A 72089-nucleotide genomic window follows, 5' to 3' on the forward strand; every position below is an offset into this window, starting at 1 on the left:
GAAGGTCCCCTCCAATCACCTCATCTTGTAATCCACTCACCCAAAAGGTGTTGGGAGGGATGAGAGGGGCCTTAGAGATGATATATATATATATATATATATATATATATATATAATATGATGCAAAGACTACATCACCATGTCGGATAACCAGCACAAGTATCTCCAATGTATAGAGGAAGAGCCACATGGTAGCTATAGGCACAACCAACATGTGGTGTCATAATCGATGGTGGTGTAACTGTAACTTGTCACAAACATAGTTGCAAAAAAACACGTTTTTTTGAAAAAATAGAAAACATGTATGTTTCAAAATGTCCTAGTTTTTGGGACGCATTTTTTAAAGGTAAATTTTTAATAAATAAATAAATAATAATAATAAATAAATAAATAAATATATATATATATATATATATATTGGGATGCATTTTTTTTGTACAAGAATGCCCAATGTTGAATGGTCATTGGTAAATCAGTATTAAAGTTAATGTTGAATGGCATTGCTGCCACCAGACCCATGGGGGCTTGGGACCATGTGAATGTATTATCATTATGATTTAATGAATTATGATAGCCATAGGCCTCAAATTGTTCACTCTTGAATTTTTATGCACAAGTTTACCTGTTATCTACATGAAATCTATGATTCCTAGGCTTAAAAACTATATATATATGCCATAATTATAGCTTAAAAAATTTAATGAATAAAAAACTTATTTTAATGAATTTACCTGTTATCTACATGAAATCTATGATTCCTAGGCTTAAAAAACTATATATATATGCCATAATTATAGCTAAAAAAATTTAATGAATAAAAAACTTTCCCAAAAATAAAAAAACGTTTTTAAAAGTATAAATCTCGTATAACACTTCCCGTTTTAAAAACGTCTGGTCACAAACGATACCCTCAATGGTCATAAATGATATCCCAATGCTCATGAATGATGGTGTAATTTCAAATGGGCGTGCATGATGTAATTCTTGATGGGTATGAATGACCATGTAAGTGTAAATGATCAGGTACAGGGTTTGAATGATGGTGTAACCCTAAATGGTTATTGTTGCTGTTTTCAGGGGCAAAAGCTGATGGGAATGGGAATGTGACCGTGAGTGGCTTGATGGTTTTACCATAACGGGTCATGTATGCGTCAGTATACTGTTTAACAGTCATGGATGCGTCATTCTTTGCTTGGATGCACTTTGACTAGCAGAGGTTTTAGTGACCTCTTAACTTGGGGTTTTACCATGATGGATCCTTCAATATTGTTTGCCGGGGTGCACTTTGATAAGAAGAGATTTGCAGCTGATTTCAGAAAGTTTAGTAGGAAAGATGGAGTGTTTGACCTTAAGCTGAAAGATGGCTCTGATAAGCTTGGTAAATCAATGGCAAGTGGAGCTGCAGTAGATACAGTTTCCTCACTGCCATCTACCAGCACTGGGAAAAGGAAAAGAGACTTGGAAGAGAGAAGTGAAGGTTTTGTTCCAACAGCAGATGCAACCTTGCTGCATGCAACTAAGGGGTCTGGTGGCAAGGTTTCTGCTAGAAAGAAAAAGCAGCAGCAGAGGCTTTCCGTCGAAGAGCCTGTAAATCTCTTCAAACCTTTACAGAGCCCAACTGATTTGGTATCGCCTGAAACCAGCAAGGATTCGAAGTTACAGCAGAGACAGCAGGAAGCCAGAGAGGCTGAGTTTGCAGGGTTGCTTCGAAAACAGTACCGAATTCATGTGGCAGGCCACAATGTCCCTTCCCCTCTCAGCAGTTTTGAGGAGCTTAGATCAGTATATGGTTGCAAGTCCTATCTGATGAAGAACATAATGGGAGCTGGGTTTGAGGAGCCAACCCCGATCCAGCGCCAAGCTATTTCTGCACTGCTTTTGGGCCGGGAGTGCTTTGCTTGTGCTCCCACAGGGTCCGGCAAAACCTTGGCATTTACTCTTCCTATCCTTATGAAGCTCAAGGCTCCGAGCAAAGATGGCATTCGGGCTGTGATCCTGTGTCCTACTCGTGAACTCGCCAAGCAGATCACTTTGGAGTGCAAGATCCTAGCTAAAGGCAGAAAGTTCAGAATAAGGTTGATGACCAAGGCCTTGTCACGATGTGCAGATTTCAAATGCCTCCCCTGTGATGTTTTGGTGTCAACCCCTCTTCGGTTGGACTATGTTCTGAGTCAGTCTAGAATCGATCTTAGCATTGTAGAGTACCTTGTGCTGGATGAATCAGATAAGCTGTTTGAGCTTGGGTTTGTAGAGCAGATTGATGCAGTGGTTAACGCATGCACCAATCCTCAAATTATCAGATCTCTCTTCAGTGCCACATTGCCGGATACTGTTGAAGAGCTTGCTGGCAGTATAATGCATGATGCCATTAGGATAGTGGTTGGTGAGAAGAATTCAGCATCTCAGACAATCAAACAAAAGCTGCTCTTTGTTGGAAGTGAAGAAGGGAAGATTTTAGCTCTCAGACAGATCTTTCAGGAGAGTCTGCAGCCGCCCGTTTTACTCTTTGTTCAGAGCAAGGAGCGGGCAAAGGAGCTTTACAAGGAGCTTGTTTTTGAGGATGTTAAAGTAGACTGTATCCATGCTGACTTGACTCAGGCTCAGAGAGAGAGAGCTGTGGAGAGGTTTCGAGAGGGGAAAACATGGATTTTGATTGCAACGGACCTCCTTGCCAGAGGTATGGATTTTAAGGGTGTGAACTGTGTTATCAACTTCGACTTCCCAAACACAACGGCTTCATACATACACCGCATAGGTCGCAGTGGGCGGGCGGGAAGGCCAGGGGAAGCTGTCACTTTCTATACTGAAGATGATGTCCCTTTTTTGCGGTCTGTCGTGAATGTGATTGTGTCATCAGGTGGTGAGGTTCCTTCATGGATGCGATCCCTTCCCAAGCAGCAGAAAAAGAGGCACAATCCTCACCGTGAGCCCATATTTGTTCATCCAGGGCGAAAAAGGAACAGTAGCAAGGTATCAGCCGCTTGATCAATTAAGTATAAGCCAACCATTTCACCTAACTGGGTCGGAGCTCTTGAATGCATCGGATCAATGAATGCAGAGTTTGCTTGCTCCTATTGATTGCATTTTTGTTCCTGTAGGAAACAGTAATTTTCAAAATTTTGGACCATAAGTGACTACTCTTCAAATGAGAAGGATCTCATTTGCTGGCATGCTAGAGTGTAACAAGTTGACAGGGCAGGAATCTTTGCGTTCTTCTATTTCTTTGTAACTTCCTTTTCATGCAGTGGAGAGTTTTTCATCTCTCTCTCTCTCTCTCATGCAGGCTAAAGATAATCTTCAAGCTAAATTTGAGATGATTTACACCATTTGTATGATTAGTGCAAGTTGTTGTACATAGGGAATAAAGCTGTTTTGATATACCCATAAAACAGGGAACCTCAGTTGTCTTCATGTTTTTTAAGGTGCTTTGCACCATCCTACTTTGCCACGAACTAGTATGAGGTTTTTTGAGTCATGGACAGGTCTGCCTGGTTTGACAGTGTTTGGTTTTGACAGTGGAGTTGTGCAAGTTACCTGCTTGGCATAGGGTAGCACATTGGCCTCTCATGCTTCCTTTTTGCAAAGGCATGCTAAAACTCCCTCATTAAGCGTGTCACAGTGGTGCGAGAAAATAATTGTGAGGACTAGAGATCACTCTAAGCTAAAGAGCAGTAACCACGATGAAAAATAATCTAATATGGTTGGAATGGCAAAAGAAGCTGACCATCTAATATCAAACAACTATACAGATAAGTTTGTTGTGTGTTATGATGGAAGGCTTCTAAGTTTCCACTCAGAGTCCTATATTAATTGTTTGTAACCAGCTCGAATACAGGGGCTTTTACATAGCATTGAGAAGCCACTTGCAATTTTCAGCAAGTGAACATGTTGCCTTGACTCTTTTTCACCCTTGCATTAAGTAATTGCTACCTCAAGTGTCAATGAATGTGTGTGCCTGCATTAAGTAATTACTACCTCAAGTGTCAATGAATGTGTGTGCCCATTTACTTGGCAAGACCACACGACCCTCACTACCTTTATGGCATTTGTGCTTATCTGCAATCAATATATGTGTGATCATATGCATGGAGGTTTGTTTTTGTAAGTGTCAAAAGTCCTATATTGACAAGCCATGTTTTGTGCCATGACACTAAGTAGGAGTTGTCTATATCCTCACCAACTTTAAGAGATGCTTACCCTATAATTTGCAATGTTCCCTTCATAATTATTAAACTAAAGACATTTATGCAGCCTAATTGTTTTGCGAGGCCTCCTATAGTCTTGCATCATTATGTTTTCCCAAATTGTTGATTAAAACCAACATAAACAGTTGCTCCACCAGCCTCTAGACTTGGGACATATCCTTGTGACCACTGTAGCTTCTATCATTGGTGTTGATGTGGTATGAGTGGGGGGTTGCATGTTTTGTCATGGCTCCTATTATTGGTTGTGTAGCAAGGTTAATTCAGTTTATGGTTCCTAATGGCTCCATTTGCTCTTATTCTATTAATTACGAGATTTCCAAGATTTATCCGAAGGGCATCGTTCTCTTGGTTGACTCACTCTCACACAAGGATGAGGATGCTAGGACTTGAACCTAGGTGGAAACCTTGAAAATCAAGAGTTCTACCACTTACACTACGCCACGTTGGTGGCTCTTGATGTGGATGTACCAACCATATTTTCACAATAATGGATGTGCTATTTTTAAAAGCAAGCGAGCACCTCATATATGGATGTGCTTGTGTTAGAAGAAAGCATGTCAAAACGTACTAAGAATATTCCCTCCTTATCAATAGATTTAAACCAGTAAATGTACAAGTAGCCTCACCCGTCTTTGACGGGTAGGGCACAATTTCACTCAAATGCTCAAACAAAGCTCCTCCACGAAATGGAATGTGAATATTTTCCCTTTTCATATTGGGCTACACATTTCCTACCATCTTCTCATCAATCTCGCAACAACCTTACCATCCAATGCCAATGTCCCACCAAAGCTTACACTTTGGGACACGAATGATAGGTATCAAACCTCAATGATTGTAGCTTGACTTACATCACCAAGTCGCAAACAAATTATGTAGCATCTTCACTCTAGTGTAGCAAAACTCCTAACTTGCTGGGTTCATCCCAAGACAATGGGTTGGACATAGGCACAAATCCACTCCAATTAAATATGTAATCCAATCTCTCTCATAGATTTCATCATTTCCTACAATCTCTCTCTCTCTCTCTCTCTCTCTCTCTCTCTCTCTCTCTCTCTCACACACACACACACACACACACACACACACACACACAACTTGAAAATTTGTAAATGACCAAAACGATAATTAGAATCATGAATGAACATTATACACAAAAAAACAATATATTTGAAAACTATACGAAAATGTGGTGTCCGAAATGCTTTACATACAAAGTCTCCATAAGCTATATAGTGGTAACCAAAATGTTTTACATATAAAGATCATCATAACCTATATAAGGACCACTAAAAAACTCATATACAATAATCCTAAACTAGTGGAAGATATAATATATCTAAGTAGAATCAGATGGTGTCATAGAATCTTGGTGTGCTGTAGACGTAGAGCCTCTTTCGTAAAAAAGGCGACGTCTCAGTGCTCTTCCTATGTATACTGTGAGATGACGCCTATACTCAAAAGTGCCAGATCTATTCTCAAATCGGCCTATACCTAGGTAATACATAAAAACCCATTAAAAACTTTAGATTTTTGAGATAGAAGAGCTTTACAATTATACCCTTTAAGTTGGTCTTTTCTTTCAAAGCTTATGCAGGCTATGGGATTTGACCCTCGCATGTCTTCTTTGATTTATACTATTAGCCAACATGTTGTGGCTAGGCTTATGATTAATGGTCGGGTGATTGAGCCCCCATTCATTTGACGAGATCGGTCAGGCAGGGATGCCCACTTAGCCCTCTCTTGCTTGCAATTGTTACACATCCAATCTTATCTCGACTGGATAAGCTAGTGGAGGACAGTGAAGTTGTAGGGCTTACTCTTCCAAGCAGAGAGCAGATGGTTGGCTAAGCATTGGGTAGATGATTCTTTCATGTTCCTTAAGGCTCAAAGAGATAATGTTCAGAAGGCTATGGCTGTTTGGGATACTTTTGGTCTTACTTCAGGGTCATACATTAATATGTAGAAATCTGCTCTGATAAGCTGTATCGAGAGCGATTTGCTTGGTTTGGGATGGAATGGGAAGGACATACAAAGGGGATGCATCACATGCCACTTGGGTTACCCGATTGGAGTTGATGTTGATTCACAGGCTTTGTTGGCATGGATTTCTGCAAGGATAAATGATAAGTTTGTGTATGGAAAATCTCAGGGTTGGCCTATGCATGTTTGACTCAAAGTGGCGCAATCCATTATGATTAGCATGATATCTTTTTTCTTGCCTTTATTGCCATGCACGGGCAAAGCTTTGCATCAGATACAACAACCACTTAGATTTATGCTATGGAAAAGAGAAGGAAATAAGCCAAGGTAGACATGGATTTCTTCAGAACATGTTACTACTCCTCCGAAGAAGAGGAGTGGAGGGGCATCCCTATTAGATTACATAATGTTGCTAGGAGATGGCCTTTATTGCAAGATATGTGTGTATCTCAAGAGCCATGGGTGGTAATGGCTAAGACCCTCATAGAGGAGGTCGCACTTGTGCATGGTAATACCAGGATTGATGGTACATGGTGGGATGTAGTGAATGGTTCCCAACTGGTTCGAGTGGTGGCTTCACCTCTCCTTTCTCATTTGATGATCTCATGGAAGGAGGTGTTGGCACACACAAAATGGAAGCCTTTAGATCAGCGGTTGTAGTTGAATTCTATGATAGGTGAGGTGTTGGCTACTTCACGACTTTTGGAGTTGCCTGACAAAAAATTCAATAGAATAGCTTGATTGGGATCAATGAGAATTATGGACGTAGGCCGCTTATTGTCTTTTCAGGAAATCCGTCAATATTTTCAGGTTCCACGTGGATATGTACAGTTATGGGAGAAGGTGAGGGCCGGCCTTACATCGTTTGGTGATATTCCTCAGTTGGAGGATGAGCAACCTTGATTAGATTGGGCATTTAGAAAGTCTTAGGACATTGTCCAATGTACAACAAATCAAGTGTACCATATGATGGTGGAAGATAAGGGCTGGATCAGTGAGAAGGCTACTAATAGGGTATTGAACATCGAAAAAAGTAGGGCCTGGAAGGAAATAATCTCACAGGGCTGGTGATATAAGATTCCATATCAAGGGAAGTTGTTCCTATGGCACATGCTAATTTGAGGCCTACCATTGGGAGACCAACGAACGCGGCGGATGCTTCTAGTAATTTTATGTTTTGTATTACATGCTTGGAAACATGCCCGCATCTTTTTATTTCATGTTTGGTGGTAAAGAAGGTGTGGGATTTCCTTTCTTGCGTATAGATTCCGTTGATGAGACAGATAGGCCTGTAAAGGTTAAAGATTGGATTTTTGCCAAGATTCCGAATGGGCTAGATAACCTAGAACATTCAGTTTTCTTTCATTTTTTTAGGTGGACAGGTTTGTGGCATGGCATATGTGGTCAACTAGGAATGCCTTCATATTTGATGCAAAAGTGGGTATTACAATTTAGGTCGTATAAAAGGGCTACTATTGTGGCAAGTCTCTTCCTTGTGGTCAGCTCATTTGGTGGAGAATGACATTGCTATATATTGGATGAGGGTACTCCAAGCTACACCTGTGGTTCGGCGTATATAGTGAGGGAAAGCTAGTACATCACATGACGGCCATATGGCCATTTGTAAAGTAATTTTGGTAATATATCTTTTTTTATGAGAGAGAGAGAGAGAGAGAGAGAGAGAGAGAGAGAGAGAGAGAGAGAGAGAGAGAGAGAGAGAGAGAGAGAGAGATTTCATGGTTTAGGGAGTCACCCTTCAATTAGATGTGTGTATGTGTGTGTGGTCTCTATTTTCCTTTTTTCACAATTTGAAAGAAGAAACTACCCACCATAGAGAAGGGAAAATTTTTTAAAAAGAAAATGGTTTCTTACTCTGTGTATGTGTGTGCGCATGCATCCGTACGTGTGTGTATCCTTATGTATATTGCAAGATCATTCAGATTTTCAACACCTGAAATGTTTACTCTTCAAATGGTCAACTTTCACATCCCTAGGTTTATCTTTAGTTCCCAATCTCTTACTCTAGTTTTTAGTTTTCTATTTGGACATAATGGAGCCTTAGTACTTAATGATTGTATCAACTAACCTCTCCCACAAATAAGAAGACTTTTTGTATATGTCTATATTTATATATTAATTTTAGGCCACACACACACACACATCTACACACACACACACACACACACACACACACACACACACACACAGACTTTTTGTATATGTCTATATTTATATATTAATTTTAGGCCACACACACACACACATCTACATACACACACACACACACACACACACACACACACACACACACACACACACACACACACACACACACACAGACACAAACAAAAAAAAAAAGCCTAAAACATATATAAACCATGTCTATATTTATATATTGCATTATATATATTTTAGGCCACATACACATGTGCGCGCGCACGCACGCGCACACACACACACAGAGCTTAAAACATATATAAACCCTAATATATATTTATCTATATTTATATATTGAATTATATATATTTGAGTCCACACACACACACACACACACACACACACACACACACACACACACAATTCTCATGAATTATTTTCAACAACTTTATATTCCCTATCCATAGAAACCATAACGATTGACGTCTCTCTGGAGTGCTAAAAATATTTTTGACAGATAATTTTAAGCACACCACAACGATCAAGGTATGTATATATTCACTTCTTTTTGTAAACTTTTCACATTTGATCTATATTTCTTTAAGCATTTCTATAATATTTTTACAACCTAAGAACCTAATTACTAAGCCATAGTAAACCATAGATTAAACACTAAGATTACTTCAAATTCCGTAACTTAAGTAAATTTTTGAGATAAAAAAAATTTTGAGTTGGAATTTAAGTTTCAGAGGAGGGAATTGGCTACTCCGTCTCAAACTTCTATTCCGAAGGAGTGATATGTGGAATTAATTTAGTGGTATGGGACATCAAATTTGTTTCAATGTACTTACTCTAGACACATTTATTTCTTCTATCTTTTACCATCTCATGTGTGTATGTGGAATGCACCTTTGTGGTATGGGACACACAGACTCGTTTCACATATGTTCATTTGATTGGTTCATTGCATATTTGCATTATGTGTTGATCTAGTTTTCCACACCAATCATGAAGCCATCCTCTCATGGATTTATGCAACTCAAGAAAATTGCAACCCCATCAAGAGGAAATGATACGAGAATTACTCTTGTTTACTCGGAATTATATTTCTTATTTTTATATCAGGGATGCCCATGTGTGCCGTGCTTGTTGGTACGTGTAATTTTATTTTATGGTTTCCTATATCTCATGACGACGGTGGGAATAATTGATGTGTTTAATTAATTATTTAACTAACGTGGATTACATTTATGAGTATAGGTACCCAGATGTGTGAGGGTACTGAATGAGGTGCAGCACCATACGAGAGGGTACCGATTGAGGTGTCGTATGGCATGAGATGTGCAAGGGTACCGATTGAGGTGTCACACTATACAAGGGTACTAAGGTATCGTATGGATGGTGGATTGAAGCGGTGGCGTGAAGATGGAGATCATTTTGCTAATCATGTATTAGAATTTTATGTCATCTATAGCCTTTCATGTTGCTAGGTTATTTTATGTATATTATTTGTGATTTGATGAGTACAAGGGTACCGATTGAGGTGTCACACTATACGAGGGTACTAAGGTATCGTATAGATGGTGGATTGAATTGGTGGCATGAAGGTGGAGATCATTTTGCTAATCACGTATTAGAATTTTATGTCATCTATAGCCTTTCATGTTGCTAGGTTATTTTATGTATATTATTTGTGATTTGATGAGTGCAAGGGTCACCAATTTAGGTGTCACAGGAGTTTTATTGTTGCAATTCATGTTCACCCAAGCCTCTGAAAGAGCCATGCCTTGGTGCCTCTGAGCCATGCTTAGTCAATGAACCTCTAAGTCTTTTTGTGGTATTCCATGTCCATAAGAACCTCTGAGCCATGCATAATTAGCCTTTGAGCCATGTTCGGACCTCCAAGCTTATCATGACATCGATAACTACGAGCATGATGTTGTTGTTGTAGCATTTTCTTCTACACAACTGAGGACGGTTGTTCCCTCAAACGAGAGGACTGTTCACGTATATATTTTATCATATTTTTGGATGCATAATAATCGTAGAAAAATATATTTGATTTAATGTGTGTAGAAATCAACTTAAGAAATGGAATGTGTGAATGTGCACAAGGTTATTATATGTGAAAATTTTATGTTATTATTTTATTCGCCACGCGCCAAATGTTTGTACAAATTATTTATGCACTTGTGCATGGTGTTGCTATATTCCTAGCATATAACCTAGAAGAGTTGTAATTATTTACACAGTGTGAACAAGCTCTAGTGTGTTTGAGCTATTTTTGTAAAAAGAAAGCTTGTAGAGCAAGCTCAGGCTAAAATAGTCATGTAACCTATTTTTGATGGAATAAAAACTATAAAAATTACTCAAGTGGGGATGCTTTTTAGCACACTCTTGGGGGGGCAGTTGGGACCCAATCTGGTCTTCTCTTACATCTGTATTTTTCTGTTGGCATGCTTCCCAAGGTTCCATGTACTTTCCCATTTCACTCATTGAGCCATGGCTACTCAAATCTTAGTGTATAAATTCAATGGTGAAGGATTTCATACATGGCAAACAAAAGTCATGTATTTACTCATACAAAAGGAGCTTTGGGGGTAGCAAATGGAAATATGCTTGAGGAAGGGAGTGATGTTGAAGTCAAATCATTATATAAATAAATATAGAAAAGCCATGGCATCATTGGGTTAAGTCTTAGGGATAATATCATTCACCACATCAACAACAAAGAGCATGCCAAAGAAGTCTAGGATGAGCTAGAGAAAGTATTTGGGGCTAGGGCAAAAACTTCATAAATAAATCTAAAAATACAGTTCTATGAGCTTGATATGAAGCTCAAAGACTCATTTGTGGATCATGTAGGTAACATGAAGAGCATTATGATGCAACTTGCGGTATCAAGGCACCCGAGGATGATAAAGATACAATTGCAGTCTTAATAAAAAGCATGCCTCAAGAGTTTTCTTCCGTGTTAACAACTCTTCCAAATCTGACTCTTGAAGGTGTTGAATCCTCCTTTTTTTTTGGAGAAGATAAGAAACTAAAAGGTACACAACAAAGCTCAACAAAGAGTAGGGAGATTGCATTCTTTAGCAAATCCAATGTCAAATGTCACTATTGTGGGAAGGATGGGGTATGTAATGGCCCAATGTCATCATTGAAACAATCCCAAGCTTGTATATGATACATGTGGAAAAGTAGGCCACCTTGAGAAGAATTTTTGGTCAAAGGAGAAGCAACAAAGAAACTTGATGGTGGAAAAAACCCATGAGGGAGGATGCTCCACACAAGAACACCTTTTTTAGGTGTAATGATGTATGAGATGATGTTTTATGTCATGTCAACCTTGGGATTGGGAAACCCTTGGTCAAGATGTGCCCATATGTGTGTGGATGTGATGCTACCTATGTTCATGTCCATGATGTCATGTCATGTTGATGTAATCACCTCTATCCACCATCGATGATGTCTATGTCAACCTTGGGATTGGGAAACCCTTGGTCAAGATGTGCCCATATGTGTGTGGATGTGATGTTGTCTATGTTCATGTCCATGATGTCATATCGTGTTGATGTAGTCACCTCTAACCATCGATGATGTAGGCTAAGTGATAAATGTGCATGTCTCCATTAAGGGGAGACAAATGTCATGTCTATGTATGTCACATTACCTTCTTGGGATGAGATCCATTTGGGTACCAAGGGGGTGTTGAAATATGGTGCCTGACATGTCATGTATGGGGCACATGCATATGGGAATAAGGTAGAAGAAGATTAGGATGCTATGAAATTGGAATTAGGGGACGTGAATGGATGAATGTAATGATCAAAAAGTAGGCACATGAAAGGTGCAAGGGTGCACAAGGCATGTGAGCATTTATGAACACGTGGATGGCACAAGTGTGCATAGAACATATGAATGAGAGCTACAAATTGATGTACCAAACTCATTTTCAGCAATGCAAGTCATGAGTATGTGATTAGCCTTTGTTCATATCTTGATTATCTTCATTAGTATTAATATTATGCTCTAATTATGTCTTCTTCCATCTTCCACTCACCATACTTCTCACCTCTCATGTTTATGCACTCAATACTCTCTTCAAATCCACGTATCTATGTGTTTTCAAATAAAATGTAATTAGAGTACATAGTTGAATGCATTTGGTGATTTGTTTTATAATTTAGTTAGTTAAATAACAACCATGAAAAGCTATAACTCTTTAATCACAAGGCCTAAGACCTCCCAAAACTAAGCTATTAAATCACCTAGTCCTACGTCTTATAAGACTAAGACCTCCCAAAATTAAGCTACTCACTCACTTAGTGCTATGTTTTATAGGAATAAGACCTCCCAAAATTAAGCTACTAACTAACTTAGTCCTACTTTTATAGGAGCAAAAAGTCCCCTTTGTAGAAACAAATTCCAAGGTTCTCTCTTTCTCTCTCTCTCTCTCTCTCTCTCTCTATATATATATATATATATATACACACACACACACACACACACACACTTTTTTTTTTTGTGGAATTACACACACACAGAGAGAGAGAGAGAGAGAGAGAGAGAGAGAGATAGAGAGAGATTTTCTATCTCTCTCTCTCTCTCTCTCTCTCTCTCTCTCTCTCTCTCTCTCTCTATGTGTGTGTGTGTATTATATTTATACTTATTTATTGATTTAAATCTCTCTCTATCTCTCTCTCTCTCTATGTGTGTGTGTGTGTGTGTGTGTGTGTGTGCACGTGTGCGTGTGCTCACGTGCGTGCATGTGCTAAAACCATTCAAGTTCCTTAACTAGCTCTTTTCTTACATATGCCTCTTTCTTGCTACTCTTATCAGATCATGTCTTCAAACCACTAATATTTGACGTACTATACTTATAATCCTTTGAGCCAAACTTAGATAATGCTAACTAATTAAAAGAGGTTTAACCTTCGCACACAAAAAAGGTGGGATATTAAAATGGGATAGAGAAGTCATGCAAGAGCCTCTGTGGTGGGGCACCATGCTTACTCTCTCTAGAAAATCTACATGATTGTAAGAGCGTACGGTGGGGTTATTCTTCTCACATAAAATGTGCCACGTGTGATTTTTGCAATGAAATGGCATTTAGATGTTGAGTTTAAATGTTTAGTGTGGGGCATTAGTTCTCAAGTGTAGAGCTTGGGTTTGAATCTGAACATAAAATCCTCCAATACCCATTGTCTCAAGGAATGCCATGTTTACCTAGAATAGTACCAGTTCTTGAAAGAAAATATAATCCAACTGCGAAATTGCTGAACTCTCCCAAGGAATCGACCATACACCCATTTCCACTTTGTATTTGCATAGTAGAAACTCAACGGTTTCTTTCGTTGCTACCATGTCAAAATAAAATACAGGTGATTCTAGAATTTTAGGAAAGGAAAAAAAACTTGTGAAAATTTTTGAGATCATTTTACAAAACGCGAAGTGTGCATTCTGCTCCCAAGAGTTTTGTTTAAGAGAGACTGTGCTTTATTAAATAGGTGGAGGCCCAAGCTTTTATATTTAAAAAAAACTTATAATGTTTTAAAAAATATGGTTGCGTAGCGGCCTGCTTAATTGTGCGCGCACAATCGCCTCTACCTCTACACTGACCCCTCTGCTAGCCGCCTAATCTCTCTTTCTCTCTCTCTCTCTCTCTCTCTCTCTCTCTCTCTGTGTGCTGCATCAACCAGCCCTTTTTGTTGCGCCAACAGCCTGGTTGTTTTGCTGCGCCTGTGCTGCTATGCCAACCAGCCCCGTGTTGTACTTGTGCACCTACAACCTTGCTCTACTGTTGCGCACAGGCTATGTATAGCCTTTGGTTACACACTCAATTCGCCTCTTGACATGTCAAAGGTATTACAACCTCCAGAACAAAGCTCTCAGAGAGTCGAAATTCCACAAATTCTACACATCCTCTACACGCATGAATCTCGCATATTCCCCCTCTCTCAATCCATGCAACCTAACATGTCAGCGGAACCCTAAAAAACTTAACTTTTTTTTCCCTGAGATGAGAACTAGAGAATACCTTCGGACGAGTATGCATCAAATCAACCGTAGCACAAAAACGTAGAGAATACTTGGATCTTGCGGATCCATGGAAAGCAAAACAAAATAGCTTACCGAGACTCGCATCAAATCAACTTTGGCACAAATGCGTAGAGAATACTTGGATCTTGCGAATCCATGGAAAGCAAAACAAAAAAGCTTACCGAGACCTTCCCCGTACCTTCCGTGATTAGGCTGCTTTGATACCTAGTGTTACAACCCATGGATCTCCTAAACGCAAAACATATAAGAGGGGTGCATGCTAGCTCACCTTCCAACTATAGCTTCTATGCTTCAAAGCACCAAGGTCTTACTCCCACAGATCCATGCCAATACTCCGGCATACCGATCTATGCCCCAACCACGTATGTGGCTGGAGTCTTGATCGAACAACAATAACCCATGGTTCACTTGTATAGTGCTCACTGCTGCTATAAATAACCAATTCACATGGATTTATTAATAATAACCTTAGCCATCCATATTAGCTTGCTTTCTCCTAATGCCAAGGCTCCCTTAACCCTATTGCATTAGGCTCACTAATCAAAGGATTGGTAGTCTCCTGGTACATAACACTAACCTCCATCATTTTGCGATAGTAATACAAGTTGCTTGGCATCTAGGGCCTAGATTTTAAATGGCACAAGTTGTGTGGCTTCTAAATTAGCAACACATCCGGTTGACCAGTTCAAATGGCTTTCACCAAGTGTACCAATACGCTATTTGAGTTGCTAGGTGGATCAACAAATCACCCCTTTTCTTTTGGGCATCCGGGGGAAACTCCTTTAGTGGAGCATAGCTAGCCTATCACGAGCAAGGAGTGTGGTGGTAGCCAACTAGATCTATTGTCCACCATGTGGTACATTACCTCTTGCTAGGCTTTTCAACAATCATGCATTGATAGATTTAGAGATTGATCCAAAACTTTGTGGTTAGGCAATGAAAAATGCCCTACACGGACGAAGGTGGCTTGGCATGTGCTTATACAACCTCAAGCCCGCCCAAGCGTGGGGGCTTGATTTGATTGATCCAACGATACAGAACAAAACAAAGGTCTTTTGAATGTCCGTGATCTCCAACCATGCGATAAGCCTTGCAAATCATCCCAATAGCAACATTAATGCCAACTGCATCATTCCACAAGGTGCACCAATATGCTATTTGAGCTTGCTAAGTGGACCTTGATATTTTCATAGGGCAGCAAATCACCCCTTATTTTGAGCATCTGGAGGAAACTCCTTTGCTGATCACTCGCAAGGAATGTGCTGGATCGCGGTGGTAGCCAACCGGATCTGTTGGGCACCATGTGGTACATTACCTCTTGCTCGGCTTTTCAGCAATCATGCATTGGATAGATTTAGAGATCGATCCGAAACCTTTTGTCGTTAGGCAATGACAAATGCCCTGCAAGCACGGGCGAAGGTGGCTTGGTGCGAGCCCATCCGGGGGTGGTGGCTTAATTTGATAGATCCAACAATATAGAACAAAACAGAGCCCTCTTCAGCTAGTTGATTGTACGCAGTCTCCAGCCACACTATGAGCCTCGCAAGGATTTCTTGATTAGTCATATCTCTCCATGGCTTCCCCCCTTTCTGATGTAACAACCTTCCGAGAGCGGCCAGCCGCCATGGAGGGAGCTCCCCCTTGTTTGTATATATTAACTGCATTTTTGCCATGTTTGTACTGTACCACTCGGGCAGGCTTTTTATTTAACTAATGAAAGGATTTTCTTTTGAAAAAAAAATGAGGGTGCTGTTTTGATTATGTGAAGGCAGCTTCAATGGGCTCAAAAGACAAACTTAATGCAACAGTTCTGTGAAGTGCAATCAGCATTAACATTGGTGCTGCTTAAGGCAGTGCTCAAACTGGAAGTTGTATTCTAGCTTTCATTTTCAAGCAATCCTAACTTCCTTGGACTCCACTTCAGAATCATGCTCATCCGAAATAAGATGGAAAGACATTGTTAAAATCTTCCTTCTCAAGTACTACCATAACCTCTTTAAAACTTTTAGAAAGATACAGAAATCCAATCTTACTACCAAAATCTCAGTCAAAGTTTGAGAGACTAAACCACTCTAAAGCATGAGGTATACATAATTTAGCACAAGACAACTTTGTCCGCCTTTTTTTGGACACATCTTCCACAATCTGCAAGGAATTCTATGGTCCTCTGGAGTTCCTATGCCCTCCAGCAATGATTAGCCTCACTTGGTTTCATTGCTAATCAGCATCCATGTCTTCCTCTAGTGCAGCCTTGGCGGTTGCCTTAGCCTGTTCAAGTAGATCAGCTGGCACCTGTTGAAGGTTAAAACACAACCATCAAATTATGGAATGAGAAAAACTACTACTTATGAGCAGCCATTTTTTAAAAGCCCTTCAAACATGCAAGCATGCTGGTGTACATGGCCTCATGTGACTGCGTATGGTGGTGGCCGCATGAGAATAATGATATACCATATAACCATTTGGTATGGTAAGAAAAAACAAGATTATGAATGCTGCTGAGGCCTTGTCAAGGAAACAAAGCTATGTTTATAATGCCCCATATACCTTTCGGTGTTGGAAAAAACAAATATAGGAAGACACTTCCGTTAGGAATGCAGGACTTTACCTTTTGCAAACAAAATATGACATTTAGTGGATGTGGTATAAAAACACTCGTGGTTCTGAAGCAATATGAAAATACATGTCACGCATGTGTAATGTTGCATATGCAAATGTGGGCTGGCCTAGCATGTTCTACCAGGTGGCCAGGAGCATGCAATAAGGTCTATGCGATAGGACTGTACTGGATTGTCCAAATGCCTTGCTTGGCCTTTACACACCTTTTACTTGATTTTGTTTGTGCACTTACTGCACGGTGCCCAGATATGCTCCATCTCTGTCTGCCATCCTTTGGGAAAGGGTACACATATGCCAATGAAAGTTCAAGTCAATTCCCAAATTTGACAAAAACCAAAGTGCAATCTCGACTCCATGAGAGCCTATGAGAATGAACAAGGAACAAGAAGAGTATAGCGACTAGGCTCCTATTAAAGTGCCTAATGCCTGCATGTCACCATTTCGTCCAGAACCCCCTTTCTAATGAGTGGTGCCCACTGAGACTAGATGTCTTGATACCAGCATTCAGAACGGGAGATTTATATATATACCTAGATGAATCCAGAAACATGCCCAAATTCACCTTATAAGAAAGTGCAATTTATAACCTCACGGTAGCCATCCACAAGAAAATAAACCATCAACTCCATCATGCATAGTATAGACTAGATACTACGACATCCCCACTAACGTCATCAATGCCCAATAGTGGGAGATTTCCAAGTATATGTGCTTTTTAATCATGCAAGGATGCATGTGAATCTAGAAGATTTGCTAGATGTTTGGTACGTTTTTGAGTGTTGCATGAGATGCTGTGTAAAGCCCAGCAGTGCTGGGGACACCGGACCTGCTGGCACATGAGAGTGCCCTTGTCTGCTGACTAGTGGTTGGCATTTTGCGTGGTTCCAAATTTCTGCCAGAATTCAGTTCATAAGAAAAGCTTTGGACTTGGACAAATTATGAGCAATGTGTGTTCACGCAGTAATAAATGAGTGTGAACATGACTAAGTTGGGCACTGGGCATTTCATTAAAGATGGACATCCTCCACCATTTGAACCAAGTGCCCTCCTTATGGCATGTTGTGGGGCATCCAAGCCTCATTTCAGAAAGTGTGAGCTGCCCCAAACATTTGGCAAGGGCTGCCCACACACTTGGCATTGGGTGGGTATGCATGGCCAACCACCACCTCCCTCACTCATATGAGCTAGGTGACTATCTCTTGCTCTCCCCTTGGCTCCCAAGCACCATCACGAGCTACTGCAGAGCTGTACGGACAGATGTACAGAATCCTGCGGCCTGCGGACAGGTATGAAACTGTAAGACTTGCTGCCAGAAGCCCGACTGCTGCCAGGAACCCTAAAATGCTGTCAGAAACCCTTGAATTTAGTTTTTAATAAGCATATACGTTGTGTGGAAACTAGTAAAACAACTTGAAGATGGTGTCCTTGCTGCTGCTAGAGTTTTTCATGAGTGCCCGGAAGCCGTGAAGAACAAAGAGAAGTTGCTTGTGAAGCTTGGGAACCTTCAAGACCAGAGAGCGTTGTCCTTGGCTGCATCCAAGCCCTGTGAGATTGGACCTCGCTTGAGAGTTCCACGTACTAGTCTACGTGAGACTTGGCCAGGTTTGAAAGATCCACCAGAATTGGTGTGAAGTGTGGAGTTCTTCCCTTGTCTTGGACTTGGGCAATGGTGCCTCTATTCTTGCTAAGTGGCTTGAGTAGCACGCAGGCATCTTGCCTTGCCTTGGGCTTGGGCGGTGGTGTCGAAGACAAGCGTGGAGTTCTCCCCTTCTCTTGAACTTGGGCGTGTGAAATCAAGGCTATGGTGGATCGTGCTGCTCCATGGCTGCAAGGAGAAAAGAGAGAGAGCGAGAGATAGAGAGAGAGAGAGAGAGAGAGCAATGCTCAAAACAGAAAGACAATTGCTGGGCACAAAGAAGCTTATGATTAATGTTGTTAAATCATCAAGTACAATGTCCCTTTTTGTAGGCTAGGAGCCTTATCTTTTGACTCAAACACAATCACACAGACTACTAACATATGGATGACACATGGCAACACTTATCTTATCCACTTATAAGGGTGTGTTCACACCTAAGCAGGTGTTCACACACACAAACACATACATGAATAAGGATACACACACATAGGGTAGATACACAAGATTACACGTGAAGCTCCGAAATACCCAACAAATCCCCCTTCGGAGCGACCCAACTCAAACACAAAAAACACGAAATTACAATTATTGGCACATATGCTATGAGTAGTACACATGTGAACATGGGCTAACCAAGGGCACTTTTCTCCCTTTGGGTTTTTCCCCTTGGATATTAGGTGTGAAAGGACACCACTCATTTATTGCATTTTGATATTGTGGAGGTGCTTTTCCATCTGCAGTCCTCTTCCCTCCTGTGCCACCGCCCATTCTGGCGCTTAGCTGTTTCGGCCTCCAAACGCGGCGCCGCTAGTGGGGAGGGCTGCCCACAGGCTAAGCTCGCACCACAGTGGGCGGCGCTCGGCTGAGCTCCGCCACACTTGTGGCTTACGTGGCACAAGCCACTTTTTATGGGCCTTCTTTCCGTCGTCGTATCAGTTTCGTCCGGCGTTCTCACCATCGACCGGCCGTCTTCGCACACTCTGACGCCGTCGTTGCTGGTAACCGTCTTCGCACACTCCAACGCCGTCGACACTGTGCCCGAGCCCGCCATCGCCGTTGTTGACCCCGTCACTTGAGTCTTCTGCAACCTGCCTGAGTCACCCCCGAGTGTACCTCCCGCACCGTCACCTCTGCTCCTACATGCGCCCACGCCGTCTGCAGCTGCTACATGCGCCACTTGCAGCAGCGGGAGCCGTCTACACATTCTCCAGCACTGTGGGCTAGTCTTCAGCATGCCATCGGCTAGCCAGAGGCCATCGCCAGAGTCTACAGTCTACACAACTTCTTCAACAGGCATCTCTGCAAAAAACAAGATTCCACCAGGTACTGATTTTTTGGTTCAGTTCAAGGGGCTTTTCTATATTTCTTGCTTCATTGCAAAAATCAGGTGCAAGCAACAGTGCAAGGCAACATAGGGGTACAAGACACACATAAAATTTGGGGATATTTCAAAATTTGAGCTTAATTGCAAAATTGCACTTATAGGACACAGAATTTTGGGGCTTTTTTAAAATCAATGCTTAATTGTATAATTAAAGCTCATTGGTACATTGATTTGTGGCTTTTGTAAATTATGTGCAATTGACACATAAATCAACCCATTGGTGCTTAGAAATTTGGGGATTTTCAGCATTGCTTATTTGCAGCCTTGTATTCAGGGCAAAACATTTGCACAGGACTTTGTGGTTGCCTCCTCCGGTGCAATTGGGATTTCGCCTGTAGATGTTTTTTTTTACAGCATATTTGGTTGCACGTATTTGCATCTCTCTTGCAAGAGATTTCAGCACATGGCTGGAAATACAACCGATATATTCGGGGTTTTGTCCCAAGAGGATAAATTGGATGGCAGTAATTACTCCCTCTGGAGTTTCATGGTCCGAAATCTTCTTATGGCCAAAGAATTATGGGGTTGTGTAGGGTGAAGATGTACGCCCTGTTGACATAGCACCTAACACGCCTTGTCGTGGTGCTCAACAAGCTGCAGTATCCATTCTTCCTTCACAAGAGCAAAAGAGATGGGATACTCGTGATGCCCAAGTGATGGCTTTGATTGCTTTGTCAATAAAGCGATCAATCATACCGCATATTCGGTCTTATAGGACCTCACAGTGAGCTTGGGATGTACTTGAAACCACGTATCAAACAAAAAATGTTGATAGGGTTGCATTTCTCAAGAAAGAGCTTGAGAACTTGGACATGAATGATAGTGATAGTATGGCTGATCATCTTATAAAGATCCAGGATCTTCAGAACAGCTCCTCAATATTGTTGAGGTCATTTCTGAAAAGGAGTTGGTTTCCAGGACACTATCCAAAAACCTACTTGAACTTCCACACATCGCTCACTCTATCTATGTGGGGAAACCTGGAACCAATCTTGTTTGAAGGGTTGGTTGGCTTGTTACTACAGGAGGAGCAGAATCGGAAGAACAACTCTTCCAGCATACGTGGTAGTGACAGGGCTTTCGCTGCCCAAGACAAAGACAAGGGAAAAGCCAAACACAGTTTTCAACCAAAGGCTGATTTGGGACAGCCTTCACAAAAGGCTAAAAATGATGCATGCAAGCCCAAGAAAAAGGACAAATGTCACTATTGCAAGAAGCCAGGTCATTCCTTGAACGAGTGCAGAAAGAGGCTTGCAAAGGAGAAGAAAAAGGAAAGCGGCATGGCTGTAGATTCTTCTTCATCACCTGCAAGGAAAGATGATGCATCAATAAATCTCGTGCAGCATGAGTGAAATTTCCTTACTTGCAGTAATGATGCATCATTGGAGCATATGTCTCTCAGTGTCAATGAAAGACATGACACAAAGTACTTTGACAGTGGTGCTTCTAAATGAAAGACATGACACATAGTACTTTGACAGTGGTGCTTCTAAACACATTACCTCACGAAGGGATTTGTTAAAGAAGCTTATGGTTGCCCTTGAAGGCATGCGGGTGACATGTGCAAACAATTCTTCTTATCCAATTCAGGGTGTTGGTGTCACAATAGCAGATGGTGCAGAATTATGTCTTCCAGATGTATTGTATGTGCTAGGGATTAAGAAGAACTTGATGTCCGTCTCCTCTTTTGCTAAAAGAAGATATGCAGTGAACTTTGAGGACGACAGATGCACAGTGAAAGACTGTGAAGGTGATTATGCATTGGTCACTTCCGGCACTTTGTACCATGGGTTATATCAGCTTGACAAGTTTGATAGGAGAGAGCATGATGCTCATGTGGTTACCACTCTTACACCTGCCATGATTGAGGCAGAATTGTGGCATGCCAAGTTTGGACATGTGAATTATGGCAGTTTGATGCTATTACGAAGGCATAAAATGGTACAGGATATGCCTCATGTAGAGCTACCACCAAAACATGTATGTGAAGGGTGCATATTGGGTAAGACGCACAAAAATGCATTCCCAAAAGATGGATCAACAAGGGTTGTCCGGAAATTACAGCTTGTGCACATTGATGTGTGTGGTCATATGCGGACACCATCTTTTGGAAAGCATCTATACTTTGTAACCTTTGTCAATGACTACTACAGATTTGCTTCGGTGTATCCCTTGAAGGCAAAATCTGATGTATTTGCATGTTTTCAGCATTTTGTGGCACAAGCTGAAAATCAAATAAGTTGCAAAGTGCAGACCCTCCGTACAGATTGAGAGGGGGAATACGTGGATTGCTTTCAAAGCATCAATGCACGATGCCATATTCTCCTCAGCAAAATGGTGTTGCTGAGAGAAAGAACAGGTCTTTGATGGAAATGGTTAGATGCATGGTTAAAGGCAAAGGATTGCCTCACAAATTCTGGATGGAGGCAATAATGTGTGCTACACATGTGTTGAATAGATGTCCTACCCAAATTGAAAACCATAACGCCATATGAGGCCTGGCACGAAAGGAAACCTAAAGTTGATCCCTTGTTTTTGGATGTATATCATATGCACATGTACCTCAACACTTGAGAAGTAAGCTTGATGGCAAAGCAGCTAAGTGCATATTTGTGGGTTATAGCAGTGGCAGTAAAGACTACCGTCTCTTCAATCCTTCCACACAAAGGATTTTGGACAGCAGAGATGTGGTATTTGCTGAAAATTCAGACCAGCCATTGGCTGAATTTCTTGGACAACCACCTTCAGGCCCACATAACATGTTTGAAGGACTTCTCCCGTTGAAATTTGATGGCTCAACAGATCAGCCATCAACTTTGCCTAATGGACAGCATTTGGGTACTCAAAATCAACCCATGAATGAGCTCATTATACCTCAAAATGTAAAGGAAGCAGTAGAGCAAGAGTGGACAGCAACGGAAGAGGCTACAGTTGGCTGCTCCGTACTTTACAAGAGAGCAAACTTTTAGCTCCACTTGGTAGCAAGACACGGGCTGGTTCATGTAATGCAAGAGAACACGCAGATGTTGCTTGCATGAGTACACTTTGTGATGCAGATGAACCAGATTCATTTGAAGAGGCTCATGAGGATGAGCATTGGATGCAAGCCATGCAAAATGAGATGAGTACACTTTGTGATGCAGATGAACCAGATTCATTTGAAGAGGCTCATGAGGATGAGCATTGGATGCAAGCCATGCAAAATGAGATGGATTCTATCCATAAAAACAGCACTTGGGATTCGGTAGACTTGCAGAAGCCCATTGGCACAAAGTGGGTTTACAAGTTAAAAACAAAGTCTAATGGTACCATTGACAAATACAAGACCAGGCTAGTGGCCAAAGGATATGCCTAGCAAAAAGGCATTGATTATGATGAGACTTTCGCACCTACTTCTCATATGGCCACAGTTAGATGTGTTCTTGCATTGGCTACCCATCATGGATGGAATGTGTATCAGTTGGACATAAAATCTGCTTTTCTCGATGGGAATTTGCAGGAAGAAGTGTATGTAAATCAGCCCATTGGTTTCGTGATGCATGGTCATGAAAACAAAGTATGCAAGCTTCGAAAAGCACTTTATGGTCTCAAACAAGCTCCTCGAGCTTGGTATGAAAAGATACATACTTATTTGACCACACAGGGATTTCACAATAGTCCAACGGAGAGCACTCTCTATGTGAAAGAGGATCATGGCACTTTGATTATGCTCGTTCTTTATGTGGATGACATGTTGCTAACTAGGAATGACATGGATAAAATTTCAGCATTCAAAGCTGAATTGCAAACGTCATTTGAGATGACAGATTTGGGATTGTTGCATTATTATTTGAGCATACAATTTGTGCAGACAGATGTTGGGATTTATGTACACCAATCAAAGTACATTCAAAAGCTGTTGCACAAATTTAGCTTTCAAGATTGTAAGCCCATCTCTACTCTGATGGAGCCAAGGTAGAAATTGAGCATGTATGATGTTGGAGAGCCTTTTGATCATGGTCACCGTAAAACTCGTTTCACATTCCTGTGTTGAAACATTTCATGTGCACATTGAAACCATATCATTTCATGTGGAGAAAAAGGTTGTGATTTTGTGTGCTTTTTAGCTTTTATAATTCTCTCTTTCCTTCTTTCATCCTATTTGCTCTTTTCTCTTCTCTTTTGTATGTCTTCTTTATTTACTGATGATAAATATGCTAATATCATCTTATAACTATTGGCCAATACCTTCACATTTTATGTATATGATCGTTTCAGTCCAACGTTTCATTGTCCACCTACCTGGTGTTGAAATGTTTTGTTCCAGAATAAATCGTTTCAACATCGTTTCGTTTCGATAGTGAAACGTTTCGCGATGACCTTGCTTTTGATATGAGCGTTTACAGCCAAGTAGTGGATTGTCTCATACACTTATGCAACACACGCCCGGATATTCAGTTTGGGGTTTCCTAGTGTAGCAAATTTATGCACAACCAAGGTACAAAGCATTGGTAAGCAGTGAAGCGGATATTCTGCTATCTTCAGGGCTCCATGGATCTTGTGTTGGTATATCCCGCGCGCGGGGGGGGGGGGGGGGGGGGGGGGCGCATCTTGTAGTTACATGCTTCCAGTGATTCGGACCGGGCTGGTGACTATGATACACAACAATCCACCAGTGGGAATTGTTTCTTTTTGGGACATTCATGCATATCATGGCTGAGTAAAAAGCAGCCCACTGTTGCCACCATAGTTGTCAGGTACGAAAAGTTCAATTCGGTATGGTACGTTCAAATACGGTCTCGGAACACACCGCTAAATTTTGAAAATAGAAATACGGTGGAGGTACGGTCCATTAAAAAATACTTGAGGGGGAGGCTTGAGCCTTGGCCCTTGAGGAAGAGGGAGAGAGCCTAGAGGGACTAAAGGGAGAGGATAGACTTGAGCACTTGTGAGGGGAGGGTTGAGCAATGAGAACTTGTGAGGATGGGATTGGGGGAGGGCCTATTATATAGATAATAGGGAGAGGAAAGAGGATCAAGGCTCAATAGTCAAGCCTCAAGCAAAGGCAAGTTGGCAACCAAAGGGCCAACTTGCCAAGGCTCAAGCCTCAAGCCTCAAGGCAAGCAAGCAAGAGTCCCAAAAAACGCCCATAAAACGGCTCTCCAAACAGTCATAAACGGCCAAAAAAATGGTGACCAAAACGGACCAAAAAACGGCCAAAAAATAACGGTCATTTCAGATCCGGATCGCACCGCACTGTACTACATCGAACCGAACTCAAGCGGCGGTGCACGAACCGGGTGCAACTATGGTTGCCACATCTACTTGCGAGATTGATAACGAGGCAGCCTTTACAGCCACAGTAGATTGTGTATGGCTGAGGAGATTGATGACTGATCTTTGTGAGTGTCAACAGACACCCACCACCATACTCACTGACAGTCAGAGTGCTATAGCCATGGCACGAAACCTAGTGTTTCATGCACGTACTAAGCACATAGAGATTCATTATCACTATGTCAGGGAGAGGATCCATGTAGGGAAGATCTCATTATCTTACTGCTCTACACAGGACAATGTTGCAGATCTGTTCATGAAGGCGTTGACTCGAGAGAAGTTTGAAGCTTTCCGCAAAGCTTTAGGCTTACTTTGCTACAAAGAGTGATCTGTTGCAAACCTTGTACAGGTTCACATTGCCACTAGGGGGGGGGGGGGGGGTTAATTGGCATATATGCTATGAGTAGTGCCACATGTGAACATGGGCAAACCAAGGGCACCTTTCTCCCTTTGGGTTTTTTCCCTTGGATATTAGGTGTGAAAGGACACCACTCTCATTTATTGCGTTTTGATATTGTGGAGTCAACCCCCAAGCTCCACACACTTTTGTATCCTATCTTCTTTGAGCATCAATCACCGTCTCTCCCGTGCTTGCTGCTGTGTTTTTTGTGTCTCTGTTTATGTGAACCCTAACCTAACAACAATTTCCGAGGGAAATCAAGGTAAAATCCCCCCTCGATGCCGGTGATGTCACCTTTTCCGGCGTCTTTTCCAGGCTGCCCTTGGTAGCTGATAAAGCATCAAGAACCTTTAGAAGTGTCATGTACACCCCACACTTGGATGCCACGCGGACATATCTGTACTGCAGGTGCAAGACTTGGAGTGGGAATTGGCCCTTTGTGAACCCTTGTCCCGGGACGAATCACCCAGGGATCCAGTGACAGCGTCATGTAGAGCATCATGGTCAGGTATATAAGCCCCATACATGGTCATGGCCAATGTTTGTCCCGCACATCTTTATAAACCTCTGAAATGATGTAGAGGTGGAATCGGTAGTTATTAGGTTTCCAGCCAGATGCATGGGCACTGATCTAGGTTTAGGAGACAGGCTTTGGAGAGCCTTGGACATGGGCAGCCATGTGGGGCTTGCCCGTGGGCCAGCCAAGGACTTAATGCCTAGTCGGCCAGCCCTAGCGCCATGCATCCAAGCCGACCATCATTTTATGGGAGTTTTGGCATTTATTTCTCCAAGGGACCTGACCGACAGTAGGAGAAGTGGCTGACTGGAGCATATGGAGAGTATATATACAGTCCTTCAGTCCAGACCATAAATCATCTCAAATTTTTGCAAGAGCCAAGGGTTCAAGGGTCTAGACAGCCCAATAAGAGCCAAGGGCAAGGCAGAAGGTGAAGATCAAGGGTCATCTTCAGGCCGAGAGTTACCTCAGAAAAGTGAAGGTCTCCAGGGTCAGTTCATTCCCTGCTATTTAGTATTTACAACAAGCAATCAGTCATTCTACTCATTCAATAACACATACATAGTGGGGGCCCTTCAGATGGTATTTGGGACCCAACACTGTGCATTGTCTCTCCTCTCTCTGCACTCTTTTTCTCATTACATTTGGCTGTACATCATCAAGAACAAAGGTGCTGAAAACTGTTTATCAAAGTATAATTCTCATTTGTAAGCTTCTGCATGTTACAAGAAGGCAATTCTATTGAGCGTTTTCTTTAAACAACAGTAGTACAATGTGGCTTGAATCTGGGATTTGGGTCTTCATGGTTGATTTTGCTTGAAACACTTACCTTGGCTAGTGGTGTACTAGCTCGCACCAGCAAAGTGTATTACGTTTAGTCCATAGGTGAGCGGGTGGATGGGTGGCTCCAGAGGCTCACATGCTGTTATTTCATGCTCAATCTTGTTGGTGAGACTGGGAACCAACATTTTTCCACGCTCTGTTTGCCCAGGTACACAACATTTTGCATATATAAGAGGCTCACATCTAATGGATTAATCTCATTGCTAATCAATTGTACTCAAGCCTATATAAGAGGCTCACATCTAATGGACCAAACTAGGGTTTGGGGTTTTCCTTCTTGTTTTGTCCATCATCCCTTGCTTGCAGTATAACAATCTTGGGACAAACAAGTCCCAAACAATGGGGCTTTCTCATTACTGTGTTCACATAAACGATTGACAACTTAATATACCATTCATTTAGTATAAAAATGAGAAGAGACACAAACACTCGGGCCAGAACAAGCGAGCGTCCCCCTTTGGAATTCTTTATGCCAAAAAGAGTATTTAATAGACACAAGAATGAGGATGCCAAGCACCATATTTCCAAATATATGAAAACAAAGCAAACAATGGCTCCATACCCTAGCCTAAGGACCAGGGCAAGAACCATCAACACCACCACCCTGCTGGGTATTTTGGAGCTTCACATGGAACCACATGTGTCTGTGTGTGAACTACCCCCAAAAGGCCTGTGTGTATCCACCCTATGTGTGTGTGTATCCTTATTCATGTATGTGTGTGTGAACACTTGCTTCGGTGTGAACACACCCTTATAAGTGGATAAGATAAGTGTCGCCATGTGTCATCAGTGTGTTAGTCTGTGTGATTGTGTTTGAGTCAAAAGATAAGCCTCCCAGCCTACAAAAAGGGACATTGTACTTGATGATTTAACAACATTAATCATAAGCTTCTTTGTGCCCAACAATTGTCTCTCTTTTGAGCATTGTTCTCTCTCTCTCTTCTTCTTCCTTTTTCCGTAATGGTTGGTTGATTAGATTACGAAAATGTAATACAAAGCAAAGGTCACATGACAAGCTATACAAACAGGATTGCTTTCATTGCAGTATATTCAGCTTATTAGCTCCATATCTCTCTCTCTTGCACCTCTCTCCAAAAAGGAGACTTCTATTAAGTATGAAAAAAATTTACAAAATGGAGATTTCACACCAAGAAAGGTGGAGATCTCAACCAATCAGGAGCCCTGTGCTGCCAATAGGGTCCCGAGTGAGAGGACGTGAAAAAGATACCAATGTCCCACTCTCATAAACTCGCCGCGCTTCCTCTCCGGAGCCCTCAAAGATCCCTGGATTCTGGCCCAAGTAGCCATGATGGTATGAATAATATCACTCCAAATCCTGCAAAGACACTGGGAAACAAGAACGGGAGTACCCTCAATGGCCTCGGTGCATCTAGCCTTCCAGATATTCCACGCTGAGATGCTAGCAATAATCTCCCACGAGCTGTCTAACCTCTGTGCACCGGAGGGACAAAGTGTGAAAGTGGCAAATCCCGAAGACAACACTGCCGAGCAACTCCTTGCCTAACCATAATGGCCAAGCTCCTGTCAATCCCCTCGAATCTCAACTAAGGCCTAGACTGATAGCATCCCTCTTAATCCTACCAAAGAAATGATAGCATCCCTCTTAATCCTACCAAAGAGGTGTGCAATCGCAGACCAAACCCTCTGTGCTTCCCTACATTCCCATAAACAATGGTAAACTGACTCCGAAACTCCTGCACATCTAGGGCAAGCTGGGCAAGCACCAGTAACTGACCTCCACTGATTGGTGGCCAGACCACCATGAAGAGAAACCCAGATAGAGGAGGAAATCTGTGGCTTCCTATAAGAATGCCACAATCTCCACCAAAAAACCCTCTGAATGTCAATCGAAATGCCGTAAGATTCCCAATGGGGTCTAAGAGTAGGGACACTCTGAATGTGTCCCAAGATAAGATGTCTGGCATTCCGCACCGTATAACTGAAAAAAGGCATGCTTTTCAAGGGGTTACAAGCATCCTTCCACTCCCACTCACCGGGGTCCCAATGCAAATGTCTGATAGGACAGCCACCATTCAACCAAAGGCTAACACTCTCTGTGATCATCCCTGGGAGGGGAGGGAGGGGGTCAACAAAGACGTGCTTCCCTAACCTGCCAACAACTCTGACTGGACGAATCTGGGGGCCCTCAATAAGGTCCTCTACGTCACATCTCTCCAACTGCCATCCATCCTGTACAGAAAAGACCGGTACATCATCCTCCCTAGGCAAGGGGAGACCCATAACCTGAAGAGGAACACCTGTCCCAGAAAAAACCCCAAACCAAGAATGATAACGGTCTTCCAAAAAAGATCCAATAATCCAGTGGTTGGGAATGGCTGCATCAATCTGTGCAATCCTCCGACTAGAGCCTCTCAAATGCTACGTAAGATCCAATCTCTGTACCTCGGTGAGGCTCTGAAATCTCTTCCAAGCCAACACTGTGGGGCAAAGGGTCTCCCAGCCAGCCCAAAAAATATGCATAGCTGTCCCAAGAGGCCTACCATGCACATCTAAGATCAAATCATTCCACAGAATGGGCTGCCGGTTGGGCGGTCTATTTGGTGGAGTACTACCCAGAATTAGATCAATGGCATGATCTTCTGGCCTTTCTGGAGGAAGTTCTCCTGGCAATGACTCGGAAAAACGATCTTGGAATCCACATAAGAAATCAGTCCTGTACTTACCTAACGTAGACAAATTAGATTTAGACTCATCATCTGTTGCATCCTTTACAAAAATCAAGTACGCGAAAAGGTGCTTTTTCATTACTGATGAAATTGCCGAAGCTGATACAATAGGAACAGATTCCCCTTTAAGCTTTACATCCAAAACATGTTCTTTCCCTCTATGAGTCAAAGTAATCTTCCTATTGTATGTATCCACCACCGCATGTACTCTACGGCACCATGGCATACCCAACAAAACATCACATCCATCAAGTGGCATGATGAAAAACTCTTCGCTGTCCACATAACCCTGCACATGAAGCCTGAGCTTCCCAATAATAGGGGTGACAGGTTCTGCATACCCAGGACAAGCCATATTAGCCTCATACAAAGGCCCCATCTCCTCCGCACGAATCCCCAATCGGCCAACCAAATCCGGTGAAATAAAGTTGGCTCTAGCACCTGTGTCAAAGAAAATCAAGGCATTTTGATCTCTCACTTTGCCCCATGCCCTGCACAACTCAGTCTCTTCACCACCTGGCTGTTCCCCAACAAGATCAGGAACCCTGCAGAAGGTTTTGGTTTCTTTGACTTGGGCTCCCCTTTAGTGTCAGAGTCCTTTTGGGACTTACGCTTGGGACAATTAAAAGACATATGTCCCTCCTCTGTACAGTAAAAACATTTCCGAGCATCCATCAAAGCCTGTCTCTCCTCACAAGTAATAATCTCCATAAAATAGATATACTATGTAAATATTGATTTTATGTGAGTACGCAATAGAAAAGAATTGAATAGGATAAGAGTCCATAAATAATTGAATAGGCTTAGAGTAGATAATGGATACAAGGGAAAGAAAAACATGCATCCAAATCTATGATATAAAACAAAACTTGAATATGATTAGAAATAATTAGGGAAAGAGAAACATTCCTGGAAATATGTGATGGAGAACCAAAGTCGAGAACTTGAAGAGAAGATCCATGTAGAGCTCAAAGACAAGATCTAATTTGTATACATGAAACCATGAAGCGTACACAAGAGATAACCGATGCATCAATTGGTCACATCGATAAAGCGTTCTTCTATGTGATTCAAGCTGCCGTATTGCTGCAGAAATGTTTCTATGCAGAATTTGATAAATCTGATGTGACGAGCAGTCTCAGAACACCTTAAAGCCCTAAAAATGACTCTTAGATCATCAAATTCTGATATCTTATGAAGAAGGTATGATCGTTTTAAGTTTTTGAAGAGTGTAGAATTTTTTGCACGCACAGATTCTTTTCCCCTTTAAGGAATTTATTCAAGAACAATCCACAAGCACACTGGCCAGGATCAATACAATCAATGAATACAAAACAAACAAATATACCGATGTAGGATATCCAAGTCGATGTCGATGTCGAGGCACGAGATCTCTGATGCCGAGCACACCACGGGGATGACCCACAAGTATCTCTCACCGAGCTAGTTGTAACATGACTACTATGCGGAACCGCGCTTAATGATGATTAACGCAAAGCAATAAAGACTAGCGCTAATCACATGCTCATGACTCAGAGAAGTAGAGAGAAGGAGAAGAGAGAGACTCTTTACCTAACCTACTCCTACTATATATTACTGAATGAATGAGTAATTACAATGATTGTCATAGATCCAATGTAGATCTAGACTATGAATGCTATAAATGAACTTATGCTTACTGTCCTCCACTGTGCGTTAAGAAAAAACGCTGATTTGGAGATGTACTTGGCTGATCCAAACTCTTAGACTGCATGTCCTTGGTCTTGGCTCTGCAATCTCTGTCTTTAAATGATTATGAATGATCCATGGCTTGCCTTTATATAGGAAAGTGATAGCAAGTCGTAATCAAGTCGATTTTCACTTTTCATGCCATAAAAAGTCATCAAAAATGTCATAAAATGTGTTCATATTGTGCCCATAAGATGTCCCAACCATTGGTGCATCTCTTGGACACCTATAGGGCCACCAAATTGGTTCCAAACTGCCCATATACAACCTCTAACTTTGCCCTTAAGGCGGCTGTAAGGAATAATCATGTCTGCGTGGCACCGGATTAAGGTGTGCACATGACATTCCCTCCTGCTAAACTTGGAGCGGGGGTCCACATGATGCGCCCTTGCTCCATGCTGTCGATCCGACTGCGGATTGGATCTCCCATAGGGACTATCTCCTCGGAAACTGCGGGCAATGGAAATTGCCCCTTTGCCTTTGGAAGCTCTATTGGCATCGTAGACACCATGAACACCTCAAAAACTGAAGTACTTATCTTCTCCTCCACGTCAATGGATTCAAAGATAATTGTGGGAACCTCGCGAACTGTTACCTCCTTGATGGCTATGATGATCTCGAGAACTCGCATGGAACCTGGAATTGTTTGTGGCTCTGCATGCTTGAACAATTGAACCTCTTGGTTGACCTCGACCTGCGGATCCTACACGGTTTCTAGTGCCTCTTTGGTATCCCTTTGTCCTTAGTCTTCTACTGTGGTACTCTTGTCCTCTTCCTTGGTCTTCATCGCAGTTGCTTCCACTGGAGTACTTTGACTCATCATAGCGAAAAGATTCTTTATTTCTTTCCAATACTCTTCTTCACATCTTTCATCGTCTTTTCTTCTTTGCCTTGATTCTTCGTTACGTTGTTCCCTTCTTTGCCTTGATTCTTCGTTACGTTGTTCCCTTCTTTGCCTTGCTTCTTCTTCTTCACATTGTTTCCTTTGGCGATCTTGGTCTTAACATGCTTGTTGGTAAAGCTTTTCCCTTTCCTAGGATTGCTGTTCGAACATTGCCTAACTAGCTTCACTTTGCCTTTTCATCAAAGCGAAAATATCCTCTACGGTTGCCATGAAGAAACGCTTGCTGTTTTTTTGCTATGATCAAAACCCTAAACCTAGGCTTCTACATGCATCCTAGACACCCTAGAACCATGGTAGATTGAAATCTAGACCTTCTAGTACTATACTATGCTAACAATGAGCAAAAAGCTGATGTAAAAAGGCTGATTTGATGCAAAAATGCAAACCCTAATTTTGCTTGCAAATCCTAAAACACAAACCCTAATTTGCTGATTTACATTCAAACCCTAGCATTGATAAAAAACTTTTCCTAGGAACAACCTAGACATGCTCTAATATCAATGTAGCATGACTACTATGTAGAAGCGTACTTAATGATGATTAACGCAAAGCAATAAAGACCAACGCTAATCACATGCTCATGACTTAGAGAAGTAGAGAGAAGGAGAAGAGAGAGACTCTTTACCTAACCTACTCCTACTATATATTACTGAATGAATGAGTAATTACAATGATTGTCATAGTTCCAATGTAGATCTAGACTATGAATGATATGAATGAACTTATGCTTATTGTCCTCCACTATGCGTTAAGAGAAAACGCTGATTTGGAGATATACGTGGCTGATCCAAACTGTTAGACTGCATGTCCTTAGTCTTGGCTCTGCAATCTCTATCTTTGAATGATTATGAATGATCCATGACTTGCCTTTATATAGGAAAGGGATAGCAAGTCGTAATCAGGTCGGTTTTCACTTTTCATGCCATAAAAAGTCATCAAAAATGTCATAAAATGTGTTCATATTGTGCCCATAATATGTCCTAACCATTGGTGCATGTCCTAGGCACCTTCGGGGCCACCAAATTGGCTCCAAATTGCCCATATACGACCTCTAACTTTGCCCTTAAGGCGGCTGTAAAGAATAATCGTGTCTACGTGGCACCGGATTAAGGTGTGCACGTGACACTAGTACCAAATCTAATTTCCAAATCCAAATCCAATGAATTCAAGTCCAAGTCCAAGTCCAGATCCAAGTCCAAGTCCAAGTCCAAGTCCAAGTCCAGATCCAAATCCCAGTCCAAATTCCATAACCAAGTCCCATGTTCACGTCCAAGTTCTATATCTAAGTTCATATCCAAGTTCAAATCCAAGTTCAAGTAGTCCAAGTTCCCATGAGCAATCTCCACGACTCCTACAACCTTGTCGATGAAGAAAACCATGGAAAAGCTCTTTTTGGCAGGAAAACTGATATAAAGCCGGTTTTAATAGTTTTTGGGTGATAAAAACCTCCAAAAAGTATTTTTTAGGGTTTTTGGAGCAGTTTTAGGGTTTTTGAAAATTTTAGAGTTTCTGAAATTTCTGTCCATACACGCGTCCGTATCGCCCATGCATATGCCCATACAAGTCTAGGGCTAACCATACATCTGAAAAGCGAGTTGGCGAAGAAGAAGCTCTCTATGATCATAATGATGCCCACACACTCTCCATGATCTCCTTCATGATGCTACAAGAGAGGTTCAAGCCTTTTTAAACTTGAAACGGGCTCTACTTTTTGCCAAAAGCTTGTCCATGCTTTTGCTTTGCTTTTTCCTTTTTGCCTTTGCTTTTTCTCTTTTTACTTTTATTAATAAAATATTACTCAACTTTTGGTGCTTTGCTTTTCTAGCTTTAAGGCCTTGCTTTTTGGCCTTAGAGTTGCTTTTTGAGAAAGCGTCTTTTAGCTTTTTGGTCCGGTTCAGTCTCCTCTTTCCAATGGTGCCCTTGGCTCGCAGTCAACCCTGTTTGACTTTTTGCTTTTTCTTGCTTTTTGAAAAGAATGGTGCTTTTTCTTAATCAAACCTTATGGACCCTGTCTGTAACACGCGGAAGCTCTGGGTAGTCTTCTTTCAGCCCTAAACACTCTTGAAAACCTTCTGATGCAAAACGCACCATCTGATGCAAAAACGCAGGTAGAGAGAGAGTAGAGAGAGAGAGTAAGAAGTGCTGGAATTTCAGTATATACTATGTACAAAAAAGGTACAGATCTTTGCAGCCATGGGCTGCCTTCATAAAAAGGTTCCTAACCCTAATTTCTGTCCCCTATGGGACCTCCTATTGACTCACACCCCTAGTGGGTGGAATGACTAAAACATTGAGCACTTGGTGGATTTTATAGAGTCTTGGACAAGGTGGGAGCTGGCCGACTGCTGGTCGGCCAGTTCTAAAAGCATTAAATGCTTATTAAATCAGCCGACTGGTCCTGACTTTGGCGCCTGCTTGCTGCCCCTTATCTGCTGGCTCAGCCGACCACTCCAGTATGCTGCCGACAGCTCTTTGACCATGCTGATGTCAGCCGACAGCATCCCTTTGGTTCTTTCTCCAAGCCTTGCTTCAGTCTGCACTGCAGAGGTGCTCTGAGTTCTGTGCTCCATCATCCTGACTTTATCTGGTTCCTAGTCTTTATCTGGCTGCCTCTTCTGGATCTAGCCCTGAGCATGTCCATGGCATCTGTGATGCACATGACATCCCCCTCTGCTAAACTTGATGACGGGAATCCAACCTGCTCTTGGATGACTGTCATCATCCCAATCCTGTTCCGAAGTCCCTCTGTCATCATCCATCCCTGGCAAACCTTTTTTCTCTGAAAATCCGTTCTGTTCTCCAAACCACTCTGTCTCTGATGAAGATCTATGCATCTGGTCTTCCTCTAGTCCACAATCCATTCCTGCCCTGACTCTGAACACCGTCTTGGTCTTCGTTCCTGGAACTGAGTCTGGCACTCTCACATCACCCTTGGAGGATCAACCTCCCTTGGGACCGTTCCCTTAGAACCCATCTGGCTCACTAACTGCCATCCCCATCTGGCACTGTGGAACACCACCAACAAACCTCCTGGGAGTTCTTCCCGATCTGTGTTCCTGTGTACTTTCCTGTACCTTGGACCTGTACACCATCATCTGGGCTTCGAATCCGTGTACTTTCCTGTACCTTGGACCTGTACACCATCATCTGGGACTGATTCAGCGTTTAGCTTTGCTGAGCCTGATGCTCTGATACCAATGTAACACGCGGAAGCTCTGGGTAGTCTTCTTTCAGCCCTAAACACTCTTGAAAACCTTCTGATGCAAAACGCACCATCTGATGCAAAAACGCAGGTAGAGAGAGAGTAGAGAGAGAGAGTAAGAAGTGCTGGAATTTCAGTATATACTATGTACAAAAAAGGTACAGATCTTTGCAGCCATGGGCTGCCTTCATAAAAAGGTTCCTAACCCTAATTTCTGTCCCCTATGGGACCTCCTATTGACTCACACCCCTAGTGGGTGGAATGACTAAAACATTGAGCACTTGGTGGATTTTATAGGGTCTTGGACAAGGTGGGAGCTGGCCGACTGCTGGTCGGCCAGTTCTAAAAGCATTAAATGCTTATTAAATCAGCCGACTGGTCCTGACTTTGGCGCCTGCTTGCTGCCCCTTATCTGCTGGCTCAGCCGACCACTCCAGTATGCTGCCGACAGCTCTTTGACCATGCTGATGTCAGCCGACAGCATCCCTTTGGTTCTTTCTCCAAGCCTTGCTTCAGTCTGCACTGCAGAGGTGCTCTGAGTTCTGTGCTCCATCATCTTGACTTTATCTGGTTCCTAGTCTTTATCTGGCTGCCTCTTCTGGATCTAGCCCTGAGCATGTCCATGGCATCTGTGATGCACATGACACTGTCCCCATGTCTTCTTCCACCTGTCTGGTGTCCGGGCATGGATTTCATCATGTGAAAAAGAGCTAGGAGGGACCATACTAACGAGCAAGGCATTGAACATTAGACAAAAAGCAATCCCGGGCTGACATTCCTTGTTGTATAAAACATAGCTGAAAATTATCAATCAATTGTAGCATGTATCCATGAAAGACCTCATGATCAAGAAAGCTGTGATTGAAGCGCAAAGGCAACCTCCCAAGCAAAGTTTTATAAACATCCACAGGCTGATGCATTATGTCCAAGACCACTGGGAAATGATCCGAAAGAACATACTCCCTCTCCACAACCACTTTCAATATCTCAGGCAAAAATAAATCATCGTCGTGCATAACATACATTCTATCCAGCCTACTCCAAGTACTAGGATACTGACGAGACTGAAAAGTAAAGCCAGAATCATAAGGATGTAGCCAGGACCAAATGTCCTATTTAAGGACTAGACACATAAAAGAGTCCCAAACACACCTTTCCGGATTATCCATTGTAGAGTGAGGTGAATTAGCTTGATCAGCAAAAGAGCAGATATTAAAATCCCCCATGAGAAAACCTGGTTTTCCTAACCTCAAACATTGTTGCAGATCCCGCCAAAGAGAACAACGAACCCCTACTATATGGGGGGCATACACACCAACCAACCAAAGAAGTTCTTCTTCACAAGTGATCTCCACAACCATAAATCTACCATGTACATCTTGAAGCACAACAGAAGGCTGAAAACGATCATGGACAATCATCATCACCCCTGACTGAGTGGAAGGGTGTCCATTGCAGAAAAGATGAAAACCTCTTATGTATAAAGCCACCACCCGCCTGACTATGTTGTTTGTGCTCAACCGCACAAAGAACATCCCATTGGTTAGACAATAATGTTGGCCACAAGACATACTGCTTCTTACGGGAGGAAATCCCCCGCACATTCCAATGAACCAGCTTTATAAAGACAAGAAACAAAGTCAATGAGAGGAGGCTGCGGCCTGCCCTGCCTTTCATTAGCAGCCAACGCTGCACATACATCACCCATAAAGTCACCCAAAACTGCAAAAGCACTTGCCATCCAAAACATTTTCAAAATATTTCCGACTTTTCAAAAGGTATGTAACATGTTCACTGCAACTATGCAATACAACCCAAGGTATCATAATTTAGGAACTCTGATAAAAAAAAATATTCTCAAACATTATTAAGCTCACCCGTTGGTGTTCACGGTTTGATTCGTCGCATATCCAGCTCATCTCCAGCTCAAAAGCCTTGTCTTTTGCTTCATCATGAACTCCATATATACTGGCAGAGGATGGCAGAGATATGAAAGCACGTACATACATTGACTGTGCCAAGAACTTCTCCATAACAGTATCTTTCTAATCCAAGCACCAAAATGAGTCTATATACGACTCACATTTTTGCTACTTCAATAACACCTTCTCTGCAAGTCATTTCTGCTAGCTTCAGCTTCTCAATTTCCCTGCTCAGCGTACGACACTCGTTTTAAATTGGTTATGTTTGAACACCAATCACTTCTGAAAAAGAAAACAAGACTCACGTTTTCGCTGCTTGTCTTCCTTTTCCAACAGCTGCCCCAAAATACCTCTGCCAACAAATCAACCCAATCTTTTAGGCACGGTCATCTCTTTGAATAAAGCAAAAAATGATATACTCAAATGTAAAATCTGGTGAGGATAGTAAAAGCCATTACATAAGCAACACCTGACGGCTCAATCATGTATAGCTGTGGACCATCCTGATCATAACCACCAAGAAGAGCTGCTGTCCCAAATGGTCTGTGCATAACATCAAGCTAGTAAGCCCCAGAATCCTCCACGAAGCAATCCAAAACCAGACCCAAAGATTTCAATGTAAGGACTATGAAAAGCATGTGTTTGGGGAAAACCTCAACCACCAATAGAGGGTGCACAAATGCACATAACTAGCCACACGGTCACTAAGCTCCTTGATAGGAATTTCTTCCCCATAAAAACTGACAGGAAAAAAGATACTTGTGAGTTCTTTTGATGCAAACGAGTATAGTATCTGAAAGAGATCGCACTTCTGAAGCCCAGCCATAATGCTTGGGCATCAAAATAGTGTCCAAGCAAACATTATACTTTTCAAAAGGCATACCTTTGGTAATTGTTAGCTTCCCCCCGAGCACGTGACACTATTTGCCTACCATCAGCTGCTAGCCCTGCCATTGCCTGAATATAAAACACAGGTTACAACCATGTATTGCCAACAACTTAAGAGTGACTGACTACAAGGAAGGACAGAACATCTACACAAATGAAGGAAACTCGCTTTTATCTTGAACCAGTGTTACAAAGGAAATGCCTTCCCAATTTCAACCAAGAGCTAGATTTCATCAATTCAACAATGCCTTCACAACTAAAAGTGAGCATTAGAGTTATCTATCAATGCAGCTGCTCCTAGTTTTACTTGTTGCTGACAACTTTGTCAGACTTGGGAGCATCTGGTCATTGCCTAGCTACTTCCCTCACACCCTACCCTCCCTCCCTACCTTAGTCTCTCTACCTCTCTTTAGCTCCCCCTTCTCTCTCTAGCACCTTCCCTTCTGTCCCCCTCACACACACACAAACAACTAAAAGTGCCTGGCGGAACACCTTTATAAAGGAGATATGGGGGCTTTTCTTCTGGTCAATTCAGTTTGCTGCTGCTGCCTGACTTACAAAAAAAGGACAAATACTCACGGTTCACCTTTATGATGTGTTTTCCTCATATGAACAAGCGGATGGCTGGTCAATTGTATAAATTGAGATAGGATGATGTGCTACATAGGTGTGCGCATGAGGATGAATTTATTGAGGTTTGAGAACAAGGTAGCAGGTTCTGGAGCAAGCACACTCTGGAGTAGCATGATGTGGAAACCACAGCACAAAAGGTGCTAGAAGCAAGCTTGTGTTGGCCAACACTATTTGGCGATAACACTGAATTTGGGAAGGGTTGTGATTCCTATGGGTAGGGACCCTCTATGCTTTCTCCTGCCCAATATCCTAGCCACAGCCCATGACTACTAGCCACCACAAACCCTAATGTATATTACTAGTTGTCATGCTAATAATGGGTTCACGCATATACAAGAGCCTAATAAGTGCCTGGAACATCAATGCATCATTCAAGAGGGTTACATTGGGGTGCAAGGCAAGCATGATGACCTATGCGGGACGTGCACCATGACCTTGACATTCCTGTGGTGGCACATTGGCTAACATATCCCTGGACAAGAGCTCACAAGGGGCCAGGTGTCCAACCACAGGGCTTGCACATTCCTCGGCAGTCATGTCCACGGCAGGGCCACAGCCCATTGCTACATCTCTTTAATGTGCAAATTTAAAAGGAATTGCTTAGGTTGGGGCTGAAAACGTGCAAATTGTGACTTAACAAAAGACAAAGAAGGGGGTGAATGGCATTGTGTTTAGCATGTCAGTCTTCAGTAGGTTGCTAGCTTGAGAGCGAGGACTATGAAGATACAGTGAGTATGAGTGTGCAATGGGGATGCCCAGACGACTCTCTGAATTTCATTGTCAGTGGGAGGACCATGAAGATATAGAGAGTAAGTGTAGGAAGGGCATGCCCAGACTACTGTCTGAATTTCATTGTCACAACAGTGCATTGATGCTTCATATTTTCATTGGTCTGCAGATAGCAAAGCGAGGACAGTGCTGCCTAATTTTGCAGGTGAACAATTGTTCATTGGACCTTCTTGGTTAATTGTTCGGAAAACTATAAACTAAGGAAAGAGTTATGTCATGTGCAAGACATGTGCAGGCTAATCCCTGAAGGGCAGCAAGATAAAGAATCAGATTAGAACCAGATCTGGAGCATAGGTTGTTGGATGGGCAGGGAAGGACTGGTGGTGGACAAGAGAGGCTGTCGGCCAGTGCATGAAGGGAAAAGACCCCTGTCCAGGACCTGGCCGACAGCAGTCAGCCAGTCCACTAGTAATTGCCAAGGCCTATTTAAGGCACAAATGGTCATCGTTTTGGGTATTCAATCCTTCTATGGGCTGAGTCCTAGATGAAGGATTAGATAGGGTGAAGTACACCTTTTGAAGAGGCAACCTATGGCTGCAAGACTTGTGCACCTTTTTGTACATTATAAATATACTGAATACTCGGCTCTCTCTCTCTCTCTCTCTCTCTCTCTCTATATATATATATATATATATATATATCTTCTGTATGCGTTTTGCATCAAGCATGTTCCAGGATGGTGTTTAGGGCTAAAAGAAGACTCCCAAAGCTTCCGCATGTGACATTGGTATCAGAGCTTTAGGCTGATTCTGAGGTGTTGTTGCTACCCATGTCTTGATCTTTTGGTGGTGTGGGAACCAAGCAACATTGTTTCAGCATCAAGCTCAACAAGGCTAAACACTGATTCAGTCCCAGATGAAGGTGCACAATCCAAGGAAAGGAACACAAGACATGGAAGAAGTTCCCATGAGGTTGGTTGGTGGTGCTCCACAAGACCCAAGGTGAGTGGCAGTCTTGTGAGTCGGGTGCCACTTGGGGCACACAAGGAAAGGCTTTCAAGCAACGGTTCCAAGAGAGGATGATCCTCCAAGGAGAGGAATGAGAGTGCCATACCGAATACTCAGAAAAAGAAGACAAGAAAAAGTGTTCAGGGACAGGGCATGAAGGGAAAGGGACAAGATGGAATAGATGCATAGATCTTCATCAGAGTTGTGGATTTGGAGACCGGGCAAGGTTTTCAGTGAAAAGGTTGCCACGAAGGGAAGGATGACAGGTTGGGACTCAGTGAATAGACAATGGGATGATAATAGTCATCCAAGGACAGAAGTTGGAATCCCGTCATCAAGTTTAGCAGAGGGGGATATCATGTGCAAGACGTGCAAGCTAAACCCAGGGCTAATCCCTGAAGGGCAGCAAGATAAAGAATCAGATTAGAGCCAGACCTAGAGCATAGGTTGCTGGTATGGGCAGGGAAGGACTGGTGGTGGACAAGAGAGGCTGTCGGCCAGCACATGAAGCGAAAAGCCACCTATCGGCTGCAACAGAAATATTGAGTTCTGTCCAGGACCGACAGCAGCCGGCCTGTCCACTAGTAATTGCCAAGGCCTATTTTAAGGCACACGTGCTCATCGTTTTGGGTATTCAATCCTTCCATGGGCTGAGTTCTAGATGTAGGATTAGATTAGGTGAAGTACACCTTCTGAAGAGGCAGCCTATGGCTTCAAGACTTGTACACCTTTTTGTACATTATGAATATACTGCTATCTCTCTCTCATTTCTTTTTTTTTTCCAAGAAAAGATCCTTTCATTAGTTATATAAAAAACGCCCGTAGGGCTACAAAAAATCTCTCCTACTCATAAGAGAAGAAGAGCAGTGAATACATCATGGCAGCCCGGGAGACTCTCCCTAGGTGCTGCAAAATACAAGCATCAGCACAAAGGACTGAGAGGCTAAATCATACAATAGGGGGGGGGGAAGAGCCAAACAGGTGGCCTGTAGTGCCAACGGGGGGAGCCCGTGTGTAAGGTGTAGAAGGGGCCACAGCGCCAAGTGGTGTGAAAGGCCTGGCGCCGCAAGATCGCCTCATCCGAGTCACCCCGGATGCGGTCGTACTGTCCTCGCAGGGTGTGGATCAACTCCTGCCAAATCCCCCGTACAGTCTCTGCTGGTGGCTCCAATCTCCCCTCAAAGGCCGAGAAGCACCGGGCCCTCCAGGTGAACCAGATGGTGAGGCTGCTGAGGAGCTCCCATCGTAAATCCCTCTCCTGTGTCCAGCTAGCGGACGAGAAATCCGGTGCCGGAACCAGGCGAGACTGGCCCCTAATAAATCTGATGGCCTGACTGCCCTGCTCCATCTCATAGCCCATCGCAGGCCCTGACGAGGTCGACCACGCAGCGGCACCCCACGTAAACATACCCTCTGGAGAGAGGGGAGCCAGAATACGCAGCATCCGCAGCCAAATCTGCTGCGCCTGAGGGCAATCCCAAAGGCAATGTCTCTGTGTCTCCATAGGGTGGCCGCATCGGACGCAGGCCGCCGGAAGACCGCTGTAAACAAGCCACGTGCCAACTGCGGAGCCCCTGTGGGCGACCAGCCCCACTGAAAAGTCGAGATCCTGCGGGCCTGTCGACTAGCCCAGAGCCGAGCCCAAAAATCCTCCACGAACTCCTGTGAGAGTCCCTGCAGCCGCCAATGCCCCGCTGCCGCTGGAGAGACTATCCTCCTCGCCGTCAAAATATGCCGCCCCAGCCGAACAATATACTGGAAAAAGGTAATCTCTGTGGCCTCAAGGGATGCATAAGGATCATGCCACTCGTCCTCCCCAGGGTCCCACTGTAGCCGGGCCAAGGGGCGCGCTACGTATGCCCATATGCGCCAATCCGGGAGCACATCTGCAGGGTCGGGGTCGATATGCCACTTCTGAGAAGCGGCGGCCACTACCCGAATCCTCTGAAAGATGCACTCTGCAACCAAAGGCGACTCCATCTCCACTCTCTGGAGTCTGCCCTCATCCTGAATCTCATAGTAGAGGCAATTGCCATCCTCAGTGCAAGCTCTGACTGCAATCAGGATCTCCAACTGTGTAAAGGCTCCCATCCACCGTGGGGCCACTGGCTCGAGAGGCGTGAACCACTCCTCTCTGAGTGCCTCCTGAATATCATCCCTCATAATCAATCCCCCTCTGAAGTGACTCAGCCTCTCCACCTGGATCTCCTCTGGGAGACTGCAGAAGGCCTGCCAGTCTCCAAAACTACGAGCTGGGCCTGCCGCTAAAGGTCCCCAGGCTAGACGAGGCCGAGAACCCAGCATATGACCCTGCTCCGTGCGAACCGCTGGGCTCCAGATGAGCGGCTGTCTGGCCCGCTCCTCAACACAAGAAGGAGGTCGCTGAGAGAGCCCCGGTCTCAACAGCTCCCAAGCTCTCAGGATACTCAAAGCAAATCTGTCCTCCCATCCTCTACTGAGGCCTGTCCTCCTCATCTCTATGAAGATCCAGCGAATCTCTGGTGCCCAAGTACCCCCTGCTGGGGACGCCCGAGCCTGCAGCCGCTGCAAGAGGAGCTCTTTCCAAGGCTCAGCGCCTGGAAGCAACCCCCGAACAATAAGCTTCCCCAATAAGGCTCTACTCTGATCGACTGGATCTATAATGCCCAAACCTCCCTGAGCCAACGGAAGTGTAATAACTGCCCATGCAACCTTTGCCCGAGCTGGCTGACTGTCCTGCCCAGACCACAGAAAGTTCCTGATCAGCCTCTGTACCTGGCTGATGCAAGAGCTCGAGAAAATCCAGCAAGACGTAATGTACCACATGGTCGCTAACAGCACCTGATTTGCCACCACCACCCTCCCAGCCAAGGATAGTCGAGCAGTACTCCAATACAAAAGCTTCTTCCGAATGCTCAGAAGAAGCGGGGCAATCTGCTGCTCAGGTGACAAATCTAGGCCAATCTGGCATCCCAAGTACCGCACTGCTGTGCCTGGAGGAATCCATCTAAAACCGGGGTCCGGGCTCCATGCCGGAGTGGGAGCACTACTGATCCAAAAGGCCACTGTCTTGCGCCAATTGATCAATGCTCCCGAAGCTACACTAAAAACCTGGAGCGACTGCTCTGCCCGAAGAAGATTGGCCTCTTGGCCATGCAAAAATAAGCCCGTGTCGTCTGCAAACTCAGCATCAAGCAGGTCCTCCCCCCGGACTGGGAGCTGAAGCCCCCTCAAACCAACCTCCTCTGCCGTCAAATACATGCTCATAGCCTCCGCAAAGAAGAGAAAAAGAAAAGGGGCGAGGGGACACCCCTGACGGACTGATCTGGTCAGCTCAAAACTCGGCCCCCGTCCTCCTGATCTCTCTCTCATTTCTCTAACTTCTGTATGTGTTTTGTATCAAGCATGTTCTAGGATGGTGTTTAGGGCTGAAAGAAGACTCCCAGAGCTTCCGCATGTGACAAGTTAAGCCTCAGAACACTATGCTTAAGGCTTATATTAGTTCTTTGATCTTTATAATCAGACTCAAAATTTCAAAACCTTGATGCAGAAGATACTAGATAAATCAAAATACAACAAATCACAATTTGAGTGGAGTCGGAGACACTTGTTAACTCGTCATCAATAAGAAAGAGTGGCATGAGGAGGAGCACAAGGGCAACCTTCGCTAGGACATAGTTGAAATTAAAAAGCCCTAATGTGAACCCAGCTCTGGAGGAACGATGGCTGCTTTCACGAGTTGTGAATCACTTGATCTATTTGGAGTCTAGAATACTCACGTAGCAACCAATAACAAGGAAAAAGTCAAACATCGAATACACCCACTAACCAACTATGCACTTTCTCATGCACATATTAACGTCAACAAAACCATCTGTACAGAGATAGGTGTATAACTGCATCAAAGAACTCACACACATAGAAGGAGAGCAACTCACCATTCCAGCATGCCGATGAACAGAATGTATTCTGCGATTAGATCCCTCCAGCAACATTTTCGAAGCAATCAACTTCTCGACACCCTAACACACCCTCAGACACAAAAATCAATGTGTCCCTAAGGATGCATTTAATCTCTTGAAATATATCAGAGTCACAAGGTCAAGACGTATTGTGGCCTTATCTTGCATACGCAATGAAATAATCAGTCAAAGTCAAAAGTTACCAAAACAACTCCATCCTTGCACTTTATGCCTACAGATGTTCTGCCAGAATGTAAACAAAGAGATTTGAGAGTGTTTGTGAGATTAGAATAAGTCCAACATAGCCATTTGTTCAACCCCCCAACACGCCACGCACACATGAACAGAGAGGTTGAAGAACACCCGTAGAAATCCTTATACCCGCTATTGTCAACAGCCTTTGTTGCATACTCAATTTGAAAGACGCGCCCATCCGGTGAAAAGGTTGTCACCGATAGATCATACTGTGAATCAACCAGAAATCATGTTAGAGCAGTTTCAAAAAGTCTCTTTTCTTCTTATTGTAAATTACAAGAGTCTCCAAATACTCGAACATTGAGAGAACAAACATCGTGTATGCATAATCGAGTCAAATGAGAAGCAATCAAAGACAAAAGTCTGCATGTCCTTTCATAATAGTGTCAGTACAAAAAACTTGAAGTGTAAGATACACTGCAACATTGCCTTGTTTCCTTCTTATAGTAGCTCCATGAAGTAATTGGAGGTTTAACCATTCTACTGTAATTCTTAAACGTTAATACAGCTTAAGCAGTTAACAGCCAAGCCTTCTAAACAAGGCTGTATTTGACAGCAGGCCTATGCTAGGGTTACACAGGTCAGCTACCTAGGGTTAGGCGCAGAAAGCTATGGCAGGTGGAACTCCATTGTGGAGTAGAAAAGAAAGAAAGAAACGACTGTATAGAGAGAAGGAGAGAGAGAGAGAGAGAGAGAGAGAGAGAGAGAGAGAGAGAGATATTAACGTCTACGAGAGGCCAAAATCGGCCTATGAGACAAAAAAAATAATACAACTGTGTTCTTCCTGTCATCAGAAGAAAAGAAAAAGAAAGAAAAGAAAAAGTGTGCATGTGTCTGGATACAACTGTGAATCATCATGGATCGGTGGAGCCCAAATACAAACAATATAAAGGGGGGTGGGGATGTGGATGGAGTGCTAAGGCAAGATGCATCTCTATATGTTGAAGGGGTAGTACAAGCATGCTATGCAGATGTATGTCTAGTGCCATAAGAGGGATATAAGATATCATACATCGCCGATGCTGAGGCTGCTATCTCTCAATGACGGAGTCGGGGTGCTCTGTGTCCAGTCTGTCTAGGTCTCCTCCTGGCTCTCAATTCCTCTGCTCTCTGTGCGGTCACCCCACGTGGTACATCAGCTGGCACTGGCATAGCTCTCTGGAAGAAATCTGTGAGCTGGGACTGTCTCCCACCCCTAGTGGGAGCGGGTGTCTGGAGGAGTCTCTCTCGAGAACTATGAAGCTCTAGTAGTAGTCTGCCAAGCTATCGCTAGTCCAAGGCCTCCATCTACTGATGTAGTGAAGAGTGCTCCTCAAACAATCCTGCATATCTATCTCTGACCCCTTGGTGGGCTCTACATCTACATACAAAGTGATCCTCAGTCTCCACCTCCTCGCGGCACAATCTGCATATCCGCTCGGCTCAAGGAACCCATGCCGCTCTCACAGCCTCTATCTCTAGCTGATGTGATGAGACTCGTAGCTGTCCAATAGCAACGCGAGAGCTGTGTGGCATGTATACATCCATATACCACGGTCGCTGTATAAACCCATCCCCTGAGATGCTCATAAAGTGGTCTCTGTAATACAGCATCTTCGGTGGTAGTGGGGTCTCTGGTGCTGTCCATGTCTCTTGTATGTAGCGCTGCCATATGTCCTGTCTCATCACTCTGTTCCTCTCATTGAGAGAGAGGCGAGCAGACTGATCATACTGAAAAGGTGGCAACCGCTCAATGTCTATCCCATGATGTGAGAACCACTGTAGCATCTGTGCATACCAAGATCCAATGTGTCCAGCCTCGGCCAGCTGTCTGGATGCCTCAAAAGCTCGGCGGGATAATCTCTCCATGGGCATCTCCCTCATCCTGTATATAAAGGAGATCGTCTGGAACAATGCCTCCACTGCCATAGGTGGTGCAGCAAACTCAACTCGAGCAATGTCGTGCGGGACGGATGGTTTGCTACGTATCATCCTCAAGAGCATCAAGATCTGTGGTCTCTCCAGCTGTACCCATGTGGAGGCTGCAAGCCCTGGTGACCAAACCGCTGCTGCATACATCAAGGCTGGTGTCACTAATGTATCAAAGAGCCACCCCTTCGTGCGGGGTTCTTGAAAATGTGCCTAATGACACTGATGCTCAAGGCCAGCAAGAGCTGCATACCCCCGGGTCACTCTGTCTCGGATTGCCTGAGCCATGGAGAAGCGTCCAGCTGAGCTAGTAAATGTGATGCCAAGGTAAACATAAGAGCTCACCACCTCGACCCGCCCTCTTGCTAATGTGAGAGTAGTGTGGCTCCTAATTGCGGGTGAGGTGTGGAAGATCATAACCTTGGTTTTCCCAAGGTTCACTGTGAGACCCTGCTGTGCGCAGAAGTCATCAAGAGCCACAAGGTGTCTTTGAAGCCCAACCTGCATGTCGGATACCCAGACAATGTCATCAGCATAAAGCATAACATGGACAGTCAATACCTGATAGCTCAACCCTAGAGCCTCCTCCCTGTGTGATGTAGTCGACCACCTCATCAATATAGAGCCCAAAGAGCGTGGGGGAGAGCGGGCACCCCTACTTCACACCAATGGTGCTAGCAACTGTGTCGAACAAGCCTCCTGGGCATCGGACTCTCCCAAAGACCTGCTCATATAGCATGTATATGCCCCACATCATGTCTGAGGGTACGCCTAGTGTCTGTAGTCGCCGAAAGAGGCGCTCTTTGGGCACAGTGTCAAATGCCTTGCGGAAATCCACAAAGCAACAATAGAGCCCTTGCCTTCGTGCCTTGGCCTGATCAACCAGGCACCTCAATGTAAAAATGTGGTCGATGGTCGAGAAGGCTCGTCGGAAGTCTGCCTGGCCTGCTGCTCTCAATCCCCCATCCTCTGCATGAGTGCTTAGCTTTGCCTCCAAAACTGCCCTGTATAGTTTGGCCAATATATGGCCAATCATGATGGTCCTGTAGTTCCCGGGGTCTAGTACATCTCCCACTTTATGGATCGGCACAATAGTGTGCATCGTCCACTCAGCCCGAAACCCCTCTGACAGAGCTCTGTTGAAGAGATGAGCAAGAAATGGTGCCAATGTATCAATAGCATAGATGAGATGCTCTCCCTGTAATCCTGTATGGTCGGTCGCCCGTCCATGTTGGAGTCGGCATATGGCCCTCCTAACCATAGGTAGGGTGAAGAAGGTGGAGACTGTGGGGCATGGCTCTGTGGGCTGTGGTATAGGGGGCTGTGCAGGCACATCATAGAGTCTCTCTCCATATGTCTGCCAGGTTTGAGGATCGGTAATAGGTGTGGGAGGACAGGGCTCTCTGAGTCTCCTCCAAGCAGCAGCAGCATCTCTGCTCATGAGCATGTGATGTGTCTCGGTACTAAGCCTCCTCATAAGCTCGCCGCTTACGGCGGGTGAGTATGCATCCTCCTGCCTGCCTGTCTCTAGGTGATCTCCCCGCGAGCCCTCTGCACTCGGAGACTGCGGTAAAGGTTTCTGCACTCATCATCATACCATCGGTTCTGGGGCATGCTCCCAGATGTAGGTGGCTGTCCTGTCTATATGTGGTATGGGAAACTCCTCGCGGCTGCGGAGTGCAGTACATGTGAGAGCTGGGAGGTGAGCATAGGCATGGGTGCCGATGGGTCTAAGACAAATAGCTGATCATGAACATGATAGTCATACACATCGGCTAGGTCCTAAGTGAAGTGGAAAATAGTGCGTGGTGGCTGTATGATGGGTGGGTGGATCTCCAGTAAGCTCCTAAAAGTGAGGGATAGATATGTATGATCCGCCCCAATGGGGCATGGTGGTATGGTAAAGTGAGACACCATATCTGCTGCCTCAAGGGATCCCATCACATAGTCCACTGTACTGCTGCCACCTCCCACTGGAAAGCAAGTCAACCCACCTGAATCTGGCCACTGAGTCATCCCGTTATAAATAACAAGATGGTATCGGGCCCCAAGCTCCAGCAAATGTTGCCCATATCTAGTGCTGTAAGCTCCTCCGTCAGCGGAGATCCGAGTGGTCCCTGTATCCTCTGTAGCTAGCGGCTCTAGTCTCAAGGGATCCTCAAAGTCATAGATCTCGCACTGTCTGCACTGAGTCCGTGCATTGAAGTCCCCCATCAAGAAGACTTCTCCCAGTGTCAAATAGTGTAAGATCTCCTCAGATAAGACAGAGTATGGAGACTCACTAGCCTCTCCTCCACCTGGCTCCTCGCTGGTGGCAAACCGCGACCCCTTTGGAGGAAAGTAGAAAAGGGCAATATAAATCCATCTGGTCTCCAAGAGGTGTAAGCTAATCCACATGTATCTCGCCTCCGAGTCTCGTGCTATGACTCGAACATGCTCATGTAACCCATGTCTGAAAAGCATTGCGATACCTCTTGAACCTCGGGAGGTGGCCTGTCTCATCCCCTGTCGGTGAGCTGACTCCCACTGATAACCCTCTACCCGTGGTAAGCCCCTCTCCGGGCTCTCATGTGTCTCTGTCATCAAGATGATATCCCGGCCCTCCATCACCTCCTCAAGTCTCCCTAGATGTGTCCATAGGGCTCCATTACAGTTCCAGACTGCTATGTGTATCTCTTTGTCTTCATGTTGTTTCCTCCGTGTCTCATAGCCAGATGGCGCTATTCGACCCTCTTCCCATCAATGTAGATGTGACCATCCCTATAATGTGCCTTCTTCCCTTCTTTGCGTGCCGCCTTGATCTTCGGCATGCATAATCTTATGTGCTCCAGCTGCATCCGTGTGAGGTCATCATCGAAGTAGATGGGGTCCCCTGGCAAGCTCCTCAAGATAGCACGTCTTCTCATAAAGCTCATCTTACTCTCCTCGTCCGGAAACTGTAGCACTAAGGCCTTGCCTTTGGTGGAGTCCTTTGGGGTTGTCCTCCATACTCTAGTGAATGGGAGCGGCTCATCCTCCTTTAGTCCCAGCTTGGTACATAGGTTCCGCCCGTCAATCTCGGGCTATAGGCAATGCTCTCTGGTGTGAGAGAGAGAGAGAGAGAGAGAGAGAGAGAGAGAGAGAGAGCCAAAGGTAGAGAGAGATGATTGCATGACTCAATACTACTGTGCTTGATATTTTTATGAAGTACACCAAGTGCATGCTTTTATAGGTTGCAAACCTTATCTTTTGACTCACATAAATCACACACACATATACGCATATGACACATGTCATACACCTACATATCCAATTATAAGAGTGTGTTCACATGTCACACACCTACATATCCAATCATAAGAGTGTGTTCACAACTAAGCAAGTGTTCACACACACATATACATGAATAAGGCTACACACACATATACATGAATGAGGCTACGCACATGGATACACACACACGAGTCCAAAATACCCAACACGCTACACTAATGATCGCAAGACTCTAAGCCACAATACCATTTGTATGCTGTTAATATCACAAGCATCATTAAGAACACTGAATTATGAATTTCTTCAGTATTTGCATATTCCCAAGTGTTCAAGTTCAGTTGTTTCCTTCAATAAATGAGAAATTTTCAGATGTTACATGCACCTCTTTTATACAGAACAGGGAATCAATTATTAGACAATATTGCGACCATGTATTTCTTGGCTTTACGCCATTCCCATTACATAGACATCAGTCCTTTCCATTTCCGTTTCCGTTTCATTTTCATGCAACCATGGTCCCAGGGTAGTTTTGGACCAATTTGTCCCTACAGGCTAGTCAATTGGCAACCTGGCCTCTTCTCTAACCTGTTTTGCCATCCCTTCATGAATTGACCCCCCCTTCAGACAAAATTGTCACTTTCTCCCTCTAGCATAGCCCTAAGACTCCCGTAAGCAAAAACAGCCAATCCCACACACATTAAAAAAAAACGTTTTAGGTTGCAAACCTTATCTTTTGACTCACATAAATCACACACATATAAGCATATGACACATCATACACCTACATATCCAATTATAAGAGTGTGTTCACACGTCATACACCTACATATCCAATCATAATAGTGTGTTCACACACATATATACATGAATAAGGCTACACACACATATACATGAATGAGGCTACACACATGGATACACACACACGAGACTCCAAAATACCCAACATGCTACACTAACGATCGCAAGACTCTAAGCCACAATACCATTCGTATGCTGTTAATATCACAAGCATCATTAAGAACACTGAATTATGAATTTCTTCAGTATTTGCACATTCCCAAGTTTTCAAGTTCAGTTGTTTCCTTCAATAAATGAACAATTTTCAGATGTTACATGCACCTCTTTTATACAGAACAGGGAATCAATTATTAGACAATGTTGAGATCATGTGTTTCTTGGTTTTATGCCATTCCCAGCACATAGACATCGGTCCTTTCCATTTCTGTTTCCGTTTCATTTTCATGCAACCATGGTCCCAGGGTAGTTTTGGACCAGTTTGTCCCTACAGGCTAGTCAATTGGCAACTGGGCCTCTTGTAAGCCTAGTTGGGCGTGCTATGACAGATTCAACCACGTATCCAAAAAGATAATGAGAGAGAGAGAGAGAGAGAGAGAGAGAAAGAAAGAAAGAAAGTTATATTAACGTCCACGGGAGGCCGAATCCGACCTATGGGACAGATCAGGACATGGCATTTAAATTTGTTTCATTTTTTATTTTTTTCGTTTACTAAATTTTCGAGAGTTTCCATTTTCACTCCATTGGGACCTGTTGTTGACGACTATGCATTGGACCTTGCAAAGGTCCCTACTGCGTATAACGTCCGCTCATTTGTGTGCATCTATCAGACATATAGACCCACATACCATTTTTCTAACCTCTCGACAGTCCTTGAGGACCCGCTGAAGGGAGTCAAGGCCCAAAGGCAACACATCCAAATGACACCCGCTAAATTGCAAGCTTTCCTGACCCTCAAGAAGGCTTTACCAAAGGCACCCTGTTTGCAGTCATCACCGACATAGGTAACACCGCTATTAGAGCTGTTTTGCAATGGTCCAAACACCCACTTTCTTACATGAGCCGTAAGATTAACCTTGCTAAGAGGAATGAAACACTAGAAAGACTTCTTTTATGGACACAGCTTCGTTATTCACACTGATCATTGGACGCTTAGATAGCTTCAAACAATACTTAGTATACAATGGAGTGAACACCAACACTGTTGGAGCCAAATCTTTCAGCAATTTGGTGGGATGATCGAGTACCTTCCAAGCAAAGCCAATCCTGAACACAACCCCGTGGGTGACGCGCTTAGCAAAAAGGGGCAGTTTTGACTGTCCACACCACTTATCTAGTTAGAAGGTCCTAGACTAGAGCACATGAAGCACAAGTATGTTAACTGCAAGAACCTGGACACAAGCACCGGAAGCCACACGACCACGTCAATTCTTCGTACAAGATGGTTGATTGCTTTACAAATACCACCTTTGTGTGTTGAAAACTTTTCGAGCAAAACTCCTCCATGATATGCATGATACCATTATCGATGGTCATCGAGGGACAAATTTGACTTTGGAGTAGCTAGAGCAACATTTCTTTTGGCCACATACGAGCCCCAATGTCTTAGAAAATGTAAAGCATTGTCCTGCTTGTCAAAAAATATATGTGTCTCACAAGAAGAAGGCATGACTTTTACAACCCATGCCCATTCCCAAGGGTCCCTTTCAAGACATATCAGTGGATTTTGTGACAAGCTTACCTTCTAGCTTTGCCTCTGAATGGTAAAGCTCTTTCTCAACATTCTATACCATCAACCACAAATGAATCCCAACACACAAGAAGGTCTTTTCACTTTGCCCTTACAAAGCTATGGTGCAATATTGGTCATTGAAGAGTACTACCCTTTACTCAAGTAGAAACGATCATTATTCAACCACCATATTGGTTGCACCTTCTTTGGCATCTTTTTAGAATTCCCTAAGAGGGATTTCCAATGTAATGAGCCGGCCACTATCTCCTTAAAGAAGCCACACGACCTTTTTCTAGTTTGAAACCCTCTATTACTCCAATCAATGGCTTTCGCTACTTGATACATACCATGCCTTGCTTATTTTGACCCACCTTGCCTCTTTCTTGACAAGACAAAATACAATGTACAATGCCTAACACAACTTCAACCAATCCCCACCAGCCCAACTTCTTTGAAAGGGCCCTTTGAGCAAACTCCACTCTATTTTCAGGTCATATCTAGCCACACCGAGACAAGGATATAAAATCTTGCCTCGAGGGACTAAGCCTTATTGTCAATTGATTGTTTTCCAAACACCCATTTTGTTGCTGATCAACTCTCAACCCAAACCATGACTTAGCTTTGCATAATCTGGGCAAAAAAACATGAACAAGTGTCAATATCAGTCTTTAACCAGCCTGTACAGCTGCATCAAAGATTTGTTAAGGAGAAATTGCCCCATTCCCTTGGGCATGCAATCTACAATTTAGTTTGTTGCTTGTGTGTTACCCTGTCATGCTTGCCACTCCTAGATGCATAGCCATGGAGCGAATTTGTGGAGTCATAGTTGACTCTGTGGCGATATTTCACCAAACATACGACATGGATTAAATAAAATTGTAGTTTTAATTATGAACCTCAAATAGAGACCAATACGTAGCTAGTTACTTCTATACCAAGCTGTTGTTATCGAAGCTTGCGCAACAAAAGTCATCTTGGAAATGATTCAACTTCACGAAATCAAAAACTACTTATGAACAGCCATTACATAAAAATGAAACATAAACAATCAATTTCTCCACCACGATGCTCGTGAAAAGACACCTGCTCAGACGACCACTTTAACTTGACGTTACATCATGAAAAAACAAAAGGAGAGGGCTAGTCTGTAAGGAGAACTAGAAACCCTAAATGTCCATCGCAGAGAAGCAGCAGATGGAAGATCTGAAAAACCGTAGACTAACCAACGATAGTAAAGCGCTCTCTCTCACGCGCGCGCGCGCGCGCACACACACAGTGAGAGAGAGAAAACACGGTGCAGAAGATTACCCCAGTTCCGATACTGCTCATCCTGGCGGGCTTATGTCGAGCACTCGAAGATCGTAGACACAGGAAGCTCCAACGCCAACAGAAAACTTTCTACGCAAGTCGAGCACTCTGCGGCCTAAGTCGCTTGCTACCCCATAAAGGGCCGGACACACATGTTTTGGCCTGAGAGCTTTTTTGGTCCCGGGCATTTCTCGAGCCCCGGCAAAAACCTTGTGCAACACTCTTTCTGCTTGGATTAAAAAAAGGGCAAACGCTTTGTAGCTTTACTCGTATTGGACCTGCGCCAACCAAGGTTCTAGAAAAGAACCGGTTCCCTCTCTATAGCCATCTCTCCCTCTCTCTCTCTCTCTCTCTCTCACTCACTCATTCCTAGGCCTGCCCCCATCTCTCTCTCTTTCTCTCTCTCTCTCACTCACGCATTCCTAGGCCTGCCCCCATCTCTCTCTCTCTCTCTCTCTCTCTCTCTCTCTCTCTCTCTCTCACACACACACACACATACACACGTACATGATCTTCTCCCCCTCTCTCTCGTGCACACACACTCTCTCTCAAATGTTTACATGACTTGTAACATGTTTATCGTGAACTTCTCACGTTTTACCTATCCGACCTATTGTAAGGCGCTTTGCCATCTTACCCGCATGAGAATGGACACTTAGCTTTTATAAGCCAGTGTTGGAGCATATAAAGCAGCCTTATCACGAGCTTAATGTCAAATAGTCAAAGTCTAGGAACTTAGTGTACATACTTGCTTAAGACTAGTAATAGAGGACGGACCATTTTTAAGTTTGGCTGGCCTAGTGTGAAAATTAGTCACTTGTATATATGTCATTTTTGACAATACATAATACCCAATCATTCCCTTACAATAGTTTACTTGTGAGCTCTCCTTCTTTCCTCTCCTTGCTTATTTATATGCTTTGAATCTTGCTTGCTTGCTTGATGGATGCATGCTAGGTAGGTTTAATTGTAGGTTTTCTTCTTTCAATAGCGTCTTCTTCTTCCCTCACCTTTGTGAGAGAGAACCATCGTCGCGAAGGACCATCTCCTCTTACCCCCATCTAGGCATTGAGAACTCTCCCTTCACCCATTTGGCAAGGAGCATTCAAGTCTAACAACGGAGTGAGGATGTGATGGTGGACAAGCTAGCACACCCACAATGTGAAGTTACATTTATGGCTTGAAGGTAAGAGTCAAGGACACACATGCTTCGACAAGGCTAAGGTAAGCTCTTGACTTGAACATATTTGGCGCCCTACTTTGCCGAGGATTAGCCTAGAGCTTAGCTCCATTTTTTTGTCCATTCCAAGCTATTGAAATTACCCAATATCAACTGATGTTAATTAGGAGGTCACACTTTGAAAAAAATACAATTTTGGAGCATTAGATGTATTTATTTGTGTGTGTGATTTTTATTTTTTGAAGTTTATTTGCATGAGGGTAATCTATGTTCATCTATTGGTAGGACAAACCCTGATTTTTTGGTGATTTGCACAAAATTGGAGCTAAAGAGGCTAATATTTCATTGGTTTGATCCAAGAATTAGCTCAGTAATTGTGATTAGGAGTGGAATCCACTCTAAAACATGAGCATCAAGCTTCACTAGGTCGAATTAAAGTGAAATTGTCAATTTTGGTTCGTGTATTTCATATTTTTTTCTTAATATGTATTGTTGAATTAGTAGACTAAAAGCATGTAAAATCACCTAGAAACAATAAAATAAACACTTAATTAGTTGCATCACAACCATTGATTAGGATTAGGAACATTAATCACACCCCATCAAGTCAAAAGATTAAAAAAACCACCTCTCCTTAGGTTTTGCTACCATGTGGATATTAGGATGACATTCAAAATGGGAAGAGGGGTTATAACCACAACATAGCACCTAGAGGCTCAGAGTTGGACAAAACCAAGCCAGTCCACATCTTAAGGATGATGACCAAATTTGATAAAATTGGAGATACCATTCAGTGCCTAGAAAAGTTTGATCAAATTTATGAGGACATGGGATGGATCGATGATCCCACCAATATCAGCTTATTCGGGGTTTACTTTGAAGGCAAAGAAGGCCAGGGGTTTAGGTGACAAAACCCACTTGAAAAGGCTAGCCTATGAGGCCTTGAGACACACTTTTATGGTGGGATTATTGCCAAGTGGAGCCAAATGGATCCTAATTACACAAATATATAACCTCAACCAGGAGGAGACCATGCGGGAGTACATTGCTAGAACCAAGTATCACCGCATGAGGTGCAACACTTGCAAAAGGGATGATCTATCACTTATCGATTGATTTATGTGATCGATCTAATGAGTAAGAGACTGCATGACCGTCTCTACAGGTCTAGGCACTACATCTTTAATGAGTGTTGCCCACGAGGCAATCGACCTTGTAGATAACTTGTTACATAAGGATGTAGAAGTCATCCACCCAAACCAAGAGTTAGAGTAAGAGACTGCATGACCGTCTCTACAGGTCTAGGCACTACATCTTTAATGAGTGTTGCCCACGAGGCAATCGACCTTGTAGATAACTTGTTACATAAGGATGTGGAAGTCATCCACCCAAACCAAGAGTTAGAGGATGAATTATCCAAAGCCTCATGGGGTCAACCAAGGGTGCCCAACTAGCACCATCTAGATTCCTAGTTAAGAACATGAGCATGGACGCTCACATCTATTCCCACAAAGAGATATGGTTTGGTATAAAAATCATACAAGTACAAAGTGTACATTGCAAAGACCTATACAACAATAGTTTTGTGCATGTTACTAGTGCCATGGGAACCATGACATAGCTCATTGTTGGAACCTAGGAAACCCAGCATGGTGGACTCCAGTAGCACGATAGATGCTCCTCATCAAGGCACAACCATTGGCCTTACCAACCCCACCAGTCACTCTTTACACCAAGGCAACCATTGGTTGTATTAGCAGGCACAAGTTCAAGTGTGCCTACATATTAAAACCCTTTACTGCATGAGGTAATATAATGGTTAGGTGGTTAAACATGGTATGCCAAGGTAGGTATGTTTTTGTTGTTCTTGAGTTCATCTTCATCTCCCTCATGTTTTTGCATGAGGCTACATAGACCTAGGTTTCCTTGCATGGAGGGTTGTAATGTGTATCATAGCCTAGGCCTTAAGTCTTGGCTATGGAGGAAGGTTTACAACAGATTTGAGCTTGCTTTGAGCAAGGAGAAGCTTACAGAAGAAGCGTGGAGAAAACATCTCTGATTTGCAGTCATCCATTTTGGTTTCTTTCAATTCACTGTCGCATTTTGTCATTGCAGTTTGTCCATCTGCTCTGCTGGAATCCCGTCGCCATTGACATTTGTCCATTTGTTTCTATTGTTGCTACCATCGTTGATGATTATTCATGCTGCCATCGATTGTTGCATGTAGGCCTTGTGGCTAAGCCATAACCCTTGCTTGTGGTACCCCTTATACCATAGCCAAAGCTTCTTCTTCTTTGACCTTGCAACGTACACAAGCAAGCAGCCGTCGTTTCCATCGCTGCCTTCGCTTTTATCACAACAGGGCTGAGATAATCAATAGACTCCCATGTTTATTTTACAAAAAAACAAAAAAACAAAGTTCTAAGGTTCTTTCTCTCAAAGGTTTCAAGAGGGAGCTTATATGTGATGATCTCGGCAACATAATTCCTCTCTCTAGTGGATTGTTTCTCATAGCAATTGGCTCGATATTTGAAGCTATAATTCTACACAGCCTCCGTTTTCATCGGCTATGACATCCATACAACCAGGGGCTCACTTAACCCTTCTCTTTTATTTTTCATCGTTTGCTGTTTCTTGCATATTCGTGGGGTTAAAAATGGATTCTGATCACTTTGCCCCACAATCACCCATATCTATCCCTCTTCGTTCAACACATGATGTAGTAGATTAATGGCTTTCTATGTGGAAGAAATGTTTTACTTTATGTGATATCACAAATGAGCACATTAGAATCCAGCATGCTACATATAATTTACAAGATGTGGCTCATCGTTGGTGGAGGAAAATTCAAAAGGACAAGGTAATCCTGAATGCTTGGGAGGAGTTTAAAGATACGTTTATTCAGAATTTTGTGCCACCACATGAGCAGAATAGAGCACTTGATACTTGGTTTTTTATCTCACAAAATAATCTTACAATTCAAGAGTATAAAGACAAGTATCGAGAGGTGCTTATGAAAATACCTCAAATTTTACCAGATTTTTTACAGGTTCACAAGTTTGCCTTGGGGTTAAATGATAAACTTCGACCATTAGTGCGACATGAGAAGTGTCAAACCTTCTCTAAAGCTATAGAGATGGCTTTAGTTTATGAATATGTTCAAAAGGTCAAAGTCAGACAGTGGGTCAAGGTTCCAAGTCTCATTTTATGCAACCTACTTAATGAAGCTTCAAGGTACACTAGTGGGCAAAAGAGCAAGGCATCCATGTTTAGTGTACATTCATCTAAAATAACTTTAAGACAAAGATGTCAATGACCATAGATCTTCTCTCACTCCTGAGCAACTTGAAAATGCAAAGAATGAGGGCTTATGCTATGCTTGCATGTGCAAGCATCAAAGGCACGATTGTCCATTAAAGAAGCAGCACATAGCTGTAAATATGAACATTGAGCCTATAGATTCAAATCACGAGGATGTTCTAAGAAAGATTTATTGGACGATACTCTAGATCACACACCCCAACATTCTGCTAGGATACTCTCAGTTTCAATTTAGAAACGAATACCCATGGCTACAGATACAAGCTTGTCTTTAGAGGCTAGTCTCGTGATTACCTGTTTTTGGTTATAGAACTTACGAAGTGTTCAGTTGAAGGGAAACCAGTGAAGGTACTCTTCGATACAGGCTCTAGCCATAATGCTCTAGCCATAATGTGGTTAGTTCTCAACTTGTCAAGAAGTTAAAGTTGAAAACTCAACCATTTCCATATTAGTATACAGTTGAGCTAGAAAATGGCAAAGGAATAGACGTTTAGGATCAATAGATTGTAGGCCTTGGTCTCACCATTCAATCCTTCTTTAAGGAGCTCAACTTTGATATTACTTGTCTGGCATGTTTTGATGTTGTGCTAGGGAAAGAATGTCATACTTGGAAGAAGCCTCTCATCGACTTCGCAACATGTCTATCGATTTATGCATGAGGGGAGGAGGCATCTATAGTGAAGGGGGCTTGGTCTTGGACATAAAGGGATCCCATGGGCATGGATATAGCCGGACAAGTATGGATACCCAACATTAATAAATGTAAAAAGGTGGGCAATTATATAAGTGAACAAATTATAAATAGGGGCATTTAATGATTTGACTAATCAAATCATACTTTCTTGGAGCTCCAAGCTTCCATGGCTATGGCGGTACTCCCATGAGTGCATTTGGTACTCCATTATGAGTGCGTTCTCTTTCTCTCTTTCCCCATCATTTCAGTGGTATTAGAGCCATGTCTTTGATCCATTTCCATCTTAGATTCAAGAAAATTTGGGAGATTCTTGGAATTCTTGATTTTCTTTAAATTTTTCTTTACTTTCTTGATTTTCATGGTATGGAGACCGTGGGATGATAGAAATTTCTTTGATTTTTGGATTGTTCTAAGCTTTGGGGGGCTATGGGTCACTGTGGACCAAAATCTAAGGTGGCCGCTCCAAATTTGAATGAGGGACCAAAATTGGGGAAAAACTGTTAATCTTGATTAGGGAGTTAATAAAAAATATTTTACTTTTCACTCTTCCTCTTGCTTGATGTGGGAGAAATTAGGGCTTCAATCTCAGAGATCAGTTAGCAATACCCTAGGGCTTTGGTGGTAATCAACCCTCTCTTCAACTTGATCACAAGAAATCCTTGTTTCACCACTAATTTCATGGAATTAATCATGCTTTCTACAGCCCATTTTTTGCAATAAAAATCAACCTTAATCACCTTCAATCACCGCTAATTACAAGAATTTTAGGCTTGCATAAGATCTTATGGTGGTTGGCCTATGGTTTGCCTATGGTTTACTTAGCTCTGTACTCTACGTTTTTTGCGCCGTTTGAGCCATTAAGGAGACTAGAGAAACATGCGATTCGACATGCAAATCACAGCCATTAAGGAGACTAGAGAAACATGCGATTCGACATGCAAATCACAGCCATTGAGACTGGAAAAACATGCACTTTTGACCTACAAATCGCCATCACTATGGGCCTCCAACAACACCTTATCCAACATGGCAGGGTGGCGACAGTAATTAATGCAGTTTTGACCATGAGAGGTTTCGCCTTTTCGTCTTCTTTGGTTTCGAATGTGCACCTTATGATGCTTAAGGCTGCGTTTTTTTTAAATCTATTAAGCTCTTGGAACACCATTGCTTAAATCTTTGAATGCTAATGCTTAATTAGCTGCATGCTACATTCATGATGGTATGCCCATGAGATTTGGAAGGCTTTTGCATGGTCAATACATTGAGGTGATTAGGGCTAAAATTTTTGAATTTTTTTTGGCCTTCTCATACGCCTTTACTTGGCATCTTAAGTATCATCACATCTTATGTGGCCATTGATCCATTGAAGCTTCTATTGCCATTTGGATGATTTTCTTGCTCATTAATGATGGCTATGGAGTGAAGGCAAAGGGCTAAAGTGCCATCTAGGAAAATAGCGGTATGTGATTTCATATTAGTACCAAAACTTGGCCTAAAGCAAGTGCATGCATGTGCCTACATGAGCCTATGATTGCATTAACCTTGGGAGCCTTTACTTTGGGCTAATTCTTGCAAATCGTGTGCCTTTTGATTCACATGGTGTTGGATGCTATTTGGATGTTGTTTTGTAATTTGGTGTATCGAAGCTACTATGGTGATTGAAGGAAAGCATGAGCACATGCTCATTGTAATTGATAATATGAAAATAGCACGTCACGCTAAACACATTGTAAGTGCTCCTACCTTCTCTTTTGAAGTTGCATCCACATACACCTCACTTGTACTCTCACTTCAATTTCCTAGCATCTAGTATGCTTGTGAGGGTACCTTGGGCATTGGAGGAGAGGCCCGGGGGGAGCATGGCATGAACTCTCCTTCCTGTGAGTGCTTTTGGAAAAGTAGCAAGGAGCGGGATTAGGGACATTGGTGGATGTGAAGACTTGGCCCCAACTTGTGTCTAGATTCGGACCAGGTGTACGAGGGTGGGAAGGCTTGGCCGAGAGATCGGCAAGCATAAAGCGACACACAACTTGACTACATTGCAAACCATGCCGAGGCTATGGAAGCCAAATGTTACTTGATTGAGCATGCCATGGACACTTGGTGGTGATCAAAGCAGAAGAGTTGCATTGGCAAGTGAATGCTTTTGGTTGTGAATACTTGGGACATTATGTCATGATTGGAAATTGGGCAAATGCTAGTGGATTATTATTGAGATTTTTGTGGTTTTCCTATATTATGCAATGAATACAAAAGTGCAATTTAGTCCCAAACCATTCAAGATCTCTCAAGGGCATTGAGAAGACTTTAAAAAAGGGCATCTTAAGGCAAATCTAACAAGCCGTCAAGTGGTTGATTTGGACACTATTTCAGGGTGCAAAGGGACTAGTTTGGTTAGACAGAAAGTTCTAATTGAGTACAAAACAGTGTGGACTGAATTCAAGGTGTTTACATAGCTCAAGAACACTACCTAAGAGCTTCAAAATGAGCCAACAAACTCCCGATTCCGTTACCATTTGGGTGGTCAACCTCACATAGTTGACTTTCAGCTAAAAGCCAAAACAGAGAGGTATATGGGGTGCTCAAAGTGGTGATTTAGGTGGTAGGAGTGTTCCTCTCATCGAGATGAATGCGGCCAGACTTTGATTATTCAATTCTGACATCGGTAGCACCAAAAACCCTAATTTGGTACCATGGGTGACCGTGAACAAGAGGGAATGTCTTTACATGACATGAGTGGTCACATAGTGAATGAGGGCATGTCAGGGCGGCACACAAGTGGAAGTGCACAAGTTTCTTTGGAGCACAGTACTTTGGATATGCTAAGGGTTACTATCACCAAAGCTATGAAGGATGCACAAAGGGATATTTGCTTTCAAAACAGTGAGCATATGCGATAAACCAATGCTTTCATGGAGCAAATGTTCAATGCTATGAATGAGGGCTTCAAGAAGCTTGGTGATGGGATAAATGAAATGCAAAGGTGTGTGAAAAAGATTGACACTTCTCTTGATAAGACAAGAGGCTGGTCACAACCACAAAGATTATTCCTAAATCCATCATCTTATGGGCTTAGTCGACATGGAAATGTTGTATTTGAGGTGGGAACTTCCAATTGGAACACTCAAACTATGAAAACAACACTTCAAATGAACCCAAAAGATGCTTCTCATGTTGGATTACCATTGTTAAAGCCCTACGGAAAGGAAGAAAATGATATACAAGATTTGATGGAGTCAAAACAGTCCGGACAACATTGCATGTTGATGTAAAAACAAAGGGAAATAGCCATAATTTCCAATAATCAAAAGAAAGGTATGCACGGTTGTATGATGAAGTCATATACTCCAAGTTGCCAAAGTCCTTGACAAAGGATGAATTTGTGGATCGTATGGCTTCTACCCCTATCGGAAGTTTATGGTTCAAGCATGGTGAACCATTTTTAGAAGCTTTGCTCTCTTTTGATGGGAAAGGAGTCACTTGTATACAGCTCAAGGATTAGATTCGCAATTAGGATGCCTACTTTTGTGAATTTCCATGCAATGAGGGGAACAAAGTGAAGCAAGTGACATGCAAATTTGGAGGTAAAGCTAGACAATGGTGGCTACAAGTAATGTATGAGTACAAGTGGGATTGGGTGAATCTAGCTTATAAAGTGGTGCAAAACTCTGTGGGTACTCAAGAGCAATTGAGCTTCAGGGAAAAATGCATGGCACTGTTACATGTGGATTCACTGCCTAAGTATGCCGAGAATATTGGTACCTTTCCTTCTTTGTGCCTAACATTGAGGAGAAGGAGAGCAATTGAGCTTTAGGGAAAAATGCATGGCACTGTTACATGTGGATTCACTGCCTAAGTATGCCGAGAATATTGGTACCTTTCCTTCTTTGTGCCTAACATTGAGGAGAAGGAGAGCATAGGTGGATTTGTGTAAAACTTAGGCAAGGAGTTCATGAAAGTGGTCCAATGCATCATGGATATTTGCTCTTAATGAGATCATGCCTACCTCGTCTACACATGGAATTTCTATTAGGGGTTCACTTCGACCCACATCTCTTATTGGAAGCCATTACTGTGGGGACACTTCAAGTGATGAAGGCGATGCTAATGATTCATGTCAAGTGGCTTCAATGCATGTATGGATGACTGAAAATGAACTAGTGGACAACCATGAGGATGCAAGTGTTGACAGGGACAATGAAGAGCAAATGTATGGATCTCTTTTTGAGGAGAATTGTATGGATAAAGATGAATGCAACGAGACTCCTCTTGAGGAAGGGGATAACCCTTACTATATGAAGATATTCACACTGTTGCATTGCATGAGGAAAATGTGGTTGCCAACCAAATGAAGATGTGGCACATGATGTGGATTCATAAGATGATGGTGTGGATGAAATTAATAATGTGATTGATTGTGATCCATATGATGGCATTTATGAGGAAAATTCTATGGGTAATGATGATGGTGATGCTTTGGTTTATGGAGGTGATTCATGGGTGGATCATTGGTTGGTCATGACACTTCCAACCATGATGATTCATACCCATTTGATCCCGGTATACATGGAAAGATGCTTGATGTGGATTCTTTTCCATATGACCCGGGTGGATACTATGCATTGCCACTTGAAGGCGGATGGGTTTCCTTTTGAACCGAGCATTTTTGAAAGTCAACCTTATTGATGGGGATTGGGTAAGGTTGATGGGGCTGGGCGTGGATCACCTTTGACTTGGGAGGGGATTACCATACACTTGAATCTTCATGAAATGGGTACAGCTGTATGGTGTCTTTAGATAGCTATATGCATGGAATGAGTGTTGGAAATAAGTGCACACTAGGTGTACTCTTTTCTTAGTCTAGTATAAACTTTTGTCTTGAGTCTTGTGTGTCTGCCATGTGGCATCTTATTTGTCCCACATATCAGCGTGGCTACTATCTCTTGTACTACAGACCTATATATTGTGGGTGTCACATCATAAGAAGTATCCAGCTTCTGTCTTGTCTACACTCATCTCAAGGTAACTCTTTGTCCTTCAATCTTGTTCTTATTTCACTTCTAGTCTTCTAGTTTCTAGCTCTTGTTTCCATATTTTGTGTGTCTGCCATGTGGCATCTTATTTGTCCCACATATCAGCGTGGCTACTATCTCTTGTACTACAGACCTGTATGTGTCTGCCATGTGTGTGTGCCATGTGGCATCTTATTTGTCCCACATATCAGCGTGGCTACTATCTCTTGTACTACAGACCTATATATTGTGGGTGTCACATCATAAGAAGTATCCAGCTTCTGTCTTGTCTACACTCATCTCAAGGTAACTCTTTGTCCTTCAATCTTGTTCTTATTTCACTTCTAGTCTTCTAGTTTCTAGCTCTTGTTTCCATATTTTTACATGGTATCAGAGCCAGGTTCCTCCTAGCCTATTCAGCCCATTGCCTTCATCTTAGCCATCGGGCTGTTCTTATTCAAAGTTTTCATGGAGCTGCTACTGTTATCTCTCTTGGAGCTGCTGCTGCCCGTCATATTGGAACTGCTACAGCCCGCTGTACTGTTGCTGCTCTCCTTTGGCTGCCTTCTTCATCGACTCAAGGGACTGTCTCTGCCTGGGATTTATTGCGCATCATCTAGAGGCAGCTGCAGAGACCGACTTTCCTCCTGTTAACGAGCTATTTGTTGCATTCAGTTTTGCCATCGCTTCCTCTTGAAGAGTCTACAAGGTACTGTGCATTGTCTCCTTCAGTTTGCTGGTCAGTCCTTTTGTTATCCTCATATCTGCAAACTGCTGGTTCCTCATGCTTTGATGGGCTGTCACATGCTATGGCCTTGATAAGTGGTGAGAGAGCCGGCTTCTAAAAAACAATTTGATCTCTTATTTCATTCATTTCTGCAATCTTGTAAGGGAATAGACACTGCCCTTGCATTTTAGCAAGAGGTAAGACCTTCCCACATGTCCTCTTCTACTCATTCTCTCATGTCTATCGACAAATTCAATGGGTCCAACTTTCATACTTGGCAAATCAAAATCAAGTGCCATCTTATGAAAGAAAGTCTTTGGGACGTTGTTCACCATGCTGCTCCCAAAGATTTTGACATTGAGCAAGTTGTCACTTATGTTCCCACTGCCAAGAATGACAAAGACTATGCTATCATCTTGCTCGGTCTTGGAGATGATTACATTCATCACATCTCCGACATACAGTCTGCTTCTCGAGCATGGATCATTTTGGATACCCTTTTTGGACCCCGCTCTAAAAACTCTAAGATTGCACTTATGATCTCATTCTTTGATCTATATATGCAGGAGGGAGCTACTATAGCCTCTCATGTCAATTATCTTCGCAGTCTTATGGTTCAGCTTGCATCAGTGAAGTCCCCCATCTCCGAAGATATTGCTATTGCTGTGCTTCTCAAAAGCTTACTGACACCTATGCTACTCTTGTCACTACCTTCAAGTATCACAATAATCCTACTCTTGAAGGTATCATCAATGCTCTCCAAGAAGAGGAAAGAACTCAACAACAAAAGGTAACTGACACTGCATTTTTAGCAAAGAAAGGAAGTTCTAAGGTAAGAAAGCCTTGCACCCATTGTGGCAAAACTAATCATATGGAGAAGGACTGCTTCAAGGCTCATCCATGATAATCATATGGAGAAGGACTGCTTCAAGGCTCATCCATGCACCATTTGTGGCCGTGATAATCATCGGGAGAAGGACTGCCACTCTAAACCCTCTACATCAGCCCCTACATCTACCTCAGCCCATGTTGCTGCAGCATCTCCATCAGCAGATCTTGCTGTTCATTCCTCATATGATGAAACGTGGGCTTTCTGATTACTTCATCTTTCTTGTCTACCACTTTGACCACCGATGATGTAGGTCAAGGGGTTCTAGTGTCTTACTCATTCTGCTTTTGGACCTCTCTCTTGTTCCTACCCAAGAGGGAGAGATTGCCCTTGATGAGGGGATGTCTTCAAGGTCCATCTATTTGTCTACAGTCAGTCTTCTATCTATCTAGTCTTGTCTGTCTGTCTATTTGTCTATCAATCTGACTATGTCTTGTTTTAGATCCATCTTGTCCCTACCCTTGTGGACCCATATGAGGATATCACTTGAGGAGGGGTGTCTCAGGATCTTTTCTATCTTGTCTGTCTTTCAGTCTTGTCTTTTGTCTTCCTTCTAGTGTCCGGAGGGTGTTGGAAATAAGTGCACACTAGGTGTACTCTTTTCTTAGTCTAGTATAAACTTTTGTCTTGAGTCTTGTGTGTCTGCCATGTGGCATCTTATTTGTCCCACATATCAGCGTGGCTACTATCTCTTGTACTACACACCTATATATTGTGGGTGTCACATCATAAGAAGTATCCAGCTTGTGTCTTGTCTACACTCATCTCAAGGTAACTCTTTGTCCTTCAATCTTGTTCTTATTTCACTTCTAGTCTTCTAGTTTCTAGCTCTTGTTTCCATATTTTTACAATGAGATGACGGCATGAAGGGTGTCATTGCTGTAAATTTACTGTATGGATAGCCATGGCCATTGGTGTACTTCTCCATTCATCAATCAAATCTCAACAAGACTCCGTGGGCTTATGAACATCATAAAGAGCAGTCCATATGTTTATAAAATAAGTGAACAACTCTATGTGGAGTTCTCTTGTGTGAGACACCTTTGGGATTGTAACGATTGTACTTCCACATTCATGAGGGAAGTCGAGAAGATTTCCAACATCCCATACATTGCTCCATGCATGGTTTCAAGGATGGAACCTTTGAGTGGGGATATCCGGTTTGTAAAATGAAGGGGGCTTGGTCTTGGACATAAAGGGATCCCATGGGCATGGATATGGTTTGTAAAATGAAGGGGGCTTGGTCTTGGACATAAAGGGATCCCATGGGCATGGATATGGCTGGGCAAGTATGAAGGCCCAACATTAATAAGTGTGAAAAGGTGGGCAAGTATATAAGTGAACAAATTGTAATTAGGGGCATCTAATCATTTGACAAATAAAATCATACTTTCTTGGAGCTCCAAGCTTCCATGGCTATGGTGGTACTCCCATGAGTGCATGTGGTACTCCATTATGAGTGCATGTGTTACTCCATTCTCTTTCTCTCTTTCCCCATCATTATAGCATCACATAAAAGGTGAGCCAGATCTACCCAAGAATGCATTCATTATTGCTACACAAATGCTAAGAATATATTGTAAGTCTCTCTTTTTAGGTTGGGTTCAAAAAGTTCCAAGTGTTATAGACACTCATGAAATTGGAACTCCAACTTATAATTCCACAAAATCTTTGCAAAAGAAAATTTTGACGAAATTTTTTGATGTTTTTGTTAACCCTCATTGAACACTTCTCCAACGTCCACAAATTCATTTGCAACTGTCAATTCATTGGGCCATTGGCATTAGAAATGCTAATATTGTATATTTTACGCGTGTGATCGCCACTTGTCTATGAAAGGCGTGCCACGAGATTAATTATTGAGCTTGCATGCTTAGATTAAGTGTTTGCACAAGCCTAGGCAACCTTGGATAGCCAAGGACCTATGTTTTAAGTATGGCCGGCCAAGATGTGAATGCTTGGGGCCAAGATAAGGGTGAATTTGTATTCTTACTATTCATTCTCTTATGCATAATCAATAGAGCTCTCTTTTTCTCCACTCTCTTTGCTCTGTTGTGTCTTGCTCACCTATTTCGATTTGAACTCTTGTGTGCTCATTGCATGTGTGTGTGTGTGTGTGTGTGTGTGTGAGAGAGAGAGAGAGAGAGAGAGAGAGAGAGAGAGAGAGAGATTAAGTGAGAGGAGGGTCAAGCTGCGTTTGGAGTGTGGAGGCGATGGAGGAGTGGAGCTCTTGGGTGCTCCTCCTACGGGGGTGGCACAACACGAGGATCCCAAGCACAAGTATTCACGAGGTGAGTGACACACCCTACCCTTGCATTTGTGAGCAAGGTCATGGAACATTGGCTTCTTGGTTAAGCTGTTTTATGCTCTTGAGTGTGGTTGGCCAAAGCCCCATGGCATTGGTTTGTTCTTACACTCTTTCTATGGTGCAAGGGTCTCCTATAAGTGGCGCTACATTGTTGGGGAATAGCCCCACCACATAGCCACAATGCATATTGAATGCTTGTGTACGGTTCATTTTTGTGCAAATTCTATTTTTTGTCAAGAAAGGAATATAAGGAAAATTTCAAAAAAATATTTATTTTGTTACATTATTTATGTTTCTTGTTGCATTTTGTTACATATTTATGTTTCTTGTTGCATTTTGTTATTTTATTTGCAAATCTGTGTTTAGTTTTGGTCGATTTCTACAAAAATCGTGTTTTTCAATTCTGCATTTCATGTTTTAGTTGATTTCTACATTTTTTAGTTTTTTATATTTTTTCTATTTTAAAAATAAAAAATAGTAAATTTGACATAAAATTGAATAGGTAAACAAACCTCAAAATTGGTTTTGAGGTATAGGCTTTATCCCAATTTAGACTCCTTACATAGAGGATTAAAATAGAAATTAAGGGAGAATTTGCAAGACAAATTAAATTTTATGTTTTGCAAGTTTTCTGTATTTTTGCATTAGTGTAACTACTGCAGATTAAGTTAGCTTAGTCTCCCTATAATTTGGGCCACTAAGTGTTAGACTTGATTGGCTAGCTCTACAAATAATGCGTGTAGGCATTTAAGCCACTAGCCATAAAAGTCTAAAAGCCTGTCAATACCCATTTTCGGGTAAGTTTTGAGTGGTTGGGACACATTTAATACATGCAGGCCCAAGGCAAAGATTATGGGAATGCTCTTTTTTTATGGGTAAACGTAAACCGTAAACCAAAAATGTAAAATATAAAAAAAGTTTTTTTAAAAAATCAAAAATTTTATAAAAGAAAAAAATTAAAAGGGAAAGAGTAAAAGAGAAAAGGTAAGATCTAGGGACAAAAAAATAGTAGATTTTTTAAAAAAAGTGCACGCACAAGCTTGCCTCTTATATGTTTTAGGCCGTTGCGGTCATTTTGGCACACTTGATATAAAACCTAAGGAATTTGCAATTTCCCATAATTAAGGGACCCACAACTATAGGAAACCATCTCTAGTCAGCCCGAAAAAAGTGCATGCACAACCCTTCCTAAAGTATTTAGAACTGTTTGAAACCCACTTTGGGTAAAAATTTTAATTAAAAAAACAAATTTAATAAAAAATAAATTAAATTTTACTCATTCAGCTTCTTTGCCCATGACCAACCATAATTCACATGCACCTACAGTCTAGGTGTGCATTAGAGGTCTAGGTAAACACAATTTGCAAATGTTGACACACTCTGAATCAACGTGTGCAAAGATTTGGTGTACGACATGCAAGAGATGCTAGATTGGAGAAAATGTGTATTAGAGCAACAAAAATGAAGCATGAGGGTTTGGTGGGGGTATTGAGGATTGTTGGGATCCGATGAGTGTTGCAAAGTTAGTGTGAAAATAGAGAGTTATTAGCAAGTTGAGGTATACATATGTTTATTCGGAAATATTTTTAAAGAACAAGTCACTATATTGTTAATAATTGAGATGCATGATGGAGAACAACACAAGTGTAATGGGTAGTGTGTTCGTATATAGACTCGAAGTTTAATAACCATACATGAGACCTAAATAAAAGGAATAGGAATAAAAGGAAAGCTCTAGCACTTTGTTAGTAATTATGGACATCAAAAATTGATAGTGTTTTGCAACGCACTAGCTATCTTGCTCCAAGATATAGTTAGAGTCAATATATATTGTTTGTAAGGCTAATATCTATGGTAACGCTTTCATGTTTGAATATATAGTTAGAGTCCATATATATTATTTGTAAAACAAACGACTATGGTCTTTCATGTTTTTCTCATTTGAGTAATGGTCCTAGTGCACATTGTGCATCATCAAGTAATTATGGTAGGATATAGTTTGTGGGCCATGAAGGAGCCATGTGTGCTTGGCAAACTGGTAGTCCCTCGGTGTCACGAGCCAGTGAAGGCAAGTCATCTCTCGTCTTTATTAGACACCAGGGCCTCTGTTGTGGGTGTGCCCGCCCTTTGTAGGTGTTTTCTCATTTTTCCTCACTCCTCGTATTTTTTCCCCCATTTTTCCCAGTTTTCCATGGCTTGGGTGGCTGCCCTGTGATGGCAGCATGTCCCAGTATAGCTGGCCGACTGCATGGGTTCATCACCACCATGAGCTGGCCGACTGTTCATTCAGGTCCACGACCTTTTGATACACCTGGCCGACTTGAGCAGTTTGCTGGTCATGGAGAATACAGTCCGTGTGTCGGGTGCCCCTTCTACTGGCCGACAGCTCTCTTGGGGCCATATAAAATGGCCCCATAGCCCCTTGCCATATTCATCTTGTTTACACTTCGGGATCTTGTGTATATAGAGCAGAGTTACACGCTTATCTCTCTCCTTCTCTTGTGTTATCTATTTTCTGCACTCTACTTGCTCTTGTGGTCTCAGATTTGGTTATCATCTCCGCTGCGTATTTTGGCATGGTATCAAAGCCCTAGGCTCTTGAAAGATCTTGGGAGTTTTTTGAGCAAGAGGGGGACTGTTGTGTTGCTGATTGGTGGATTGTTAGGGACTGTTCGGGAAGAGAAGAAGCAAGAGGAAGGCGGGCTGAGTTGCTGGACAGCCACTTGCAGGTGAAGTTTTTTTCCCCCACCCACGCACCCTTTTCAGTTACATCCCCGTCGCAATGGCAGATTTGTTAGAGATGGCTGAGAAGCATGTGAAGATCCCAACACTCCCCACGTTAGTTGGACCGGAACAATTACAGCATATGGAAGGTTATGATGGAGTCTGTGCTGGAGTCATATGACCTTGCTGATTTCATCGTTATCGGGGTTCCACGGCCGGAAGCAGAGGAAGGGGAGTCACACTCAACCAGAAAGGACCACAAGGCACAGGCACAGATGTGGGATCGTGTCAACGTTAGGGTCCATTCATTTATCTTCCTCAACTGCACACCGCAAGTAATCAATCACGTAAAGCATATGACGCTGGCCAGAGGCATATGGTAGCACTTGGCTTCTCTTTATAAGAGGGTATCGCCCATGAAGAGGATTTCCTTGGAAGTACAGATGCAGGTTATGAGCCCTGCAAAGTCATCGACGATGCGAGAGCACATTAACCTGTGCAGACCCTTCAGCAGAGGAAGTCCTCCAGGCTAGGAAGGAGATATCATCAGAAGATATGTCCATTCCTGTTGCCATATATATATATATATATACGCAGTGATGTGTGTGAACACACTTAGGACCGCCGGGGCACTTTTTCCCTCTTTAGGAGGTTTTTTTCCCCCGGCTTGCATATACGCCCATCCTTCTAGGGCTAACTTATCTTTTGTACATTGACACAATCTAATATTGTGTGTTGTGTGCATTCTTGCTTCTTCTTCTCCAAGCTTTGTGTGCTTTCCTGCAACCCTAATTCCAACAATTGGTATCAGAGCAGGCATCGGCTCCCAGGGCTACACCGCCAGTACCCTTTGACTCATGTTCTCCGATGATTAAGGTGAGCTTTCACGAGCGCTTGCAGGTTCCTCTGCTCTGTAAACTAGGCCGTAGGGCTGTGTGTTCTCAGAAATCGCATCTGAGGTCGTTTCGGGCTCCGTTTTTGCATTTCAAGTTCTGCACAGGTGTTTTCGTCATTTTGTGCAAAAATTTTGACAGTGCAGTTTTCTGCAAAACAGGCATACGTATTCTATTGTGGACCGTGCTACATAGCACGAGTTGTTCTCTATTCAGTCTTTGCTTCATTACAGGTAGCTTTTGCATCAGTTTCAGTCAGTGGCCATGGCTGATAACAACAATGATGTATTTCGCATGTTGTCT

At 42.9% G+C, this 72089-nt stretch overlaps 2 protein-coding genes across 3 annotated transcripts in view; one reads left to right on the forward strand and one right to left on the reverse strand.

Moving 5' to 3' along the window:
• The window catches only part of LOC147631330 (P-loop containing nucleoside triphosphate hydrolases superfamily protein), a 16337-nt gene extending 12948 nt beyond the window's left edge, over positions 1 to 3389 (forward strand). The window contains exon 2 of the mRNA XM_086809719.1: positions 1078 to 3389. Coding sequence (XP_086665845.1) covers positions 1177 to 2985 — 1809 coding nt within the window. The 5' untranslated portion in view covers positions 1078 to 1176 and the 3' untranslated portion in view covers positions 2986 to 3389. The remainder of the gene's footprint in view (positions 1 to 1077) is intronic.
• Positions 3390 to 16365: 12976 nt separating this feature from the next.
• On the reverse strand, positions 16366 to 54197 carry LOC147631331 (proteasome subunit alpha type-3). Of its 2 annotated transcripts, none has more exons than XM_086809722.1 (11): positions 54039 to 54196; positions 45170 to 45252; positions 44992 to 45031; positions 44765 to 44848; positions 38474 to 38547; positions 38244 to 38330; positions 38049 to 38133; positions 37896 to 37942; positions 37752 to 37817; positions 37546 to 37636; positions 16366 to 16700 (listed from the first exon to the last, which is right to left on the reverse strand). In XM_086809722.1, the coding sequence occupies exons 1-11, from the start codon at positions 54057 to 54059 to the stop codon at positions 16626 to 16628; spliced, it is 753 nt and encodes a 250-aa protein (XP_086665848.1). In that variant the 5' UTR covers positions 54060 to 54196; the 3' UTR covers positions 16366 to 16625. The 2 variants fall into 2 exon arrangements, with proteins under 2 accessions (XP_086665848.1, XP_086665847.1); XM_086809721.1 differs by lacking the exon at positions 16366 to 16700 and adding an exon at positions 18693 to 18852 and having other exon boundaries at positions 54039 to 54197.
• Positions 54198 to 72089: the final 17892 nt, after the last annotated feature.

Source organism: Cibotium barometz, chromosome 15 (assembly GCF_041138505.1).
Source record: "Cibotium barometz isolate CiBa-2024 chromosome 15, ASM4113850v1, whole genome shotgun sequence".
Classification (NCBI taxonomy): Eukaryota; Viridiplantae; Streptophyta; class Polypodiopsida; order Cyatheales; family Cibotiaceae; genus Cibotium; species Cibotium barometz.

Coding starts and splice junctions, on each gene's coding strand:
- LOC147631331 (XM_086809721.1), bottom strand. CDS start 54,059: ATGAGCAGTATCGGAACTGGG. Junction 45,253..54,038: donor TGAGCAGTATCGGAACTGGG/GTAATCTTCTGC, acceptor GTTGATTCACAG/TATGATCTATCGGTGACAAC. Junction 37,637..37,751: donor GTTATTGAAGTAGCAAAAAT/GTGAGTCGTATA, acceptor ATCCTCTGCCAG/TATATATGGAGTTCATGATG.